The 72,089-nt window shown below is 32.4% G+C and overlaps 4 protein-coding genes across 4 annotated transcripts in view; 2 read left to right on the plus strand and 2 right to left on the minus strand.

Annotated features, from left to right (window-relative positions):
- Positions 1 to 7,898: 7,898 nt before the first annotated feature.
- On the minus strand, positions 7,899 to 22,739 carry abtb1 (ankyrin repeat and BTB (POZ) domain containing 1). The gene is made up of 12 exons (XM_073819278.1): positions 22,497 to 22,739; positions 19,515 to 19,577; positions 19,369 to 19,424; positions 17,514 to 17,658; positions 17,272 to 17,431; positions 15,363 to 15,408; positions 15,152 to 15,268; positions 13,547 to 13,659; positions 12,026 to 12,124; positions 11,654 to 11,821; positions 9,854 to 10,054; positions 7,899 to 8,122 (listed from the first exon to the last, which is right to left on the minus strand). The coding sequence occupies exons 1-12, from the start codon at positions 22,550 to 22,552 to the stop codon at positions 7,916 to 7,918; spliced, it is 1,431 nt and encodes a 476-aa protein (XP_073675379.1). The 5' UTR covers positions 22,553 to 22,739; the 3' UTR covers positions 7,899 to 7,915.
- Positions 22,740 to 24,866: 2,127 nt separating this feature from the next.
- Positions 24,867 to 41,497, plus strand: LOC141287752 (keratin, type II cytoskeletal cochleal). Its single transcript, XM_073819884.1, is given in 9 exon segments — positions 24,867 to 24,882; positions 25,023 to 25,315; positions 30,833 to 31,041; positions 34,569 to 34,629; positions 34,733 to 34,828; positions 34,915 to 35,079; positions 39,356 to 39,481; positions 39,690 to 39,910; positions 41,446 to 41,497. Coding segments are annotated over 9 exon segments (1,239 nt in total).
- An 8,425-nt stretch (positions 41,498 to 49,922) lies between these two features.
- LOC141287523 (NACHT, LRR and PYD domains-containing protein 12) lies at positions 49,923 to 59,689 on the plus strand. The gene is made up of 9 exons (XM_073819687.1): positions 49,923 to 50,046; positions 51,382 to 52,936; positions 54,473 to 54,634; positions 56,817 to 56,981; positions 57,099 to 57,266; positions 57,356 to 57,529; positions 58,658 to 58,831; positions 58,950 to 59,117; positions 59,488 to 59,689. The coding sequence occupies exons 1-9, from the start codon at positions 50,025 to 50,027 to the stop codon at positions 59,555 to 59,557; spliced, it is 2,658 nt and encodes an 885-aa protein (XP_073675788.1). The 5' UTR covers positions 49,923 to 50,024; the 3' UTR covers positions 59,558 to 59,689.
- A 966-nt stretch (positions 59,690 to 60,655) lies between these two features.
- gpd1a (glycerol-3-phosphate dehydrogenase 1a) overlaps positions 60,656 to 72,089 on the minus strand; it is an 11,708-nt gene continuing 274 nt past the window's right edge. The window contains exons 2-8 of the mRNA XM_073818996.1: positions 70,957 to 71,134; positions 68,655 to 68,795; positions 66,407 to 66,545; positions 66,201 to 66,313; positions 64,745 to 64,981; positions 62,281 to 62,387; positions 60,656 to 62,194 (exon numbers count right to left, since the gene is read on the minus strand). Of these exons, the coding sequence (XP_073675097.1) occupies positions 62,098 to 62,194; positions 62,281 to 62,387; positions 64,745 to 64,981; positions 66,201 to 66,313; positions 66,407 to 66,545; positions 68,655 to 68,795; positions 70,957 to 71,134 (1,012 nt within the window). The 3' untranslated portion in view covers positions 60,656 to 62,097. The remainder of the gene's footprint in view (positions 62,195 to 62,280; positions 62,388 to 64,744; positions 64,982 to 66,200; positions 66,314 to 66,406; positions 66,546 to 68,654; positions 68,796 to 70,956; positions 71,135 to 72,089) is intronic.

The following is a 72,089-nucleotide window of genomic DNA, read 5'->3' on the forward strand; positions in this document are numbered from 1 at the left end:
GATTCCTCACTGGGGGTTCATGGAAAGAATTCCAAGTTGTTTGATTAAACCTATAAAACAGGACAATTTGCAGATTAAAATAACTAGTCGTAATTAATAGTGCTTGCTTCAGTTTCTTTTAAAGGAATGAAAGCCAGAATATGTAAATGTGTGTCTATATGAGTTACTTTGGTCTGGTTTTCACCCACAGTATTTTATTAAATGACTTAATATTCATAAGATTCAAACAGATTGAAAAGGTTTTTTGATGTAGGAGTATTTCAGCCTTATTGAGGACAGAAAATGTTGGGAAATATGCTCTGGGTTCTCAGGTCTCTACTCAAGGAAACTCAGTACTTCTGTAAGCTGCAGGAGGACATGCATGTGACACTTTGGATATGTTTGTTTAACATTTGATTATTATTTAAGCATTAAGGATATTTGCCTGCCTGTCAGACTTGACATTCTCTTTTCATTTTGGAAGAAAATGGTAATTCTGCGTAAAGGAAACATACTCTAGCTGGGTTAAAGAAACCACAACATTCTCTGACTTTGCTTTTATGATTCTACAATGACTATAATAGTTCATAAAAAATAATCATAACATATTATAATATATTATATATTATTATTTATATTAATATAAAATTAATAATTTATTAATCATATGTAAAACATTGTCCAATAATATGTGTATATAATATACAATAATAATAATAATATATAATAATTTATAAAAATAATAGATTAAACAATTTTAATATGATATATTTAAAAAAATTTATATTATACATTAATATAAATCAATTATTATTAAAATTATTACTACTATGTATAAACGATACTATTCTACACACACATGAAATTTAACAAGTTGCATAAAAATAATTTTTTTAATAATTTTTTAATAATATTTTTTATAAAATAATTAACTGTACTCTGATTTACAATAATTAATTTAAAGAATAAAAATATTATATTTTATGAATCTGTATATATTAATATTAATATAAATTATTCATTTTATATGTAAAACATTGTCTAATAGTATTCTATAAATGTATTAATATATTTACTAAATATAATAATAATAATAATAATAATAATAATAATATAAAAATACATAATAAATATTATCATTAATTTGTATAATAATTTATTAAAAATACAATTATTATAGTTAATTTATAAAATAATATTATTTTATAATAATAAAATTAGAATTGATGTCCATAAAAATGTATATGTATATTATTTTATTTAAAAAAATAAATAAATAAAAGCTATCCATAATATCTTAAAAAATACTTTAATAATAACAATAATATAATTATATAATTATAGATAGAGAGATAGAGATAAACAAATATATAAAATGCTAATATTAATAATATTTTATACATTTTTATTGTATATTAATATGAATCAGTGATTATTAAAATTATTAATTTTATATGTAACAGTGTCTAATAATATTTAAAAAATAAATGTTATTCAAAACATTTAAGAAGTCACATAAAATAAATATTTTATATTCATTTATTTTATAATATTTATAATACTCTAATTTAAATTAATTTAAAAACAATATTAATATATTTTATAGATTTATATTATATATTAATATTAATATAAATGATTCATTTTATATGTCATTATTTCATAAAATTAAAAAATACATACAATTAAATTATATTATATAATATTATATTATAAATAATATTAATATATATATATATATATATATATATATATATATATATATATATATATATATATATATATAATATAATATAATTATAAAATGCTGTATATTTTACATTGTGTTATTGTATTGATTGATCAAATAAATGCAGCCTTGGTATAAATTTATAGTCATTGTAATGATATTCAGCAGACTGCATCAAATATTCAACATCTGATGAATTGTGACTAATAGCACGTATTACCTTGTCTTAATCATCTAAATGTGCTTTTGGAGGCCTATTATTCCTCTTGAACAAAACGCATGATGTGAGATGACATCAGCAGGTCTGGCGGGGACTCAGTGAGTGCTGTGAAGTGGGAGTTGTTGTAGTGCTTCTGATCTGAGATCTGTGGGTGTGGGTTTAGATCACCGCTGATCTAGTTAGTATCCTCACTGTCCCAAAATCCGATGCTGGTTAGTTAGGGATTCATGGCGTGCCAGTGACTCAGGGATCAAAAACAGGATAGATGTCAGAGAGACGCGATGCTGCTCTGACAGGCCTTCATCCCTCACTTGAGTCGGTTGTCATGGTAATTCTGCCTCCTGTTGCCTGGAGAAACACGAAAACCCAGACTGAAGCCTGGCGCTGTTATTTGACAACTTACGAAACTATGGCAAACGAGTATTTTAAACGAGTTTTAAGAGGTTTTTAAGCTTTTATAACCAGGGCTGGAAATGGGGGGGATGGAGTCCAGGGAGTTAATTTCAAGGGGGATGACATTTCAGTTCCAACTGGTTAGGTTTATTTAGAAAAAAAAGTAATTTCTCTATTTTATCCATTCAAAAGACTACGAAAGCGATCCCACTTCTATGGCAAGACGATTTAACCTAAAATATACTATGCCTTACTCGTCGTAATTGCATTTTTACTAGTAACAATTGAATTAAAGAGCTCTATAATTCAGTTCCTACTAGTAACAATGCTAATTAGAGAGCTCTCAAAATTTTTACTAGTTACAATTACAATTAGTTCAATTCTTACTAGTAACAATTCCAATTAGAGAGCTCCACAAAACATTTTTTTACTAGTCATATGTCTCCATTGATTTCCATTGATTTTTAATTACAGGGCTCTACAACAGAAGTAACTACTAGTCTACTAGTAAGAATTGCAATTAGAGAGCTCTACAATTGAATTCTTACTAGTAACGATTACAATTAGAGAGCCCTCTAAATCAATTTTTACTAGTAAGAATTCCAATTAGAGAGCTCTCTAATTCAATTACAGAGCTCTGCAATTAAACATCTTTAATGTGTTTTTTACCAGTAAAAATTGAATTAGAGCTCTGTAATTGCATTTTTGCTAGTAATAATTAAATTAGATAGCTCTCTAATTGGAATTCTTACTAGTAAAAGCTGAATTAGAGAGTTGTTTTTTTTTTATTAGAGAGCTCTACAAATTAATTTTTGCAAGTCATATGTCTCCATTGACCAATTTTTATTTACAGAGCTCTACAATTGAATTATTACTAATAAGAATTACAATTACAGAGCTCTACAACTGAATTCTTACTAGTAACAATAACAATTAGAGAGCTCTCTAATTCAGTTCTTACTAATAACAATTGAATTAGAGAGCTCTCTAAATGGAATTCTTACTAGTAAAAAATTATTGGAGAGCTCTCAAATTATAATTGTTATTAGCAAAGACTATAAAATGTCTACGGCAAGCCATTTTAGCCTAAAATATACTAAGTGTTACTCGTCGTAATTGCATTTTTACTAGTAACAATTCAATTAGAGAGCTCTATATTTCATTTTTTACTAGTAACAATGCCAATTAGAGAGCTCTCTAATTAAATTCTTACTAGTAACAATTCCAATTACAGAGCTCTCTAATTCAATTCTTACTAATAAGAATTTCAATTAGAGAGCTCTACAAATTCATTTTTACTAGTCATATGTCTCCATTGACTTCCATTCATTTTTAATTACAGAGCTCTACAATTGAATTATTACTAGTGACAATTACAATTAGAGAGCTCTCTAAATAAATTTTTACTAGTAATAATTCCAATTACAGAGCTCTCTAATTCAGTTTTTACTAGTAATAATTCCGATTAGAGAGCTCTACAATTCAATTTTTACTAGTAAAAATCCACATTAAAGATATGTTTAATTGCAGAGCTCCATAATTGAATTAAAGAGCTCTCTAATTCAGTTCTTACTTGTAACAACTGAATTAGAGAGCTCTCTAAATGAAATTCTTACTAGTAAAAACTGAATTAGAAAGCTCTCTAATTGTAATTGTTACTAGTAATAATTCAATTGTAGAGCTCTCTAATTGAAATTCTCACTAGTAAAAATTCAGTTGTAGAGCTCTGTAATTAAAAAGGAATGGAAGTCAATGGAGATATGACTAGTAAAAATAAATTTGTAGAGCTCTCTAATTGGAATTGATACTATTAAAAATTAAATTATTGAGCTCTCTAATTGAATTATTACTAGTAAAAATGCAATTACGACAAGTAACACTTAGTATATTTTAGGCTAAAATGGCTTGCCATGCGTTTTAGCCAAAAATATACTATGCTTTACTCATCATAATTAAATTTTATTGTTTAATTAAAAATTGTGGAAATAAAAAAAAAAAAATCTAAATTTGTATTGTCACAAAAGATGACATACATTTAATACAATTGGAAAAAATGACATTACAAAGGTAAAAAAATAAATAAAAGTGAAATAAAGAGTGGATATGAAAATATTTTGCAGGTGCCCGTCTTAATATCTGAGAAGGTTTAGAGAAAATATGAAATACGTTTAATGTTTTTATATATATATATATATATATAGATATAGATATAGATATAGATATAGATTATGAAGGGTTTTATAATTAAATTCATCCGGAAGGACATCTAAAATTATTACTTTAGAAAAGATGTCGTTTTAACGAGAAAAGATCTTGTTATTACGAGAAAAGATGTCGTTTTAACGACATAGCTGAGTGGGAAAAAAATAAGTGTGTGGCAGCAATGCGTCACCGTAAATAATAAATACGTTTTATAAATTTATATTATATATTAGTATAAATCAAATATTGATAAATGATTCATTTTATATGTAAAACATAGTCTAATAATATTCAAAAAATCTAATTAATATATACACACACATAAAAATGAAAATACATACAATTAAATATTATATTAAATCATTTATATGAATAATTTATAAAAATAACATAATTTATAAAATATTATTTAATTTCTTTAAAAATACTATAATAAAAATATTATAAATCAGTTATTAATAATGATGAATATTAATTTTATATGTAAAACACCGTCTAAGAATATTCGATTCTTATTTCAATTTATAATACTATTTATTACATTTGTATTAAATTTATTAACAAATTTGGCTTGAGTGTTGTCACGAAAGGGAAAAGTTTTTTTATTCAATATATTTTCAACTTTTTACTTAAAATTGACTAATAAAAACCTTTGTATTAATAAAGATTTGTTTGAAAAAATATTTGTCAGAATATAAACAAATTTATTTTGTGTTGATGTGATTAAAGCAAATTAAAACACACAAAAATACTCTAAAAAATGTTTTTAACTATATTAAAATTTCACTCAAAATATTCTTATAAGAATATTGCAATAATACATTTGTATTAAATTAAAAGACAATTCTAGGTCAAAATTTAAACAAATTTAGCTTGAGTTGCTGTCATTAAAGAATAAGAAAATATACTAATATATTCTGAAATGTATTATTTTTACTGTGTATTTTAACATTTTCACTCAAAATACACTGATAATAGCATTTGTAATAATACATTTGTATTATATATTGTTTTATGTATTAAATAAAAAAGCTATTTGTAGGTCAAAATGTATTATAATAAATAAATAATATTGATGTATGTTTTTTTTTTACTCAAAATATTTTCACAATACAATTTTTAATAATAGATTTTTTCAACTTGTCATTCAAAATGCTGATAATACCATTTGTAATAATTCTGAAAGCACCTGTAAATATGTATTAAATTAAAAAAAGCTGTTTATAGGTCAAACTGTAAAGACATTTGGCTTGAGTATTGCTTTTTTTACTCAAACTTACTTTTGCTCAAAATAATTTTTTTATAATAGATTTGTATTACTGTAAATTAAAATCTATATATAGGTTCAAATGTAAACAAATTGTCATTAAAGCAAAAGAAAAAATATATACTAATATGTATTTTTAGGCAATATATTTATAACTTGTTACTCAAAATATACTGATAATAACATTTTCAATAAATATCTATTAAATAAAAAGTAGGCCAAAATATATTTAAAAAAACAATAGCTTGAGTGTTTCTGTCAAAAAACATATTGATGTATTCAGAATTTTAATTTGACTAATTTACTCAAAATATTTCATTTTTTTCACTCCAAATATGCTCACAATACAATTTTAGATTTGTATTAAATTAAAAATTCTATGTAGCTCCAAATGTAAGCAAATTGTCATTAAAGCAAAATTTTGTCACTCAAAATGCTGATAATAATATTTGTAATAATTATGAAAGCTTCCGTAAATAATATTAAATAGAAAAAAAAGCTATTTGTAGGTCAAAATGTAAAGACATTTAGCTTGAAAATTGCTGTCAAGAAAAAACATTAATGTACTCTGAATTTTCCAATTGTTTACTCAAAATATGCTCACAATAAAAAAATTTAATAACAGATTTGTATGAAATTAAAAACCATGTATAGTTCAAATGTGTACAAATTATGACATTAAAGCAAAAGAAAAAATATATACTAATGCATTTTTTTAGTAAATATAAAATTTTTCACTCAAAATATGCCAATAGTACAATTTTTACTGATCGATTTGTATTAAATAAAAAACGATAGGTTTTAAATATATACTGTATGTATATATGTATGTATGTGTATATATGTATGAATATTCATATGTAAATATATGCATGCGTGTGTGTGTGTGTGTGTGTGTGTGTGTGTGTGTGTATACATATAGATTTGTATTAAATTAAAATCTGTATATAGGTCCAAATGTAAACAAATTGTCATTAAAGCAAAAGAAAAAAATGTTTTTTTTATAATGTCTGTAAATTTCTAATAGACAATTGTATTCAATTACTTTTTTTTCCCCAGTATTCTCAAACTTCTCCAAAGGTAAATCAAACAGACTCACAAGCAATACGTACATTAAATAATATTTATTTTTGCTCACTTATGTACATCCCACTCAGTCAGAGTATCCCACAGTAAATCATAAGAAAAGAAAACTGCAATGCCAATGCATCACAGTAAACAGACAGGTTTCATGACACTCATCAAAGATTAATACACAAGTCTCATATGTGGGATTTTAGTACAGAAACGCAAACTCACCAAGTGCTGCAGAGAAAAAGAAGTGCAGGATCTGCTTTAAGACCAGCATAAAATACAATAAATAAAAGGCTAAGAAATAAAATCAAAGCAATGCAGGAAAAAAAAATGTTTAAGTGAAGAAATATTAAGGACAATGTTTCCTGATTATATCATTAAGTAATTCTATGCAAATATTGCATGCGTATTAGCAGGAAATCTGTGGACGCAAAGCTGGAAAACTTTTATATCAGTGCTGGAAGAAGCATCTGTGAGGCATAAACAATCATCTACTTCCTTTAACAAATGCTGACCTATCAGAGCGAACAAGCGAAATCCTTTCCCAATTCATTCTCAGATCAAAAATGGACGACTGTATAATTGTCAGTCCTATCATCTCAAAATTGAAAACGAAACGCCTCATCCTATATTACTCATTGACTGAAATCATCTTCAATGATGTAACAACTAAACCATACAGTTTTGACTCTGCATTCGCTTTGCAACACTTTAGAGCTTTCCTATAAAGCTTGATAATATTCTGCTACATCTGTCATGATGGATCTGGAAGAATCAACGCCATCAACTTGTTCTGATATATAAGGCTCACTGCTGGTGAAATAATCGAAATGTCAAAGCTTTTCTCTCTCGTTTTGTTCAGAAAAATCAACAGAACTAACTAAAGATAGGAAGCTGCACTGCATCACAACAGGCCACTGCAATATTTGACTGGATATATGCGTGTTTTTGGTTGGGATTGATCATATTGGTTTGTCACTGTTAATTTGCTACGGATTATTTGTGCATGTAAAGCATTTCAGAAGCAATCTCTCCCGACCTCTTTGTTTTTTTAGCACTCCAGGCCGATGGTGGCCAGCAGGAGCTCCAGAGCGCTGAGTTTCTGGTTGGCCTCCTCGATGGCGCTGTATGTCTGAACGTCACTGGCGATGTGGAACCGGATCTCGTCTACCAGCGGGATGGAGTCGGTTTCCTGCCTGGCGGCCACATTCCCAGCATCCTCTCTGATCATATCAGCAAAGTCTGGGCTTTCCACCAGCTGAAACGAACGTCACTTCATTAATTGCTTAATTCATGTTGAAAATAAAGTTAATATTGCATTCGCAACTTCTGTAATTTGATGGATTTTCCAGTGAAACTGAACAGTCTGACGAAAATTAGGTTAATTTCATCCATCAGATGGAGAGTTTGTTTTGTTTGTTTGGAAATGTATATCTATATAAAAAATTAAACATTTTTTTTGCATTAAAATAGTTTTAAATGTGAAATGACATTAATCTAATTTTATTAGATAAATATGTTTAAATAAAATGCATTTTTTATAAATATTTTCTAAAAGTTACAAAAATATATTTTATATCTTTATATTATTAATATGTAAATTAAAATTCAATTACATGAAAAATATATCTTTGTTGTATAGATATATATTTATGTAATTTAATATGTAACTATAAAACATGTATTTTTAAATCTTATATTTTATATATTATGCTTTTTATATTAAACAATCATATATGCAATTAATTTTACGAATTCATTTTTGTTTCAAGAATTATACAAATTTTATATTAAATTTTTGTGCATTTACATAAAATAACAACATATTTAAAAAATATTTGAAAAATTGTGTATATATAAACTTATACCTATATAACCTATATAAACTTTTACAAATATTATATAATCATATGTATATTATGCTTTTAATATAAAAAAAAATATTTAATTAATATAAGACTATAATTACATCTTTATTAAATAATCTATTTATTAAAATAATTTTCTAATATTATAAAAATATTATATTATATAAATCTTTACGTAATATAAATATATATATATATAAAATTATATAAAACTATTTGTGTGTGTGCGCATTTATATAAATATAATTGAATGTATAATTCTTTTCTAATAACATTCTAATTATATTTTTACAAGATTATATTTACATTACATAAATATTAATATAAACTTCAATATTATAACAAATATTTAAAATTGTTTATATATAGAGAGAGAGAGAGCGAGAGAGAGAACATACATTTATATTACAAATTATATTTATATTATATTAATATAGTATATTATATTATAAACATAAATAGTAATATCACATATTATGAAATAATATCCTAACATTTTCTATTTATTATTTTAATTAAATATTTAAAATTATACATATATATATGACAATATGACAAAATTATATTTATATTACATACATGTTGATATTATTTTAATAAAATAATATCTCATATTTTAATTAAATATTTAAAATTATATTTATATCATATTAAAATAAAATTAAATATTTAAAATGGGATTAGATTGAAGTAAATAAGTCTAATTCTAATGAATATTATTTTAATTAATTATTTAAAATCACATTTATATTATATTAATATAAATTTCGATATTATTTCAATTAAATATTTTATTTTTAAAAATATATTTTTTAATAAAAATATATTTAAAATTATAAATAACATCATAAAAATATAATAATATATTTAATTAATTACATATGTACTAAATATTTTATATTTACACAAACGTATTTGTATAAACAATATTACTTATATTTGCATAAAATATTATTTTTACATTAAATAATAAATTTTTTTATTTAAATAATTTTTTTTTAATAATACTACTATACTAATAATAAAATTCTCAATTGATTAGTGCAACACCGGGTGCATTAATTACCAATCTAAATAAGCATAAACATGAATGAACACACAGCTGCTGTATTGTGACGTACCCGCTCGATGATCTTGGCCATGTATTCAGTGCACTGGTCCTCCAGACGCGAGAGCCGGAACAGTTTGGCCGTCTTCCACATGTGCAGCACGTTCTCCTCATTGAGCAGCATAGCCAGAGTCCTGCCACACAGACGCTTCAGACCCGGTAACAGGTACATGTCGGCCACACACAGAACCTCATATACGTTCTCATGAGACAGCTGCAAAACAAGCACAAAGACTTCATTAGCACATCTGACGGATCAGTCCACTTATCAAGCTGTTGAACATGATGAAACAAGATGACTTGAATTAAAGGGACTTTAAGAGAGAGTGGAAAAAACTGGACTGACATCTTTGTCAGCTTGGACAGTTTTCAGGTAGGAAAATTTTTTATAAAAATACAGAATATGCCCTTATAAAGTGTGCTCTAATCATAGCTAAATCTAGAAATCATATCTAGAAAAAAGGAGTTAAGAAAATGTATGTTAAAACATTTCTATTTAGCTTCATTTCATTTTTTATTTTGAGCCATTTAAGTTCTTTTTTCATTTGATTTTATTTCTGCTTTATTTATTTATATTTTGACTTTTTTATTTTCAGTTTTTTTTTATTTCAGTTATGTTTTTGTCATTTCTATTGGTTTTAATATTTCTATTTAGTTATTTTAGTACTTTTATTTAATCTCTAATTTACATTAATTTATTAATATTTTGACAGTTTTACTTTTTGTATTTTCTGTTCTCTTTTAAATTTCTGTCATTCTGTAATGTGCTTTTGTCATTTCTATTAGTTTTTAAATTTATTTAGTTTAGAAGTTTTTCAGTACTTTTTAATTAAATTTAATTTTTGCTTTATTTCGATTGATTTATTCATATTTTGATTTGATTTTGATTTTCAGTTTTAATTTCAGTTATTTGCTTTTGTAATTTTTATATTCCTATTTAGGTTTTTAGTACTTTTTAATTTAATTTACCTTAGTCCTGCTGTTTTAATTTTTATATTGTCAGTTTTATTTTTAATTTCAGTAAATTTGTCATCTGCTTTTATATTTTCTATTAGTTTTTATTTTTATAATTAAGTTTTAATCTAAGTAATTTTAGCACTTTTAAAAAAAAAATTCATTACTGCTTTATTCCAAATAATTTATTCATATTTTCACTTAGTTTTTATTTTTGTTTTAAGTTTTATTTTTAATTTCAGTTACATGTTTTTGTAATTTCTATCAGTTTTTATTTTTCTTTTGAGTTTTTTATTTCATTTAATTTTATTTCTGCTTTATATCAATTCATTTATTCATATTTTTAACCTAGTTTTTATTTTTAATTTTGGTTATGTGCTTTTGTCATTTCTATTAACTTTTATATTTTTATTTCTTTTTTTTAGTAATTTTAGTACTTTTGAATTTTATTTTATTTCTGCTTTATTTCAATTAATTTATTCATATTTTCTGTTTTTTTTTAATTGTTGTAATTTTATGTGCTATAATTTCTATTAGTTTTTATTTTTCTAAATTCTTCCATTCATTTTTTTTTGTCATATTAGTACTTCATATTAGTATTAGACACTTTAATATTTTAATAGTTTTCATTTTTATATTATTTCAATTTTCTTTTTCATTTCAGTAACTTTATGTGCTTTCATATTTTTCTATTTGTTTTTAAATTTCTATTTAGCTTTTTTATTTAACAATAAAAAAAAAGATTTCTGCTTAATTTCAACAACTGAAATTTTTAACAGTTTTCATTTGTCGTGCAATCCTCTACTGATCGGACGTGCCTCGAATTGTAGAGATTGTATGTTGTGTTTATTGTGTGTACCTGAGTGTTATCACTGTAGATGTAGTAAAGGATTCTTGTAAACAAATCGTGAGACACATCATGAAGGGTGATGACAGGAATACTGGGATGAGACTGCAGAGTTTCACCCTCACTGAAATGATCCTCCAACAACGCCTTAAAATAATCACTACGACCACAGAAAAACGCCTGCACACATAAACACAAACACATTCAATCTGCACAAATGCCCTTTTTAATCAAACCACAAACATAATACTAAAGCAGAACCATAATTTTAATAACTGACTCTTAAGTAATTGAAAATATAGCCAAAGAGTCTGATATTAGATTGATGTCTTCATTTGCATTTACAACATTCAGAGATTATAGTGATCAGTGTTAAACACTAACCTTATGACACAGGAAGTCATAGCCCTCCACCCGCAAGCAGATGTCAGGATAACTGGGAAAACTGTCAGTCAAGTCGAAAGGAAGCTGACCGTATCCAACCTAAAGACCAAACATCAACAGTTTCAATTAGTACAGTAAAATTGTGAAATAGTATTGGAATTTAAAATAACTGTTTTCTTTATAAATATACACTGCCTTTTGAAAGTTTGGGATCTGTAAGATTTATAATGTTTTTTTTTAATGCTTATATGCACATCAAGGCTGTATTCATTTGATCAATAATACACATATATTGCGAAATATTATTGCAATTTATAATTTTGGTTTCCTATTGTAATTTACTTTAAAATAAAAATTATTTCTGTGATGCAGCACTGAATTTTCTTCAGCCATTAGTTCAGTTTTTTTTATGTGCTTTTATAATTTCTATTGGTTTTTATTTTAGTCATTTTTAGTACTTTCATTTTATTTTATTTCAATTATTTATTCATATTTTCACTTAGTTTTTATTTTTGTTCTGTTTTATTTTTTAAGTTCAGTTATGTGCTTTTGTAATTTCTATTAGCTTTTATATTTCCGTTAAGTCATTTTAGTACTTTTTAATTTCCTGCTTTATTTTTATATCATTGATTTATATATTTAATTTATATATTTTTGACAGATTTCATTTTTATATTTTCCTTATTCATTTTAGTAATTTTATCTGTTTTTATCATTTCTATTAGTTTTTATTTTCTCATTTTTAGCCATTTTAGTACTTTTTTATTTCAATTACTTATTCACATTTTGACTACTTTTTATTTTTGTTCCGTTTTATTTTTCATTTCAGTTGTGCTTTTGTAATTTCTATTAGTTTTAATATTCTATTTAGTTTTGTAAGTAATTTAAGTACTTTTTTAAATTTAATTTCCTGCTTTATATTGATATTTTCGTTTGAATATTTTATTTTTTTTTGAGTAATTTTATGTTTTTTTATAATTTCTATTAGATTTTATTTTTACTTCAGTTTTCAGTGTCAAATGATCCTTCAGAAATATGAAGGATTTTTTTTATTTTAATTTTTTTGGAGCCTGTGATTCTTTTTTCTTTGATTCTTTGATGAATTAAAAGTAAAAAAACACATTTACTGAATTTTCAGCATCATTACTCCAGACTTCAGTGTCACATGAATCAAGATTCATTAATAAATGAAAAGTAAACAAAAAAAAAGTATTCGAAATAGAAATGTTTGTAACATTATAAATGTCTCTAATCTATCTTTTGATCAATTTAATGTATACTTGCTAAATAAAAGTATAAATTTCTTTCATTTAAAAAAATAATTGACACGTGAAAAGCCTCCAGCTCCAACAGGAACTGGCATTTAAATATTGAATATTAGTTGCTAAGTTGCTAGGCAACCACACATCCAATAATGATAAAAAATGCAATCAGCCATGGACCCTTTGCGTATGAATTTTCACCCAAGTGATAAAAGGCTAAAAGTGTTCAGAGTGAGGGCTGGAGTGTAAATCTACTCACCCGCAGCTCAGCAGGAAGTGCGCTGTCAGCCAGAAGAGCCATTCCATCCTGCAGCTGAAAGTTATGAGGATCCAGAGTCAACACCTTCACACACGTCCCAGGCTTATTAGACACTGACAGAGGGAAAAAAGATAGAGTTGAGAAGCCAAGATTAATTTTAATAAATCAGTTTGTTCAGATGGTTCACTGAGATGAAACGGCTACACTACCAGACAAAAGTTTTTGAACAGTAAGATTTTTAAAATGTTTTTTAAAGAAGTCTCTTCTGCTCACCAAGCCTGCTCATTTATTTGATCCAAAGTACAGCAAAAACAGTACAATTTTGAAATATTTTTACTATTTAAATGAACTGCTTTATATTTGAATATACTTTAAAATGTAATTTATTCCTGTGATCAAAGCTGAATTTTTAGCATCATTACACCAGGCTTCAGTGTCACATGATCCCTCAGAAATCATTCTTATGATGATTTGATGTTCAAAAAACATCAAAGCTTTTGTAACATTATACATAACAGACATTAGAAATTAATACTTTTATTTAGTAAGGATACTTTAAATTGATCAAAAGTGATGATAAAGACAATTATAATGTTACGAAAGATTTTTTATTTCAGACAAATGCTGTTCTTCTGAACTTTCTATTCATCAAAGAAACCTAAAAAAACATAATAATAACAACAATAATAACAAATGTTTTTGAGCAGAAAATTAGAATATTAAAATGATTTCTGAAGGACCATGTGACTGGAGTAATGAAGCAAAAAATTCAGCTTTAAAATCACAGGAAAAAATTACATTTTAAAAAATATATTTAAATAGAAAAACAATTTATTCATTAAACATTATTTAATGAATGAGGATTCATTAAGTAATATTAAACAGTATTTTGGGCAAGATAAATAATAATCCAATAAATCCTAAAAGTTGCACTGCAGAAAAAATTAACTCCCATAAATAGATAAATAAATAAATGCTAAATTAATTAATAAATATTGTTCAAAAGTGATAGAAGTTCAATGGAAATTATTACTTTTATTCTTCAAAGATGTATTTAATTTATTAAATTGATTGAAAGTGACAATAAGGGCATTTATAATGTTACAAAAAATTATTTCAAATAAATGTTTTTTTTTACGTTCTAGTCATCAAAGACTCCTAGCAAAATGATCAAGGTTTGAACAATTGTATTAACTGTTTTCAATACTAATAATAATCAGAAATGTTTCTCGAGCAGCAAATCAGCATATTAGAATGATTTCTGAAGAATCATTTGAGACTGACGACTGGAGTAATGATGCTGAAAAGTCAGCTTTGATCACAGAGATAAATTACATTTTAAAAGGTATTCAAATAGAAAACAGCTATTTTAAATTGTAATAATATTTCAGATTTTTTCCTCTACTTTTGATCAAATAAATACAGCCTTGGTTAGCAGTAAAAAAAATAAAACTGTAGTGTCGCTTTAATGCAGTTATCTACTTTTTGTTAACACCTCGCAATAGCTTATAGCTAATTATTCTTCAGAGTGACAGCCTGACTCTACATTAACAAATTTAAATTATGAGTTTCAAATTAGTCGTATAAAGTAGACCTGCTCCTCACCAAACTCATAAACCTGTTTGCACTTCACTTCCAGCTCCTCAATCAGATCACTGATCTTGCACTGTTTCGCCAAGCGCTTGCAGTCCTCCACGTAATTCACATCTATATCCAAACGACCTGGAAAAAGACAGCACATTGTGAAGAATAATAGTGTCTGGCACCAGATTAACTAACACCACCTGCAAACTCTTGGTCATAGTCTGATGCTCACCAGTGTAGAAATACTGCATGATTGCACCAAATGCCGCAGGATTGACCTAAAATTATCATTTGAAACATTAGGATCATGAGAGTTTGAAGCATGCGGAAGGTCTGTTCTTCTTAATTTAACACAACACTGAGGAGAAGATCATTAAAGCAGATCAAGATGTGAACAGTAGCATTATCACCGGAAGAAAACACGATGAACATAAAACAAATTCTGTGCTTTTACTTGTTCTTGATCTCTTACTGTTACAACTTGTGCTATTCTAAATTATGTCTAAGCTTTGTATTATGTTTATTTGCCTCTTTATAATGAATCGCTTATTGTTTTCCTCATTTCAAAGTCGCTTTAGATAAAAGCATCTGCTAGATGAATAAATATAACAATTTTAAGTTTAATCCTAAATGACAAGAAGGTTGCATAACTTACTATTTAGGAAAAATGAACATTTCCCAGTTTTCATATTAATATTAAAGTATGGAAAAGTATGCAATGCAAATATTATGCCACCCTGGTGGTTTTGACATAATATCGTTTAAATGCAAGCCAGTTTATGTCATGGAATAAAACTTAAAAAAAAAAGTTAAAAAGTTAAAAAGTTTTTTCTTGAAAATCTCAGAATAATGAGATATCATTTCAGAATGACATAAACTTGCAATAGGTAAGAAGTCAATTACATTTATTTTATTCTGTTCTGCGAATAATTGCAAGTTGCAAACTCCAAATTCTGAGGAAAAAAACTCAGAATTATGAGAAATACATGCAAAATTTATTTTTTTCTGTCTGAATTGTGAGAAAAAGTCAATTAAAATGTATTTTTTATTCTGTAGCAGAAGCAAGAAGTCAGAACTGCAAGATATAATTGTGAGAAAATGTCAGAATTATGAGATATAAATGCAAAAACTGCAATTCTCAGAAAAAGTCTAACTTGTGAGAAATAGTTAATCATTTTTTTATTCTGTAACTTCAACAAAAAGTCAGAATTGCAATATATAAACTTTTGATGCATTTTGAAGAAAAAAGTCAGTATTCTGAGATATAAACATACAATTGTGAGAAAAAGTCAGGATTGTCAAATAAAAAGTCATAATTACATTTTTTCTTTTTTATCCTGTGAAGTTAGAACTGCATGAAATAAACTTGCATTTTGGAGAAAAAAGTCTGAATTTTTATTTATTCTGTAAAGTCAGAATTGCAAGATGTAAACTTCAAATTCTGAGGACAAAAAAAAAAGTCAGAATTGTGAGCTATGATCTCAGAATTGTGAGGAAAATGTCAGAATAATGAGATATAAATGCAAAACTTGCAATTCTGAAAAAAGTCTGAATTGCGAGGGAAAAAGTACATAAATCTTTTTTTAATCGGTAGAGGAAAAAGTCAGAATTCCAATACATGAACTTGCATCATGGAGAAAAAAGTCAGAATTGTGAGACATAAACTTAGAATTGTGAAACAACATCAGAATTTTCAGATAAAAAGTCAGAATTGTGAGCTATGAACTAAGAATTATAAGAAACAAAAAGGCAGAATTGCAAGATATAAAGGTGCAATTTGAAGGGAAAAAAATCTATTGTGAGAGAAAAATTTCACAATTAACCTTTTTTGTTTTTTATTTAATATAAGGGGGAAAAAAAATATTCTGAGACGTAAACTCAAGATTAGAAAAACAATCTATGTAATCTTGGAACTGAGAGGAAGTCAAAATTGCATGTTTATACCTTACAATTCTAAGAAAAAAAAAGTCAAAAGAAACTCCAAATTGTGAAACAAGCACAATTACTTAAAAAAATTTCTGTGGAAGAAACGATCATTTATACATTTGGGTTGCTCTAGTCCTAATCTCACAGGCAGGATAGTATGCAAATTGTGAATCAGCACAGAGAAAGTGATTTGTGTGTAACGAAACAGCGCCTACCAGTGGATGTTTCAGAGTAATTGCACTCTTCCCCTTCCACTTGGTCTCCAGCATGTGGGCAAAGTATTCCGAGCGGGCACTCAAGATACAGCGGTGGGCCTTAAACATCTCACCGTGCACCATAAACGTCACATCGCTGTAGTTTCCCTGCTCCAAAAGCCTACAAGGGGGGAAAAAAAACCCCACCAGTGAGTTTGTGAAAGTGACTGTGGTTTGTATTTCTATGTGTTTGTGGTCCTCACGTCTGCAGGAACTGGTCGTAATAGTCCCTCTGCATGGCCTTCGCCGTGATGCGCTTGTACTCCTTGAGCAGCCGGCGGATGGGGTCGCTCAGCGCTCCGTACAGACAGCGCTCGCCGTCAAACGTGTTCGCCTCACACTTTGCTCCTGAAACAGCAAACACAAACCCGTAATGCACTTTCAGAAATGCTAGTAATACATTCAGTGCATTTCTTTAAAAAAAATTTTTTTGAGTACACAAAATCTATTTTATTTCTAGTGAGAACCACTTTATATGATATGGAAGCCTGTTTTTCGCCACTGAATAAAAGAATGTTATTGAGACTTTCTCTCACAATTCAGATTTAAAACTTAAAACTTGCAATTTCAAGTTATTGCAAGATATAACCTTTTATTAAGTCAGAACCGCATGATATAATTCAATTTTTTTTCCAGAATTGCATGACATAAACTCACAATTCTGACATTTTCTTAAAACTTGAAGATACAAACTTACAATTCTGACTTTTTCTCAGAACTGCATAATATAAACGCACAATTGTGAAAAATCTCACAAATATAGGTTTTTTGTTTTTTTTCGCAAATCTGACTTTTTTCTTGCAATATCGCAATGACCTTTTGAGATATAAACTTCACAACTGAGAGTTAAGAAGTCAGATTTTGAGGGGTAAAAAGCAGATATGTTCTTGGAATTACGGGTTTATATCTCCATTTTGACTTAACTCACAATTGCGTGTTATAAAGTCAGAATTGTGAGATATAAACATGCAATTAAGTTATTGCAAGATATAACATTTTATTAAGTCAGAACTACATGATATAAACTCAGAATTAAGATTTTTTTTTTTTTTTTAGAATTCAGAATCAAATTTTGAGGGGAAAAAGCAGATATGTTCTTGGAATTGCGGGTTTAGATCTTAACTCACAATTGCATGTTATATAGTCAGAATTGTGAGATACAAACTTGCAACTTTGTGTTATAAAGTCAGAACTGCGAGGCATAAACTTTTTTTATATTATATTATAAACTATAGTTTAAATGCAAATGTAGTACAGAGCTAAATATAATTAATCACATTTTAATTCAAAAGATTATGTAATTGATGTCTGAAACTTATCAAGATTTGTCAAAAAAAGTAAATAAAATATTAAATAAAGAAATAAAGAAAATTTCTTTCTTTCATTTTCTTAGATTTTTTTTTTGTAACCCTTTACTTTATTTCTCAAAATTGCAAGTTTATTTCTCAGAACTGTGAGTTTGTCATGCAAATCTGACTTTATAACTCAACTGCGAGTTTATATCTCACAATTCAGAGAAAAACCTTGTTAGATTTCATACATAAATTACATAATCTACTGCACTAAAATGCAATTAATTATATTTAGCTCCGGACCACATTTGCACACAAACTTAAGATTTTATGATCCAAAAAAAAAAAAAAAAAAAAAAAAAGAAGAAAAATGTAACAAGCAGTGCAGATATATTTTGGCTTTAATTTTTTAAAATTAGTTTATTACTAATTGCAAGCCAAAATTTTGTCCCAAACCAACTAAATCTAACTTAAAAACGGCTACCCAGGCAGGAAAAAAGTAAAATTAAATAAATTAATTACAAAAGGTAAATCAAATCAAATCAAATAATCTACTTAGTTTCTAAAAATGTTGTTTTCTGAAGATTGCACATTTATGTTCACTGACTATTTAATGAAAAAAAAAAATAAATAAGAAATTATTCCTAAAGAAGTCAGTTTTTTAATTTAAAAAAAGTTTTATTTTGTACCAAAATGGTGCAAACCTGACTCTGCCGTACAGATCATTACTTCCCGTTTAGCTATGAATTTTCATTATAGCATTTACCGTTGGCAAGCAGGTACTGCACCAGCTCTTCATGTCCACAGAGACATGCATAATACCTGAAGACAAAGACAGAGAAAGATATCAAGCAGGGGCTTCATTGCAACAGACGTTACAGACAATGAAAGGAAATAAGCGAGCAGTCTTACAGAGGTGTGCTGTCCCACTTATCTCTGATGTTCAGTTCTACATCCCTTTGTTCAACCAGGTATCTGGGAAAGATGTGAAACATACCAAAAGATAAAGCAGAGACCAGACACATTACAACCAACCAACAAAATAATAAAACACCACTCGGAACCGAACACATGTGGGTCAATACAGTGACAAGTCAACATGTTATCTGTCACACTCACATGCTTTTCCTTCTAATTTTGAGGCCGCATAGGGTGTCTATTTCACAACATTACTGCCAAACAAAACGCCACTGAAAAGCAATCCTGATATCCACCAACCAAAGGTGTTTGAAAAGCGTAATTCTACACTGCATTGACTATTGACTGTACATACAGTATCTACATAATACACATGCCATGCAAAACTGCTTAAACATGCATAGACATTATTTAAAGGTTATATAGTCTATGCTTACTTCACATTTGCATATACAGTATTTAAACACTATATGGACTGTTATATTGTTACATAATATGCATACTGACAACACTGATCATGCAAATCTATATATGAATACACAAGGGCCATGCAAATTGGTTTATTTACACTGCTGCATAAAATGCTTTTTAATAGACTTTTCTGCTTATCGAGGCTGTTTATTTGATTAAAAATACAGAAAAAACTGTAATATTCTGAAATGTTAATGCAATTTAAAATAGTGGTTTTCTATTTTAATATGCTTTAAAATATAATTGATTCCTGTGACGCAAAGCTGAATTTTCAGCACCATTACTCCAGTCTTCAATGTCACATGACCCTTCAGACATCTTTCTAATATGCTGATTTATTACCAGTGTTGGAAACTGTTATGCTGCTTAATATTTTTTTGGAACCTGCGATTTTTTTCAGGATTCTATGATAAATAAAACATTAAAAACAACAGTATTTCTTTAAAACAGAAAACTTGTATAACAATAAACACCTTTAGTTTGGGATAAGTACATTTTTTTCTTTCTCTCTTTGGAGGTATTAATATTTTTATTCAGCAAGGATGTGTTAAACTGATAAAAAAAAGTGATAATGAAGACTAATATTGTTAAAAAAGATTTTTATTGTGAATAAATGCTTTTTTACTTTTTATTCATCAAAGAATCCTGAAAAGAGTATCACAGGTGCAAAATTGTTTTAAGCAGCACAACTGTTTCCAACATTGATAATACAAGTAATAAATCAGTATATTAGAATGATTTCTGAAGGGTCATGTGACACTGAAGACTGGAGTAATGGCTGATGAAAAATTCAGCTTTGCATCACAGAAATAAATTAGATTTTAAAATATATTAAAATAAAAAACTGTTATTTAGAATTGCAGTATGTCAAAATATTTATTTTCTTGATCAAATAAATTTAAATTTGATAAGCATAAGAGACTTTAAAAAAAACATTAAAAATCTTACTGATCTTACTGACTTTGACTTTATTCTCATAATTGTTAATATTATCAAAATATTTTTACTTTATCCTTATAATTTTTACTTTTATCTAAAACTATTTCGTTTATTTTTATAATTTTAACTTTATTATCAAAATATTTTTATTTTATTCTCGTAATTTTGACTTTGTCAAAATATTTAAGACTTTATTCTTGTAAATTATCAAAATATTTTGACTTTATTCTAAAAATATTTTCTTCATATTTATAATTTATTATTATTTTGACTATTTTCAGAATTTTAAACTTATTATTAAAATATTTTGACTTTATTCTCCTAATTTTGACTTATTATCAAAGTATTTTTATTCTCATAATTTTGTCAATAATATTTCCTATTTTTTTTTCTGCATTTCTGATCAAATAAATGTAACTTTAATAAGCATAAGAGACTTTAAAAAAAAACATTAAAAATCTTACTGATCTTACTGACTTTATTCTCATAATTTTTATATTATCAAAATATTTTTACTTAATCCTCATAATTTTTTTACTTTTATCTAAAACTATTTTCTTTATTTTAACTTTATTATCAAAATATTTTTATTTTATTCTCGTAATTTTGACTTTGTCAAAATATTTAGACTTTATCAAAATATTTTGACTTTATTCTTGTAATTTTGACTTTATTCTCAAAACATGTTCTTTATTTTCATAATTTATTATTATTTTGACTATTTTCAGAATTTTAAACTTATTATCAAAATATTTTGACTTTATTCTCATATTTTTGACTTTATTATCAGAATAATTAGTCTTTATTCTCCTAATTTTGACTTTATTATCAAAATGTTTATTTATTCTTATAATTTTGTCAATAACATTTCATAATATTATTTTTTTTGCATTTCTGATCAAATAAATGGAACTTTAATAAACATAAGAGACTTTTAAAAAAACATTACAAATCGTACTGATCCTAAACTTTTGAGCGGCAGTGTACATATATGCAGTCTCACTAAGATAACATGAAATGCATGCACATTTGATTAAATTTGACTAAAGCATATCTTATTTTTAATTTAATTAAGCAATGTGCATATTTACTTCTATACTCATATTCTGCATCTAAAGACTATTGGGATCAAGCAAATGTTCAAATACGCATATGCAATATCCACACACTATACAGACTATTTAAATTTGCTTAAATATGCACAACATGTATCTAAAAAATAGTTTGAGTAGATACTGCATTTAAATATTTGTTTATATAGGATTTGTTTCAGATAAGCATAAGCTATAGTCGTTTGTATTTGTTTATTTATGACTAAACAGTAGCCTATCTACAGATTATGGTAGATTATAGGCCATGCACACTTGCTTTAACACAAATCAGAGTATAGAGATTAACGTTACGTAGCCTGTGCAAATTAATTTCCATATGCATATACAGTATCTCGTGTATGTGTGCTCTGTATATATGCATATCAAATATCTTGAGAATAAATAACCCGTACATATTTGTCCACATGTGAAACTTCAAACCAAAACAACAACACGAAGCCATCAGCTGTCTGACCTCACTCTGGCAATGTCGCCCTTTCTGCAGCTTGAAAACAGATCAACAGCGTCCATCTGCGCGGCGGTAAAGCTTCTCTGAAATGCATTGAAACGGCCTGTCTAACAGACAGGATCGGCTGCAGGCGCACGGACAGCGACGCTTGTGAACAAAACTAACGCGGAGCCTGTTTCCAGGTGCAGTTTGCGATGTCTGCTGGTTCTTCTCGCCTGTGAAAGTGCTCAGCGAACGTAAACAGGAAGCAGATTTGTTTACGTACAGTGGAGCTTTGCGTGCGTCCAAAAAGCGCCCTCTAAAGGACTGTGTTGGAATCAACAGCGTGACGCGACCTGTCACGTCACATTAAAGGACTAGTTCACTTTCAGAACAAAAATTTACAGATAATGTACTCACCCCCTTGTCATCCAAGATGTTCGTGTCTTTCTTTCTTTAGTCCTAAGGAAATTATGTTTTTTTTTTGTTGTTGAGTAAAACATTTCAGGATTTCTCTCCATATAATGGACTTCTATGGTGCCCCTGAGTTTGAACTTCCAAAACGCAGCTTCAAAGGGCTCTAAATGATCCCAGCCAAGGAAAAAAGGTCTTATCTAGCAAAATGATGGGTTATTTCCTTAAAAAAAAATGACAATTTATATACTTTTTAACCTCAAATGCTCGTCTCATCTAGCTCGGCAATAGGAGCGTTTGAGATTAAAAAGTATATAAACCGTAAATATTTTTTAGAAAATAACCGATTGTTTCACTAGATAAGACCCTGGGATCATTTAGAGCCCTTTGAAGCTGCATTTAAGCTGCATTTTGGAAGTTCAAACTCAGGGGCACCATAGAAGTCCACTATATGGAGAGAAATCCTGAAATGTTTATCTGTAAATTCTTGTTCTGAAACTACTCCTTTAAAGAGCGTGAAAAAACATTATTGCAAGACATATTGTTCGTAATTTCGCAATAAAACTGACTGCATTTGAAAGCTGAGACTTTATTTTATATTAACAGTATTTATTGGGTGGCTGGCTCACTGCAAATAACGATGTAATGCATTCGAAGATTCCCTTTAAGTATATGACACACATTGCATGATTTCTGCTAATAATCCCACTTTATTCTCATAATTTTGACTTTATTATCAAAATATTTTGACTTCATTCTCGTGTTGCTACAACTTTAGTCTTGTAATTTTAACTTTATTCTCAAAATATTGACTTTATTCCTGTAAATTTGACTTCATTATCAAAATATTTAAAACTTTGTTATCAAAACAAGGGAATAAAGACAAAATATTTTCAGAATAAAGTCAAAATTATGAGAATAAAATCAAAATATTTTAATGTCTTGTAATTTTTCCTTTATCAAAATATTATCAAAATATGTTGACTATTCTTGTAACTTTGACTTTAAAAATCAAAAGATTTAAACTTTATTCTTGTAATTTTGACTATTGTCAAAATATTTTGACTTTATTCTCATAATTTTGACTTTATTATTAAAATATTTAGATTTTATTCTGAAAATATTGACTTTATTCTCGTAAATTTGACTTTATTATCAAAATATTTAGACTTCAAAATATGAGAATAAAGACAATATTTTCAGAATAAAGTCAAAATTATGAGAATGAAATCAAAATATTTTAATGTCTTGTAGTTTTTACTTAATTATCAAAATATGTTTACTATTCTTGTAACTTTGACTTTAAAAATCAAAAGATTTAGACTTTATTCTTGTAATTTTGACTATTGTCAAAATGTTTTGACCTTATTCTCATAATTTTGACTTAATTATCAAAATATTTTGACTTTATTCTTAAAATATTAAGACATTATTCTCATAAATTTGGCTTTATTCTTATAATTTTGACTATATTATCAAAATATTTTGATATTGTTCTAGTAATTTTGACCTTATTATCAAAATATATAGACTGTTGTCGTAAAATTGACTTTCTTATCAAAATATTTCAACTTTATTCTCATAATTTTGATTCTATTATCAAAATATTTGGACTTTATTCTCAAAATATTTAGATTCTATTCTAATAATTTTGACCATTCTTAAATATTTCAACTTCTATCTCATATTGCTACTTTATTCTCGTAATTTCGACTTTATTCTCAAAATATTGACTTGTTCTCGTAAATTTGACTAAAATCATACAAAAGCAAGAAATACATGCAAAAGAAACTCAAAACAGCACCTTCAGCTAACACTGCCACCCTACTGTGCATTCATCACATATTTTTGACAATTAGGAACAGGAAATATTCTCATAATCAAAGGTAGATCTCTTGACATATCTGATATCTCAGAACTGAGATCTGTGAACAGTAGTCCTGCTCGTCCTTTCAGTTGCGTGAGTGTGAATGAATGTGGAGCATGTTTGCTCTGGACGGTTGGTGGGCAAAACAGGTTTTTTCAGAGTAAGGAATGTTGGTATATTTTCATTTATACACAAAAACACACCCACCTGTCAGTGTATAAGTAGCCGAGTTCTCAGGAAGCACCACCTATTTTCCTGTCATCCCTCTGTAGCACACCTCTCCATCTCTTTGTCTGTTGCCATGAGTGCCTCCAATAACAACTTCAGCAGCCGCTCAGTGGGCTCGAACCCCCGCGCCGGAGAACAAATACCCCGGCAGGGTAACTCGTATTTTGGGTTTGGGAATGTGTCGCCGGCTGCGGCCCCCATCGGGGCTGTGTCTGTTAACACCAGTCTCCTAACTCCTGTGGATCTTAAACTGGACCCAGACCTGCAGGCTGTGAAGATCCAGGAAAAAGAAGAAATCAAAGCTCTCAACAATCGTTTTGCCTCCTTCATTGACAAGGTGAGAAATATCTCTAAGTGTTTCACCCTGCTTATTGCACATAATACAGTACATTACTATCTATCTATCTATCTATCTATCTATCTATCTATCTATCTATCTATCTATCTATCTATCTATCTATCTATCTATCTATCTATCTATCTATCTATCTATCTATCATCTAAGCATGCTAGATCTGCTAATAACCTGTAGGTGAGATTTATTTGTTTGTACAATTTTATTTCTTATTTTATATTTTACTCTCAGTGGCCAGATTTGTTATTTGTAGGAGAAAAGTATTATTTAAGTAGGTATTTACTTCTTTATTTATTTATTTTAATTTCAGCAGCCAGATCTGTCAATCAGGAGAAAAGATTTTATTTTATGTTTTAGTCTTTCTTCTAATCTCAGCAGCCAGATTGGTTATTAACCTGTAGGAGACATGTATTTATCTATTTTTAATTTCAGCAGCCAGATCTGTCGATCAGGAGAAAAGATTTTATTTTACTTTATTTTTTATTCATTCACTCATTCTTTCAGAGTTTTGTCTCTTTTTTTTTAGACTAATTTATATATTTTTTATACATATTTATACTTTTTTTTTTTTTTAATTTCAGCAGCCAGATCTGACAATCAGGAGAAAATAATTGTTTGTATTTTTTATTCATTCATTCATTTATTAATTCAGAGTTTTGTCTTTTTTATACATATAAATATATTTTATACAAATTTATACTTTTTAAAAAATTATTTTAGCAGCCAGATCTGTCAATCAGAAGAAACTATTTTATTTTATTTTATTTATTTCTTATTCATTCAGAATTTTGTCTTATTTTTATTTTATCTTTATAATTTATTTGTAAAAATATATATATATATTTTCTTTTTTTACTTTACTCTCAGCAGCCAGATTTATTATTTACTTGTAGGAGAAAGGTAGCCTATTATTTATTTATGTACTTACTTACTTATAAATTTCAGCAGCCAGATCTGTATATTTATTATATTACATTATTACATTATATACTGTATACAGTACAGACCAAAAGTTTGGACACACCTTCTCACTCAAATGAATGAGAAGGTGTGTTCAAACCATAGACTGGAAAAAATATGGAAGTAGTGTCCGTGACGTCACCCGTAGGTTTCTGCAGAGTGATTTTGAAGCCTATAGACCTTTTTCCTGAGTAAACGATGAGCGCCGCCATTACGAATTTTAACGTCAGATTGAATGCTTTTCTGTTCCGGTTTCCATAGGAACCCATTCAAATAGCGTCCATCTGTTTTTAATGTAGCTAACGTCCGCTGCTTCGTGTCATCTACACACTCATTAAAGTGAGGCACTGACAAATGACGGTCATTGCGACATTGCCAAGTGATGGCGCTATGGAGCCATGTGCTTTTTGAAAACATTTTAATAGGTTTAACATTAGTTTATTAGCTCGGAATATACCCTAATTTGACTAGAAACAATGCAGACCGGAAATGCAAAGCATTCTTTCAGTTAAGAGTCGGACTTACTTCCGTGTTCAGGAAAAACGTGTATAGACCTTTTTCCTGAGTAAACGATGAGCGCCACCATTACGAATTCTAATGTCAGATTGAATGCTTTTCTGTTCCGGTTTCCATAGGAACCCATTCAAATAGCCCATCTGTTTTTAATGTAGCTAACGTCCGCTGCTTCGTGTCATCTACACACTCATTAAAGTGAGGCACTGACAAATGACGGTCATTGCGACATTGCCAAGTGATGCCGCTATGGAGCCATGTGCTTTTTAAAAACATTTTAATAGATTTAACATTAGTTTATTAGCTCGGTATGTACCCTAATTTGACTAGAAACAATGCAGACCGGAAATGCAAAGCATTCTTTCAGTTAAGAGTCGGACTTACTTCCGTGTTCAGGAAAAAGTCTACAGTGGGCGGGATTCCCCGTCGCCATCTTGGAATCGCGTCATCGCGCGTCACTCCCGGATAATCGAAAATGGGAAAGAGGCGGGACGTGGGTGGAGCTGGGTGTTGAAACCACGCCCACTTGGTGACAGCAGCGGCAATCCCCCGTCACTCAAGTGGCCGCGCCCTTAATTATGCAGAACTTTACGGCTTAATATAACTTACACGGATGAGTTATAAAAAAAAATTCACCCCCCTCACAGTTGACATGAAGGGCGAAATTAGATATATAGTCTAAAACCACTTTTTGAACCAGGCTGTAAACATGTTTTTTTCTGCTGTAAAGTTGGGCATTTTAACATGGGGAGTCAATGGGACGCTTGGTTCAAACTTTTGGTCTGTACTGTATATTTTTTACTGTTTATTAAAGTTTTTACTCTACATTTGTGTAGTTTTCAGTGGGTTAGTGATATTTTTTAAATATATATAAATTAATAAATAAATATTTTTTAAATGGGTTTTTATTAGTGGTGGGCCGTTATCGGCGTTAACGTGCTGCGTTAACGTGAGACTCTTATCGGGCGATAAAAAAAATATCGCCGTTAATCTATTCTCAAAGTTGGGTTGGGAGCTGGGTCTAAACTACGCAAGCTATGATGACTTTCACCTTGATATTTGAGAGCGGATGACGTATACCTAGTGGAATTGCACTGTAGGGGGCGAGAACGAGTCTTCAACTTCTGTGAAATTACCACATCAAATGAGACGTGCAAACATGCCATGGATGCAGCAGTGAAGCCGCTTCAGGGCAGGTGCGTTGCTAGACCCTTTTTACTGGGGCACGTGCCCCAGTGAAAATCTGCTGTGCCCCAGTAAAATCTCAAGTTTTAGTTATAATTTACTTTGATAATCCCGAAATAAAGACATTTAACTATATGCAACAACTGAATTGACGCTTCTAAAAGCAACGCAGTTTAATGGAAGACTATGCACGTCGTGCAGCCTTTTGCGCAGAAGTGCATGGTTACACAAGTTTGTATAGGTAATTATGTTGTAAATGCAATTGTCAAGCAGTTTGTGATGCATTTTGGAAACAGGAGATGAGTGCCTGGTACAATGCGCCACCTGGCTTGAGAAACCCGTTCTCAAAGACTTACTTTTAGTCATTATTTGGGTACCACACATATTCTGAAAATGCCTTCAGCCGAATTCAAATTAGCCATTTTAATCTAGATTAATCTAGATTAATTCCAAGATTTAATCTAGATTAATCTAGATTAAAAAAATTAATCTATGCCCACCCCTAGTTTTTATACAAAAACTGCTTTTTTATGTAAAATTCACTTTATAAAAGACCCACATTTCTAACTTTAATTCATGGGGATAACATGGATAATTTCACATGGTTTAGTGTAAGATTTTTGCCCATCTTTTGGAAAATCCAGTTTTAAAGTGCCCCTATTATGCCATTTTAAAGGTAGTTAATATTGTTGTATTAGTCTCTTAAAACAGGTTTACATGTATGCAAGTTCAAAAAACACTTTAGTTTTCTCCAAAATTAGATTTAATTTTACCCCGTTTCTAAATGATTCGTAAACGACTTGTTTGAAGCAGTTCGAAGAATCAGTCTCTCTAAACCCCTCCTTTCAGTGAGCCCTCACTGCTGTGATTGGTCAGATGGTGCAGTCCTTTTGGATTGGTCTACCGCTACAGCGCAAAACGAAACGCCCATTGGCATAACTGAATGACAGCTGCGGAGACCTGTCAATATAGAAAACATAGCCTCGATTTTACCCTATCAATTCGAGCCGGAGTCTGACGATGAAACGGTTGAAGTGGCACATCGACAAGAAACTGTTTCGCAAGTAGGACTGGAGCAGGACGTTTCTCAGTGGGTGTCATATGCTAACTGTGGAAAGTGCTTGCAATTTGCTTTTGTAAGCGAACCGGGCACACCTCTACGTTGTGAACTTCAACACTGTACAATCCATAACACTGCGTTAAGCCATCGTTTATCATTATCATTACTTAAACTAATAAGGCAGACAGACAGTCAAGCTGCATCAATCACAATTTTTAGACTACATTGCACTCACAGCTGAACAACAGAACTACAGAAACGCAAGTTAGCCAGTTACCAAGACATGTGCGGGGTTGTTACACACCATAACCTACACAAAGACGTATTTTGAACGATCGCTAGAAAATACAATCATCAATTATTAATTATACTTACAGGTAGAAGTTCAGAGGAGCAAGCCGGTCCAAATAAACCGGGCACTAATCCATTTTTTAAAACCAAGCGTTTGGTGAATCTCGCATTGTAACGTTACTCCCCAAGATTGGAAAATCAGTCATGAGTAAAATGACGCGAACACAACACAAGATTGGAATTGGACTGCTGAGGTGTTGAAAAAATTAATGTTAACCACTCATTCTTGGTAGTTTCATCTTTCGGAAGGGCATATAAAACAAATTCACTCTCACAGAGCAGGACGCCTTCTTGACATGATGTAATACACGTGAAAATGGTATGGTAGGCCTACTGTTTGTGGGAGGGCAAGTTGTTCGCGACATAAAAATGTGGGCGGACATTACGCAAATGTGTAGCTCGTGACGTGTGGCCGTTACAGAAAAAGATTCGAATTGCTGACGACTTGTTTAGGCGAATGTGAGCCGACTCTTTTTTTTGATAGATAAAAACTTCATTTATAGTGCACTGTCGGCGTCACAACTTTGCAGATAGTTTATGTTCACATACAGCTACATGACACACTACATGAAATATCATATTTGAAAAGGCATAATAGGGGCACTTTAAAAGTAAAAAAAAACAACTACAAATAACTTTTACCAGTAGGTGGCTGCAGATCTCCACTATTTGCTATTTGACCACCTGAAAGATATTTTTTCACAAGTTTTTTCAGTTGAATTCATATCTACAGTACAGACCAAACGTTTGGACACACCTGAATGAGAAGGTGTGTCCAAACTTTTGGTCTGTACTGTATATATAACGTATTTTTTTTTGTTTTGTTTTAGTTTTTTTATTATTATTTTTATCTCACTCACCAGATCTGTTAACCCGTATAAAAGAAAAGTCACAAATGTGATAGAAAAAGAGATTTTTTTATATATATTTTATTTTTATTATATATATTATATTTTATATATATATATATATATATATATATATATATATAATTTTTGTTTTTTTATTATTATTACAATCTCAGCCACCACATCTGTTGACAGGTATGAGAGAAAGGTCACAAATGAGATATCTCAATTGTTTATCCTTGATGGCAATGAGATAAAAATGAAAACAAACAAACAAAAAAAGACTCAAAACAATCTTACGTGTCTCCTAGAGTATCAGCAATGATCTCGACAATGTCACAAACTGTGTTCAGATTGGCTGATTTTCAATACAAACTCAAATATTTCTCATTTCGTTCTCACAAGATCAAATGATCTGAGCTGCTATTCACATTCATTTTATAGCTCTGCACTTACTGTATGACAACTATTGTCTATTGTATTTTATTACCCCAAAGGACTTTTAAGAGTAACATCAAAGTTGTTAATTAAATGAAACATAATTCTCAGTCATGTTGTAAGAGCATCCAAATATTCTCACAGGTCCGTAAACTAGAGCAGGAGAACAAGCTTTTGGAGACTAAATGGCAGCTGCTACAGAAAGAGTCCAAACCCGATTCTAAACTGGAGCCCATGCTGAAGTCCTACATCACTTCCCTGCGGGCACAGCTAGAGCGGGTGAACAAAGACAAAGAACACCTGGACGTCGAGCTCAGGAATGTCCACGCACAGGTTGAGGAACAAAAACGCAGGTCAGTAATCACACCCTTCATCTTAAGTCTTGAGCCTGTCTCCAAACAAGACATTGGTGTTCGGTTTCATTCTATCAACAACACAGAGCAACATCTTAATATTGATCTCAGTATTCTTAAGGTTACATTCAATATTCAATATTATTTCAGATTTAAATGTAAAATCATGTAAACAACAACATTCCTTACAAATATTTACAATGAAAACCACAGTTTCAGCCAAAATACCAAGTGTTCATAGCTACTGTAGTAGTAATTCACTTGACAATACGTGTAGTATGCCAAGAAATTGTGGTTTTTTTTCTGCAATTGCGAGTTATGAAGTCAGAATTGACTCACAATTCTTACATTTGTTCTCAGAATTGCACAACATAAACTCAATTGCAAGAAATAATCAGAATTGAAAATAAAAACTCGCAATATGAACTTTTTTGGATATTGTAATTATGACTTAACTCACAATTCTGAGAAAAACGTCAGAATTGTGAGTTTGTATCTCACAGTTCTGACTTTATTTCTCAGAATTGCGACTTTGTCTCGTAATTCTGACTTTATGACTTGCAATTGCGAGTTTATATCTCACAATTCTGAGAAAAAAAATCTGAATTGCAAGACAAAAAGTCAGAATTGTCAGTTTTTATCTCACAATTCTGACTTTATTTCTTGCAACTGTGAGTTTATATAACATAATTCTGAGAATAAAAGTTTATATCTTACAATTCTGACTTTATAACTTGCAATTGCGAGGTTATATCTCACAAAAAAGTCATAGTTGTGAGTTTTATCTAGCAATTCTGACTTTATTTCTTGCAATTGTGAGTTTATATCACAAAATTCTGAGAAAAAAGTCAGAATTGCACGTTTATATCTTACAATTCTGACTTTATAACTTGCAATTGCGAGTTTATATCTCACAATTCTGAGAAAAAAAGTCAGAGTTGCAAGAAAAAAGCTGAAATTGTCACTTTCCAAGAAAAAAGGCAGAATTGTAAGTTTTTATCTAGCAATTCTGACTTTATTTCTTTAAAAAGTCAGAATTGCAAGAAAAAAGTTGGAGTTGTGAGATTCAAACTCACATTTCCGAGAAAAAGTCAGTAATGTAAGTTATCTCGCAATTTTGACTTTATTTCTTGCAATTGTGAGTTTATATCACATAATTCTGAGAAAAGAAAATCTGAATTGCAAGTTTATATCTCACAATATAAAAAATCAGAATTGCAAGATATAAACTCGCTATTACCTTTTTTATTCAGTGGCAGAAATGGGGTTCCATAGATTTTGAAGATCCAATACTCTACTATATTATTAATAATGCTATATGGTTAATATAGGAAAACTATTATTAACAGTTAAACAACTGTATTAATTATGATATTTTACCCAGTGTCATATCCACCATTATACTACAAATTAATACAATTTCTAAAATGTAATAAATATAATTATTAATATATAATATTAACATTTTTCATTACAAAAATTATATTTTTAGTAATCAATATTTTGAAAAATATTTTCTGCTTTATATTTAAGTTTTAGTAATTTGCTTTTGTCTTTTTTTTAGTTTTGTTGCTTTTAAGATTTCTATTTTAATTTTTAAAAGATTTCTATTTATTACTTATAATATTTTGGGTACTTCAACTTGTTGTAGTTAGTTTTTGGTTAATTTTCATAATTTTTTCCCATATATAATATACAGTGAGTGAGGTCAATAAGTATTTGATTACCCTGTGATTTTGCAAGTTCTCTTACTTAGAAATCAAGGAGGGGTCTACAATTTTCAGCATAGGTGCATTTCCACTGTGAGAGACAGAATCTAAAAATAAAAATCCGGAAATCACATTTGTATGATTTTTTTTAACACTTTATTTGTGAATTACTGTGTCAAATAAGTATTTGATCACTTGAGTCAAAAAAATTAATATTTGGTACAGAAGCCTTTGTTAACAATTACAGAGGTCAAACGGTTCCTGTAGTTCTTCACCAGGTTTGCACACACTGCAGGAGGGATTTTGGCTTACTCCTCCAAACAGATCTTCTCTAGATCTGTCAGGTTTCGGGGCTGTTGCTGAGCAACACAGAGTTTTAGCTCCCTCCAAAGATTTTCTATTGGATTTAGGTCTGGAGACTGGCTAGGCCACTCCAGAACCTTGATATGCTTCTTACGGAGCCACTCCTTGGTTTTCCTGGCTGTGTGCTTTGGGGTCATTGTCAGGTTGGAAGACCCAGCCACGACCCATCTTTAATGCTCTGACTGAGGGAAAGAGGTTTTTGCCCAATATGTCACAATACATGGCCCCGTTCATCCTCTCCTTAATACAGTGCAGTCGTCCTGTCCCCTGTGCAGAAAAACACCCCCAGAGCATGATGCTTCCAGCCCCATGCTTCACTGTAGGTATGGTATTATTGGGATGATACTCATCATTCTTCTTCCTCCAAACACGGAGTTAAGACCAAAAAGTTCTACTTTGGTTTCGTCTGACCACAGGACTTTCTCCCATGACGCCAGATGGTCCCGCAAACTTCAGACGGGCCTGGACATGGGCTGACTTAAGCAGGGGAACCTTCCGTGCGATGCAAGGTTTTAAACCATGACGTCTTAGTGTATTACTGATAGTAGCCTTGGAAAGGATGGTCCCAGCTCTCTTCACGGCATTGACCAGCTCCCCCCGTGTAGTTCTGGGCTGATTCTTCACCATTCTTAGCATCATTGATACCCCACGAGGAGAAATCTTCTGTGGGGCCCCAGTCCGAGGGACATTGACAGTCATCATTAGCCTCTTCCATTTTCTGACAATTGCTCCAACAGTTGTTCTTTTTTCACCAAGCTGCTTGGCAACTGCCCCGTAGCCCTTTCCAGCTTTGTGAAGGTCTACAATTTTGTCTCTTGTGTCTTTTGACAGCTCTTTGGTTTTGCCCATGTTGCTACTTAGACTTTGGCTGATTGTGGGGTGCACAGTTGTCTTTATGACAGCTAACGACCTCAAATAGGTGCTACTAATTTAAAATCATGAGCAGAGTGTAGCTTGACTATCTAAAAGCAAAATAACAGGTCTTTGAGGGTCAGAAATCTGGTGGTGATCAAATACTTATTTGACACAGTAATTGACAAATAAATTGTTAAAAAATCATACAATGTGATTTCCGGATTTTTATTCTTAGATTCTGTCTCTCACAGTGGAAATGCACCTATGCTGAAAATTGTAGACCCCACCATGATTTCTAAGTAAGAGAACTTGCAAAATCACAGGTTGATCAAATACTTATTGACCTCACTGTATAAATTTTAAAATCTATCTGTATATGTATCTATCTATCTATCTATCTATCTATCTATCTATCTATCTATCTATCTATCTATCTATCTATCTATCTATCTATCTATCTATCTATCTATCTATCTATCTACCTGTCTATATATACATATATTCAATAAATAAAAACAATTATAATATATTTTATTAATAACAACAACAAAAGTCAAGTCAAGAAAAGATGTGTATGATAAAATTCAGTTTCTTCTACAGATATGAAGATGAGATTAACAACAGAAACACGGCTGAAAATGAGTTTGTTATTCTGAAAAAGGTAAGACAAATCTAGTTGCAGAAGATAAATAGCATCAGATGACAAGTAATGATAATATACCAAGAATCCACCAAGCTAACAAATATAAATGTCCTCCTGACAGGAAGTGGATGCTACATACTTGAATAAAAATGCCATGGAAGAGAAAATAGCATCAATGCTGGAAGACCTGAACTTTTTCAAGAGCTTCTATGAACAGGTAATGCAATCTGCCCTGCATGAATGAAACACCAGAACATCCTGAGATTAATCAGAGGACTTTACTTCACCTCTCTGTCTCTGTAGGAGATGCGTGAGCTGCAGGCTGACGAGAAGGACACGGACATTGTGGTGCAGATGGACAACAGCAGGCAGCTGAACATGGAGAAGATCCTTGATGACGTGAAGAGACAGCATGAGGAGATTTCAGCATCCAGCCGAAAGGAAGCTGAGGCCTGGTATAAGAACAAGGTGAAGATCACAGCTCTGACTTTTTAAGACAATGCTGTAATGTCTTCTGAAACACTAGAGGAGAAACATGAGATTATTAAGCCTTAAGCAAAAGTCTCCATTTACCTATTTAATCCCTGCAAAGAACAACTGAGATCCTGAGACCTCATTTGTTATTTCCTGCAGGTTCTCATGTTTTAAACTAATGAAATCACAGACTTGCATAGCATAGCATTTTATACATGCATGTTTTCAAATTTTAAATGGTTTAATGCAGGGGGTTTTCAATCTCCAAACTTCCAAATATGATCGTCCTCATGCAAACGACCTCATCCTAAAATTTATATATAAATTAAAGCTATATATTTTAATGCATAAAGACTGAAATTATGTTAAAAATGTATTTTATTTTACACTTTGACAATGTTATATTTTTTATTTAATAAAAGTAATTTTTAAACATATTTTAATGAAAATACAGTCAAGCCTAAAATTATTCTTACCCCTGGCAAATTCTGACTTAAAGTTACTTTTATTCAACCAGCAAGTTTTTCTTTGACTGGAAATGACATAATAATAATAATAATAATTAATAATAATTAATAGAAAAGCCTTTATTGGCTATTACAGCAATCAAACACTCTCTATAAGTACTGACCAGCTTTTTGCATGTCTCAACTCATTCATCTTTAGGAAAGGAGGTGAAGTGAGGCCAAGTATGGTGACCTATACTAGGAATTTGTGCTCTGCATTTAACCCATCCAAGTGCACACACACAGTAGTGAACACACACACACACACACACACACACACACACACACACACACACACACACACACACCGTGAACACACACCCAGAGCAGTGGGCAGCCATTGCTGCGGCGCCCGGGGAGCAGTTGGGGGATCGGTGCCTTGCTCAAGGGACTCACCTCAGTCGTGGTATTGAGGGTGGAGAGAGCGCTGGTAATTCACTCCCCCACCTACAATCCCTGCCGGACCTGAGACTCGAACCTGCAAGTCCGACTCTCTAACCATTAGGCCACGGCTGCCCTTTAGTGATGAGGTACAACTCTTTCAGGTTTGAGGGTCTCCTTGCCATCACCCTGATCTTTAGCTCCCTCCACAGATTCTCAATTGGACTTAAGTCAGGACTCTGGCTGGGCCACTGCAAAACATTAATGTTTTTGCCTGCTAACCATTTCTTCACCACTTTTGCTGTGTGTTGTGGGTCGTTGTCGTGCTGAAATGTCCACTGGTGCCCAAGGCCAAGTTTCTCTGCAGACTGAATGATGTTGTTGTTGAGAATTTTGATGTATTGCTCCTTTTTCATGGTGCCGTTTGCTGTGATTAGGTTCCCTGGGCCACCGGCTAAAAAACACCCCCAAAACATTAGGTTCCCACCACCATGTTTGACAGTGGGGATGGTGTTCTTAGGCTTGAAGGCTTCTCCTTTTTTACGCCAAATGAAGGCTACATCATTGTGGTAAAACAATTCAATTTTTGTTTCATCTGACCATAAAACAGAAGAACAGAAGATATTTTTTTTTGTCCAGATAAGCATTTGCAAAGGCTAAATGGGCTTTTGTGTGCCTTATCTGGAGAAGTGGTGTCCTCACGGTCTGTGTCCGTGAAACCCAGTGGTGTGCAGTGTCCGTTGGACTGTCTGCCTTGAGATGTTGCCACCAGCAGAGCCCAGATTCATCAAGATGGCCTTGGTGGTGATCATTGGATTCTTTTTTACTTTATCGTCCTGGCCAGCACAGCTGTCACTTTTGGCTTCGGACCACATCCTCTGAGATTTTTCACAGTCTGGAACGTCTTGTTTTTTTAATTAATATTTCATACTTCAAAACATTTAGATATGGTCTTACAGCCATTTCCTGACTTGTGAGCAGCCACAATGTGCTGCCGCAGGTCCTCAGTGAGCTCCTTTGTCTTAGCCATGACTGTCCACAAACCAACAGCAGAGAGCTTCTGTTTTTCACCTGTTGAGTTGATTAAAACAGCTGTTCCCAATGAATTGGGATAATTAGGATGCTTTAGAACAGCTTGGACTATTTGGAATGGTATAGAACTTTGGATTTTTCCATTGACTGTGACTACGTTTACATGGACACCAGTAATCTAATTAATGACCTTATTCTGAATAAGACAATAATATGATTAAGCTGTTTACATGAGTTGCTTTTAGAATATTCCTTTCATGTTCCCGTTTTACATGTTATAGTACATAGATCGATTAATGACACACATCATTGCGTCCACACGCGACGCTATCAGTTCATCTTCCTTATAGACTTTTGGATGTTTGGGTTTTAATTTTACAAAAGCTTGAAGTGGCACTGGACATATGCAACAAATATTTTAGAATGTGTGAGTTAAAATTTGCCGTGGTCGCATTTGTGCGAGTGCGTGCTGTGCTGCTCCAAAGCGTCTGATCCATACAGCGAGCGTTTCAGAGCCAGTCAGTTTTTAGGACAAAAAAAAGAAAAGAAAAAAAAAAACACACGCAAGCACAGTCACCGAAAGCCAGTTTAGTTTTACTTTTTTGTTTGTTTTCATTTAGAAAACCCTGTTATCTTTGCCGTTTACCTCACATTACGCTTTGGAGGCTTTCTTTTATTATTTTTTTTATTAATTATTTTGATTGCTCAGTGTTTGCGCGCCCTGTAATAAATTGTTTAGTCGGCATATAACAGCATGTGATGGAGTCCATGCCTCGTCTTATTAGTTTTTGTTAATAAATGCTATATAAGCTAGTTTTAATTTATTTTTGTTATGCTGTTTAATTAAAAATAACAAATCCATCTTTTAAGAATTTGTTTTAATCTTAAAATTGATAGGTGTAGCCTTATATATGCAAGCAAAACCAAGATCATGAATTCGATAGTAAAAGTAAAAAGCATCCTAAGACATTCCAATAGCGGAAATCCCGTTCACAAAATTAAAATAAATACTTACAAATTATACTAATGAAAAAGGGGGTTGAATGTTAAAAACGTTTCCATAAAACTAAAAATTATGATAACAAACTAGGCTATTTATCAGCAATGAGCATTGATTAAGCCCATGTTGTAGCAAAATATAAATAAATAAAAATGAAACCAAAGCGCAACCAACTGAGAGCGTTATGCCGCGTTCCAGACAACCCGTTACCCGTGTTTTTCCAAACTTCTACCCGTTAAAGTGCACTGGAACGGCACTCAAACCCGTGAATTCCCACCCGTGAACTCGTACTAGATCGACGACGTACTCCCAGTTCTGAGTTCTGAGGTGACATAGCCCGAGAAACAACAATAAAGCCTCTAGGGGTGCGGTGTTCAGTGGCACACGGTGGAAAAATTGAGTTTAGGACAATATAACGTTGCAATCAAATTATTAATACTATAAAAATAATAAATGCTTGGCGTGACTTGCCTGGAACGCTACAAAGTCCTGAGTCGTGGTTTGAACACGTGATTTACGAGCTCAAAAACCTGCCTGGAACGCAGCATTAGTGTGTATCCTGTCACAAAATGTGGCGAAAAGTCCTACACAAGGGGAATAGTCTGATTAAGGTGTGTACATGTCTTCCATAATGCGACTAAAATAGGAATACTCCACCTGTCTTAATTCGATTTGTGTTTACTCCGATTATGACTTTAGTCGGATTAAATTAATCAAAAATCTCAGTTTACATGGTTGCTTCTTAATCAGAGTATTGTCTTAATCGCGTTAAAATCGGAATATTGTTGTCCATGTAAACGTACTCTGTGACAAGTTTGCAAAGGGTATGAATAATTTTGGACATGCCACTTTTTGTTTAAATGTAAATAAAAGCTGAGAAATATTTTTTTTCCACAATGATGCCTCTTGTACATTGTCTTATTATCTTTTGGGTGAAGCCTGTGTCATTTCTGGTTAAAAAAATAAATAAAAATTGGTTGAATAAAAATAAACTTTAAGTCAGAATTTGCCAGGGGTATGAAAATTTTTGGGTTTGACTGTACATATTTTATTTATCTAATTTTTTTAATTTATTATAATCATATATTTATTGACATTTTCTGCACTGCTTTTCTCTAAACGTTTCCACAATCCCCTTAGACACCAGTTTAAAAATAATTTTTTGACATGCTATAATTCACTCAAAACCATTTAAAGCAATGCTTTTTTCCTGTAATTACTCTACAAATATGAAATAAAAAATTTGCAAAAAATTTGTCTCACCAAAGAACTATTCAAAATGACAAAATTCAGCATCTAAAATATATTTATAATGTCATAATTGTGCATATACCTGTGTTTTTGTCCACAGTTTGACTTGATCTCATCACAGGCGGCGCAGTGTAACACTGAGCTGAAAGATAATAAAGGTGCAATAGCTGATTTGAAAAGGAAGATAACGCGACTGCAAAATGAGATTGACTCAGCTAAATTACAGGTAAGATAATTCTCTACATCTGTTCATTATGGCAAATATTGGCATCTGCTGTTGAACACCAGAACAACAATGAGCATCCGCAGTAAATGCACTGATAACTTTCCATACTATCACAGATGGGATCTTTAAAGCCCAGAGCTGTAAATGGATGAAAACAGCTTGTACAGTGACACTTTACCGCAGTATTAATTCTCATACATCGTTCTAGCGTGATCGTGTGGAGGAGGAAATCAAAGAGACAGAGCGTTGCGGAGAGAAGGCGGTGCTTGAAGCGAAAGAACAAATCAAATCCCTGGAGGACGCACTGCAGAAAACCAAACATGATATGACCAGACATATTCGTGACTACCAGGAGCTGATGAACGTCAAACTGGCTCTGGATATTGAGATCGCCACCTACAAGAAACTACTGGAAGGAGAAGAGAACAGGTGAGACTGTAAAACTTAAGCAATTAACTATGAGCTTAAAATAAAGTATTTTACTTACAGTTGAGGTCAAAAGAATACATCCCCCTTTCGGAATCTGCAAAATGTAAATTATTTAGCAAAATAAGAGGGATCATACAAAATGCATGTTATTGTTTATTTAGTACTGACCTGAATAAGATATTTCACATAAAATATGTTTAAATATAGTCTACAAGAGAAATTAATAGTTGAATTTATAAAAATGACCCCTTTCAGAAGATACTTAATAATGTGTTCCTACCTGAATGATCCACAGCTGTGTTATTTTGTTTAGTAATAGTTGTTCATGAGTCCCTTATTTGTCCTGAACAGTTCTGCTGAACTGCTGTTCTTCACAAAAATCGTTCAGGTTTCACAAATTCTTTGGTTTTACAGCATTTTTGTGTATTTGAACCCTTTCCAACAATGACTGTATGGTTTTGAGGTCCATCTTTTCACACTGAGGACAACTGGGGACTCATTTGCAACCAATACAGATGTTCCAGAAGGGGGGGGGGGGGGGGGTGAAAACTTTTAGAATTTGAAGATCAAGGTAAATTTAACTTCTTTTGTCTTCTGGGAAACATGTAAGTATCTTTTGTAGCTTCTGAAGGGCAGTACTAAATGACAAAATTATATTTAGGCAAAATAAAAGTAAAAATGTGCACATCTCCATTCTGTTCAAAAGTTTCAAAAGTTTTCACCCCCAGGTCATAATGCATGGTTTTTCCTTGTGGAGCATCAGTGAGCATTTGAATTTCCTGTAATAGTTGCATATGAGTTCCTCAGTTGTCCTCAGTGTGAAAAGGTGGATCTTAAAATCATACAGTCATTGTTGGAAAGGGCTCAAATACACAACAATGCTGGAAAACCAAAGAGTTTGTGGGACCTGAAGAATTTTTCTGAAGAACAACAGGTAGTTTAACTGTTCAGGACAAACAAGGGACCCATGAACAACTATCACTAAACAAAAAAAACACAGTTGTGGATCATTCAGGTAACAAAACAGTATTAAGAATCAAGTGTATGTAAACTTTTGAACGGGGTCATTTTTATAAATTCAACTATTATTTTCTCTTGTGGACTATATGTAAACACCTTTTATGTGAAATATCTTATTCAGGTCAGTACTAAATAAAAAAAATAACATACATACATTTTGTATGATCCCTCTTATTTTGGTAAAATAATCAACATTTTGCAGATTCTGAAAGGGGATGTAAACTTTTGACCTCAACTGTATCTGATCATTTTTAGAATTATTGCTTATTTTAAATATTTGTACTATATATTATTATTTTAGACCATCATTAATCTATAATTTATTATGATTATTTAATTTAAAATATTTACATTTTTATTGCAATATATTTGTCATTTTATTTTAAAAGTTTTATTATATTTATATCATTATATAAATTATGACTTAACTGAAATAAGTGGTCAAAAGTAGGTATAAGTGAAAGGTAAAAAGATTTCAGGTCATAACTCAACAAATCTGATTTGTTTCTCATCAGGCTTGGACGATAAACCACTGTAAACATCCATTCAGCCCATAAACCCTATTGAACAGCAACTATCTGACTGTCTACACATTCACTTCTCTGCTTGTCACTGCTGAATGAAGATATTAGCAGTGAACAATTGATAAAAATAAATAAAAAATTACACTCAGTTTTATTCTTTGACAACTGCTCATAAATAAAAAATACAAATAAAATGTTTATGTTATACGTTCATTTATTATTTTTGTTGGTTTTTAAATGCCCATTATAAATAAACTTTATTGATTTACCCTTGTCCCAGACTTTTAATCTGAAACTATTCAGAATTTATACATCATCTGAAAGCTGAATAAATAAGCTTTGATGTATGGTTTGTTGGGATAGGACAATATTTGATAAGATACAACTATTTCAAAATCTGAAATCTAACAGTGCAAAAAAAAAAAAAAAAAAAAAAGATTTTTTTTATTGAGAAAATCACATTTAAAGTTCTTAGCAATGCATATTACTACTAAAAAAAATAATTTATATATATATATATATCAATAAATTTTTAGTAGTAATATGTATTGCTAAGAACTTTAAATGTGATTTTCTCAATAAAAAAATCTTTTATATATATATATATATATATATATATATATATATATATATATATATATATATATATACATACAGTGGAAAATTTACAAAATATCTTCATGAAACATGAAGCTTAAGAGAAAAATCAATAATTTTGACCCATACAATGTATTGTTGGCTATTGGCCACACTACTTAAGACTCCAGGGTCACAAATGTGACCAATAACGTAAAAATAAATGTACAAATAAAGCTTATTTTAATAGTTTAAAGCAGTGTAAACTGTAAAATGCCATTAAAATGTTCTGCCTTTAAGTGTGTATTGCATAAGACTGCTTCAGATGACAAAAGTGTACCTGACAGTGTCATCTGAAGAATCTGAAGCATCTTGTCATCATCTGAGAAGAGCTGTGATTAGAGCCCAGACAGCTTTGCCCAGGTCATGGCTGAAAAGTAATACAGGGGTTAAGTGTGTTATTGTGTCTTCAAAGAGAGAAACAGGCCTGATAAGATTCCAAGGAAAGCAGCTAGCTGATGCTAAAACAACAACACCCCCTCAACACATTATCCAAACACCTTTACAAAAACTCACAACTGTGATGAAAGATAACGAATTTCCCCACTTTCCCATGTGACTGACTGACTCCTTTCTTTCCAAACCAAAAAAAAAAAAACTGTGCAAAATGTATACAGCTAAGCAACCATCTTCAAACCCATTAACCCAACCCAGCAAATTGGAACTGATTGCAAAATACAAATTAATATGTAAAATAAGTGGTACAGACGGTATCATTATAACTCAAAGGAAAGAGTGTGGTGCTTTGGAACGCCAATGGAACGCAATGTAAGTCGCGTCTGCGAAAATGTATACATTTAACAGAAATAAAGTGAAAGAAATATGATGTAAATTGGCCCTAGATGGCGCTGTTTAACTTCTCTGTGCTTCCGTGTTGGATTAAACACATTCAAACACAGTCGTTCTTGTCCACAAGTGTTATGTTGTACTTTAAAGCCGTTAATTCTTCTTGGGAAGTTTCATGTACATAAAACAAAAATAATGTCTATTACCCTCTTTCAATTTTTCTTGAAAGATCTTAAATATTTTTTTTGACTCATTGATTTCAATTACAAGAATCAAGAAATGTATAAAAACGTCTCTAATATTAAAAAATGTTATTTGTAATATTTAATGTTTTACCCTCCGTGATGTACTTGTCATATGTATCTCCCACTTTTGCTTGTGTTCTGTCTGACGTTAAGTATTTTTGTATATTTGTTTTTGAAAGAGAAAAAAGGTGTTATGTTGTAAGATTTATCCTCAATAGATTAGTTTGTTTGTTTCAAGACTGCTGTCATATTGAAAATGTTTTGGCCTGGTTTCATTGTCATTATGTGGTCTTGGCGACAGCTGACACCTTCATGAACCCTTTACAGTTGGTTTTAATTTTAAATTTGAGCTCATTCTGTATTGAAATAAACACCATTTTTACAAATGATTTGAATAAATGTAAAAAAAAAAAAAAAAATGTGGATGCGCGGCCAAATTGGCCATACTCGGATGTAAACAACAGCATGGATTGCATAGTTAATGTAATACTGAATACCTTGTTCTGCTAATTTATGCTAACTAAAGTTAATAGGTGTTATAGATATGTACGAACAGTATTAATTATGCTATTAGCCTTATATTTCACCCAGAGCCGTTGAGAAACTTCTGATTTCACCTACCTGACCGGAAATGATCAGAACAAACACGAATGTTTTCAAGATTCTTGCCCTGGAAATCCTGCCTCAGTTTGGTCAACCACAAGCGCCTTTTGTTCCTCAGACAGTTTTTTGCACTCTTCTCCTTGATTTGTTATAAATTTTGGCAGTCTATAGTACTCTAAATGTTTTTCCCGGTCCAAACGGTTAGTACAGCCCAAAACATGACAATAAATAATTGACTATTTTCGGCAGAAATAATCAGCAAAATATGTTAGTTTCGTTCGGTTCGGTGGCATTGTTTACATTAAGTGCCGCCAATATGAATGCATTGTTCAATGCATTGATCTCTATCAAAGTGGGTCAATAAAAATGGGTCATACTTTTATCAGTGTTTTTTTTTTTTACATTGCGACTACAGTAAAAGAGCTTTTACTGTTATAAAAACAGATTTATGAGTATTAGTGAACTGAAGGTAATTTTGATAATATAATTTTGGCAATTTGATAATACCTAGAATATCAAAATCAACTGCCGGCGGCAGATCATTTTCTTATCTAGCGCCTAAACTCTGGAACAATCTACCTAACACTGTTCGGGAGGCAGACACACTCTGTCAGTTTAAATCTAGATTAAAGACACATCTCTTTAACCTGGCTTACACATAAAATCATTAACACATTTCTATAATTCAAATACGTTAAAGGATTGTTAGGCTGCATTAATTAGGTCAACCGGAACCGAAAACACCTCCCATAACACCTGATGCACTCGTTGCATCGTAAAAAGAATGGCATCTACGCTAATATTAGTCTGTTTCATTCTTATTCCGAGGTCACCGTAGCCACCAGACCCAGCCTGTATCCGGATCAGATGGTCACTCCAGTCCCCCGGATCCAGTCCGTACCCAGCTTAGATCATGGATCACCACCTGGAGATGACTTCAATAGCCGTGGATGTCAACCAGATGAGCTCCAAGGCGGATCATCAATAAAGACCTCGCCAACCTTGACGGCCATCGGCACTACACCACAGGATCCTGATGAGTTCTCTACAATTGGACATTGGTACAAACTGCTGGTTTCGTCTGGCCAGAGGAGAACTGGTCCCCCGACTGAGCCTGGTTTCTCCCAAGGTTTTTTTCTCCATTTCTGTCACCTGTGGAGTTTTGGTTCCTTGCCGCTGTCGCCTCTGGCTTGCTTAGTTGGGGACACTTTCCAGCGATATCGTATACTATTTGAACTGAACTGACGATGATATCACTGAATTCATTGATGAACTGCTTTTAACTGAAAATTGATTGTTACAATAATGCGTTACTTACACACTATTGTGCTGTTTAAATACTGTGCAGTTGCTTTGACACAATCTGTATTGTAAAAGGCGCTATATAAATAAAGGTGACTTGACTTGACTTGACTGAAGGTGTCAGAATAAACACGAAACACATGTAATCGTTGTCATGTGGTGAATTCGGCCAATCGTGAAACAGCTGTGTCATCAGTGATGCAAAATCTTTTTTTTTATTGAACATATTGAACAAAATATGCATCTACAATGGCACTAATAAATGCAAATAATCAAATATTAAGCAAGGCACGTATTATGTATCAAAAAGATACATAATACTAATAAAATGACATATATTCTGAGAAAGAAAGAAAATGGGAAAAGGCAAAAAAGAGCATCCATCCTTTTCTTCAACACGAACGTAGTCTATGGGTGAGGCTTCCGGTTCATTATCCGCTATAGGGAAATAATGAGAAGAATAAGAAGTGCAGTAAATGGTAAAACTGTTTGCACTACAAACCAGTGTGCTTATAATTAAGATAATGCATTAAAATAACATAGAAAGACTCACCAATTTGCAATATCAAGCAGCAAAAGTGTGTTCAGTAAGGCAAAATCTTTTTTTTATTGAACTTATTGAACAAAATTATGTTTTAGTGCCATGTTAAAAAATAAAAAATATCTAAGATTATGAAATTTAAAGTAGTGTGTAATATTTTGAGAATAAAGTAAAAATTGCAAGAATAAAGTCAAAACATTACGAGAATAAAGTCAAAATATTTCGTGAATAAAGTCTAAAGATTACAAGAATAAAGTCGAAATATTACGAGAATAAAGTCAAAATACTACAAAAATAAATCTCATATATTCTGAGAGAGAAAAAAAACTTGAAAAGAAAAAAAAAGAAAAAGTAAGAAAGGGGAGTTCTCTTATTATTCCATCAAGCTTCTGGATCTTTTTACTTTCACATATCACAGGGGTAAATAAAGTCTCTTTTAAAATCAGAAAAATAAGGTTTTGTTAACAATAAAGGAACAATAATAAACAGTAAAGAATATCATGCAAATATTTATCCCAATGCTACAAGCAAAAAGCTATTCTACATCTGCATTTAAAGCTTAAAGGATGCTTCATTCATTACTTCAGCACGATGGCCAAACCTTCCATCCTCCAAAAGATTGTTCAGTCGAACAGTGAAGTTCAGAAATAGATCTGAAATTTCACACAGTAAGCTTCCACACTTTCGCCTTTTCTTTGTCTTGCTGTTATCTCTGGGAGGAGCGCTGCTGTTTCTGGGAAAGTTGCTGGTGTCTCTGGGAAAGCTGCTGCTGTTTCTGGGAGGAGTGGAACTCCTTACACTCACCACATCCAAAGAAAATAGGGGGTAATCCCTATATGTGACTCCTCATTTTTCCCAGCCCCACCCCTGTTTCATGCAGAAAACATCACAGAAGTGCTTGCAAGACAGCAAACATGTGAATACACATTACATTAGAAATATAAAGCACAGTTCATATAATCAGATTATGAACAAGACTATGTTAATACCTACTAGAGGCTGGACCATGCATGGGTGTGCGAAAACAGTGGTGTCTATAATATGAATTTCTGGATATTAAATATTCAACTGCAATTGTATGTTGCGGCCCCAGTAATATAGCCTATAGATCTTTTGTTGGGTCCGTTAATTATGTTACAGAGTAGAACTTGCCGTAACAACATTTATAGACAGAAATTTAGCTCAATCAATCAATAAATATGAATATACAGTCGTGGCCAAAAGTTTTGAGAATGACACAAATATTAGTTTTCACAAATTTTGCTGCTCAACTGCTTTTAGATCTTTGTTTCAGTTGTTTCTGTGATGTACTGAAATATAATTACAAGCACTTCATACGTTTCAAAGGCTTTTATCGACAATTACATGACATTTATGCAAAGAGTCAGTATTTGCAGTGTTGGCCCTTCTTTTTCAGGACCTCTGCAATTCGACTGGGCATGCTCTCAATCAACTTCTGGGCCAAATCCTGACCGATAGCAACCCATTCTTTCATAATCACTTCTTGGAGTTTGTCAGAATTAGTGGGTTTTTGTTCGTCCACCTGCCTCTTGAGGATTGACCACAAGTTCTCAATGGGATTAAGATCTGGGGAGTTTCCAGGCCATGGACCCAAAATTTCAATGTTTTGGGCCCCGAGCCACTTAGTTATCACTTTTGCCTTATGGCACGGTGCTCGATCGTGCTGGAAAATGCATTGTTCTTCACCAAACTGTTGTTGGATTGTTGGAAGAAGTTGCTGTTGGTGGGTGTTTTGGTACCATTCTTTATTCATGGCTGTGTTTTTGGGCAAAATTGTGATTGAGCCCACTCCCTTGGATGAGAAGCAACCCCACACATGAATGGTCTCAGGATGCTTTACTGTTGGCATGACACAGGACTGATGGTAGCGCTCACCTTTTCTTCTCCGGACAAGCCTTTTTCCAGATGCCCCAAACAATCGGAAAGAGGCTTCATCGGAGAATATGACTTTGCCCCAGTCCTCAGCAGTCCATTCGCCATACTTTTTGCAGAAGATCAATCTGTCCCTGATGTTTTTTTTGGAGAGAAGTGGCTTCTTTGCTGCCCTTCTTGACACCAGGCCATCGTCCAAAAGTCTTGGCCTCACTGTGCTGCAGATGCGCTCACACCTGCCTGCTGCCATTCCTGAGCAAGCTCTGCACTGGTGGCACTCCGATCCCGCAGCTGAATCCTCTTTAGGAGACGATCCTGGCGCTTGCTGGACTTTCTTGGACACCCTGAAGCCTTCTTAACAATGCAGTGGAAAGTTTTTTTGGGGGATTAAGTTAATTTTCATGGCAAAGAAGGACTATGGAATTCATCTGATCACTCTTCATAACATTCTGGAGTATATGCAAATTGCTATTATAAAAACTTAAGCAGCAACTTTTCCAATTTCCTATATTTATGTAATTCTCAAAACTTTTGGCCACGACTGTACATCTTGTACTCAAATAATCTGATAAGGTGAATACCTAACGGGTATGTGAGGCAAAGTGCATGTAGGCTAACTGTTTATTGACATACCAGTTGTAGTTGTCTGTTGATTTATTTATTTATTTTTTTAAATTTACAGATGATGTACTCACTCCCTTGTCGTCCAAGATGTTCATGTCTTTCTTTCTTTAGTAGTAAAGAAATTATGTTTTTTGGGGGAGAAAAAAGTAACTGGTGTTACTTATTTGAAAAAGTAACTCAGATATTTTCTTGTCAATTAAAAAGTATACTTTACTAGTTACTTAGAAGTTAGAAAAAGGAATATTATTACATAATTTGCATTACTTGTAATGCGTTACCCCCAACACTGAAAGTGAACATGCAAAGAAGATCAAACACCCTTAACAAAATAGGTAGAACAGCAATGCAGGATGATTTTGAAGTTGAGGAAGAAAAGTTTTTCGACATACCCTAACTGTCTTGAACCGGAAAACAGAGTTCAGGCAGAGCAAGCCAAGATGAGCATTTTAGGTTAAAAAGTATTTAAATTGTAAAAAAAAAAAAAAAAAAAAAAAAACGATTGTTTTGCTAGGTTAGACCCTTATTCCTTGGCTGGGATCGTTTACAGCCATATTTAAAATGCATTTTAGAAGTTCAAACTTAGAAATCCACTATATGGAGAAAAATATTGAATATTTTCCTTAAAGGGGTCATCGGATGCCCATTTTCCACAAGTTCATATGATTCTTTAGGGTCTTAATGAAAAGTCTTAATATACTGTGGTTAACAATTCTCAATAGTAGTGTAAAAAAACACCCTTGTAAAAATTAGCTCTTATTTTATTGCATGGGCCCTTTAAATGCAAATGAGCTCTGCTCACCTGCCCCTCTCTGCTGTGGGATTATAAACTGTAATGTTTACTTTAGCCGCATTTAGCCACGTTTAGCTGCATTTAGCCACGTTTAGCTGCATTTAGCCACGTTTATCGGCGAAACTTGCCAACAAGCACATTATTAAGAAAGGAGATTTGCAAAGATGCATAAAAAAACCCTTATACTCACTTCTGCTGTGGGTGAAGCTGCATCACCAATGATTCACAGGAACATAGACGCATATGTAGATCGGGATCTGTGCTTTCCTTTTAAAAAGGGCGATCGTATTCGGACTGTTTCAGCTCGGTGAGGGCGGGTCTAAGGTAAGGCGCTCATGTCAATCAACTGTTTCGTCACAGCGACAAGAAGCTAAGAATGACCTGATTTTAAAAAGGGGATATTACTTTTAAAGATAAAAAATACCACTGGGTGGATTTTTATCATTGTAGGGTGGTTGTATACACAAATTGCCAACACACATTAATGTTCAAAGATATAAAAGTTAGTTTTGCATCCGATGACCCCTTTAAAAAACATAATTGCTTTACGACTGAAGAAAGAAAGACATGAACATCTTGGATGACAAGAGAGTGAGTACATTATCTGTACATTTTTCTTCTGGAAGTGAACTTCTTTAACTACAGTACGCTGTAGTTACGCTCGTTTGGAAATACACCAAATAAAACCTGACTGATTTAAATCTTGTCATTTCAGAGCACACACCAAAGCCTTGCCTTTTGTCCAAACTACGTACTTTGAAATCGTTTCCTCCCCGAAACTCCAAAGATTAGGATTAAAACTTTTAGTTTCAGCCAGCGGATTTGTTGAGAATAAGCGGTTGTCATTTATCCAAGAACTGTTTATGAATCGCGCAAGATTGTGCAAGACTCGGTCACTTCTAGCCAGCCGTTCTGGATAAGCGGCGCTGGCTGAGTCAGCCGACTGCTCTCGAATCGCTCTCGCGTTACTTTGATGCAGCCATACGTCACACTGACGTGAAGTTGGCGGTGTCTCAAGTTGGACAACATTTTGTAACTTCAAATCAGCCGCCGATCGGTCTGCGAGTGACCGCTGGATGAAGTTGAACACACCTGTACACATCTGTCATCTGAGACCTCAGGATTTCTCACGATATCGGGATCTGCAGCCATGCAGAGCGAGATTTCATATGGTGAGCAAGAACAGTTTTGAGTTTGAAACCATTGACAGTTTGTTGTTTAATATGAGTTTAGTATGAATCTTGCATAATAGTTAATGAGTTAAAATTATAACAGAATTGGCCACAGACAATAGGAAGTTTATTGTAATCTATTTTTTATTATTGGAATGGAAATTTACCGCATTACATTTCCAGGAAATTCAACAAAATTAATACATTCTGAGGAAGAAAGTGCTCCTCCACCGTGGTCCACAAAAGTTAATTTAATAAGTCTACCTATCTATACATTTGTTTCTGTTTATGTGGTTATAAACATTAAAACTTAGGATTTTAAAACTTTTTTTCGAAACTTTAAAACAAGATTTTGCCGGACACATTTAAAAAGCATTTAAGTATTGAAATCTTGTTTACTAAGGTCCTTTTATTATCTGGTGAAACCCACAATATTATTTAAAATATCTGTAAGCTTAATATATTCTATATAAAATCATCATTTATTGGGTACTTGCAATTGGGTTGCCTGTCCCAAACCCTAAGCCCTAAATTTCAACTAATGAAAATGATATTAAAATGATTTTAATCCAATGTTGTTTTAAACATTTTAAACTATGTAAAATAGTGTTAAATAGTAAAAATAAAAACATTTATTTTCAATTATGAAACTTTATGAAACAAAAGGTGTCCCACATTTTCATGTCACTACAGAAACAGTATATGTTTTAGTCCTTTGATGTTTTGTCAAAAATAAAGTATACTGAATTATCAACTGTTATGACAGTGTTTGGTTCAATGTATATTCAAACTAATGAACCCTTTAGTTTGAAACCAGGATGATCAATTTTTTGCCTTTTACAAAGAAAAATTGGATTCGAAATTCATTTGAAATATTGTTAAATTTGCAACTGTTATTGATTTACCTCTGAAAACTTTTTAATAAAATAGATTTATAAGGAAAATGTAAGCAAAATCTTAATAGGTTAATGTATCCCTTCTTATTAAATGTAATAAATAGTGACACATTTGGGGAGAGGACAAATATTCCAAAACTTTCTGAAAATACAATATGATTAATTAACAGCACAATTAATAGAAATGTGCACCTTGGATTCTATACAATTTGTATACATACAAAATTTGTGGAAAAAGACATCTGACTTTGAATGGCCCATATATATAGAAATAATTCACACCTGAGGTGGTAATCCCGTTACCACACCTCAAGACATTACAAAAGATCATTTTAGATCTAGTAACGGAGGCTTGAGCCATCAATACCAGACTAATGCAGTTAATACTGAAGTTATTAGAAAGAAAGAGAGAGAGATTAAACGTGTGATTTTTCCACAGATGTGCAGCAAATGCATAAGGAAGCTTTGAGAAGCTCTGTGCTGAACACAGCTCTGCCCAATTCTCTTTTGGGAGGTCAACCTGTGGGAGAGGTGATCCAGAAAGGCCATTACACGCCCCTCTCAGTGAGTGCCTATGAGATCGACCGTGCATTGGTTAAAGGAAGAGACTGGGAAGCTTTAGAAGATGTCATATCTCAAGAGTTTCCTCCAGGATCCGAAGGCCGTAGACTGGTTCTTTACGGTGGTGTTGGAATGGGTAAGACTACAGCAGTAGAGAAGGTCATTTGGGATTGGACGAAAGGTGCATGCCTGCAACATTACGCACTCCTCATTCGAGTGCCTGTTTGGGAGCTGGCATCTCTTGAGGGGAAAGCAGAGAGTTTGCAATGCATGTTGGAGCGCGTTCACACTCACATCTCCACAGAGACTCTCGCCGGCGCTCTACAGCAGCCGCGATCTTTGCTTCTTGTGCTTGATGGACTGGAGCAATTGAAGCACCTTCTGTGCAATCCATCGTCTGCGTTCATATGTGACGTACAACAAGAAGCAACCGGCTCCGTCTTGCTGCACAGTCTACTTTACGGATCTCTGCTGGCTGAAGCTTCGATGTTGATCACGTCCCGAGAGCCAGTCCAGAGTTTAAGGTGTTTTGAAGTGGTCGGGTTCTCCCAGACCCAGAGGAGAGCGTTCTTCCAGCAGTTCTTTGGCAATGGAGGCCGAGCTGAGAGAGTTTTTCACCGGTGTGAGCAGGTGTTGGGAGTGTCCGAGCAGTGTTTTTGTCCGGCCTTCTGCTGGACGCTTTGCAATGTGTTAAAAACTCAGTTAGAGAGTAAAAACACCCCACCTGAGACTCTAACTCACCTGCTCTGCATTATTACACACATGCTCCTGCAGAACCAGAAGATGCATGCAGAACAAACCAGAGCACTTGTGTCCAGTTTGGGGAAGCTTTCCAATCCGGTTTGCTCCCTCAGCGATGACCTGAGGTCTTTTCTCCACCACCCTGTTCTTTCTGCTTTCTTGTGCATTAATGGTGATGTTGCGTCTCCTGATACCACATTCTCCTTCCTGTCTCCAGTGATGCATGAGTTCTTATTAGCCGCCTCCTTTTATCTCGACCAATCCGTGCAGGAGATCTCAGACAAGCGTTCGGATCTCTACTACACATTTCTAGCAGGGCTGTCCGACTCAGTGCAGTGTAAACCAATGGAAGACTATGTGGGAAAGTTTGATGAAAGCCGAATATCTGCGTTCTCTCAGTGGTTGGTGGGATTTGCTTCTAGGGTGTTGCAAGATGGTGATGAAACGAAGCACTATTGTGTTTTTCGGCTTTTGCAACATGCACGCAACTCATCTCTGGTCAAAGAAAGCATTAGTAAGAGCCTGTTACAGCCTTGGTGTTATAGTTCCATGCAGGAGCCCGACTGCGCTGCGCTGTCATATGTCGTGAGTTGTGTGGGAGAGATGGAGCGTATCAACCTGTACAGAGCAGATCTAACAGGCGAACAGGCTGAGAAACTTATACCAGCGTTACGGCTGTCGAAAAGCATTGGGTGAGTCTGATGATTTAGATACAGTTGAGGTCAAAAGTTTACATCCCCCTTTCAAGTCTGCAAAATCAAAAGTCTGCAAAAACATTTTTTTTATCAAAATAAGAGGGATCATACAAAATGCATGTTATTGTTTATTTAGTACTGACTTGAATAAGATATTTCACATAAAAGCTGTTTACAAAATGTTACACAAGAGAAAATAATAGGTGAATTTATAAAAATGACATGCCCTTGATTCTTAATACTGTGTCCTTACCTGAATGATCCACAACTGTGTTTGTGTTTAGTGATAGTTGTTTATGAGTCCCTTGTTTGTCCTAAACAGTTTTTCTTCTGAAAAATCCTTCAGGTCCCACAAATTCCAAGGTTTTTCAGCATTTTTGTGTATTTGAACCCTTTCCAACAATGACTGAATGATTTTGAGATCCATCTTTTCACACTGAGGACAACTGAGGGACTCAAATGCAACTATTAAAGAAGGTTCAAATGCTTACTGATGCTTCAGAAGGAAAAACAATGCATTGACACAGCTGCATATCATTCAGATAACAACAGAATGGAGGGGATGTAAACTTTTGAAATGGGTAATTTTTATAAATTCAACTATTATTTTCTCTTGTGGACTATATGTGAACATATTTCATGTGAAATATCTTATTCAGGTCAGTACTAAATAGGAGTGCACCGATCCGATATTAAGTTAAAAAATAGCTGGATTGGGGATCGGAAAAATTAACAGATCCCGGTCCGTTCCCGAGTTTTTTTTCCTCTTTTTTTTTTCTTCCTCCGTCGCAGCCAGTGACTGTAAATATAGGTCGCAGCAGATCCTTTATGCCGGCAAATCAATGCCATTAATAAAGGAGCGCACCACTGATGCTGTCGCGCAATCACGTTAATATAGACTTAAAAGCTTAATGTTGCATGAAATTTAAAATATAACCTTTAACCATGCCAATAACTGTAGAAAAGTGTCATTACAACCTATAAAAAGAGTTTATGTCCTGGGTTTATGGGTTATTAGTTATTATTGAAATTAATACAATATTAAATGATTATATTTACAATATATCATGCTGTCTACGCGATGCCGTGCGCAATGTAGACAGCATTCAAAATAAGTTAATCATGAATAAATATTACATAAAGTTCATCAAATAAATTGTAAGTCCATTAACTGACCCTGTTTTTCTGTAATATTTGTATTCGTTCGTTTATATTTGTTATTTTGTCCTTCATTTCGATCTCTTTACTTAAAGTTTTGAATGTAAATGATACTGTAAATGATCGACATGCCAGTAAAGTTTCAATTATGCTACAGTATATGACTGGGATTTTTACTGGAATGCAGTTTAAAGGTTGAATTTCAAATATATTCTATTTTATTTCGTCTAATTAATAACTAACCTTTAAATATGGTGTTTTATTGAAGAGTTGGAACGGTGCATCCCTAGTACTAAATAAACAATAACATGCACTTTTTATGATTTTTATTTTTATATTATTATTAAAGTCACTGGAGTTCATTTATCCTGTCAGTCTGTCACAGGGTTGTCTCAGTTTGGCTGCTGCCACCCACCTGTCAACAGCACTGGCTGAGGGACATGTGATAGCGCTGGATCTTTCACACTCCAGATTGGACAAAGAGTCAGTCAAAACCCTCTGCCAAGCTCTCAGAAGCTCCTCACTGGAATCGCTCAAGTAAGATTTAATTGGTCTATTGCAGGGTTGTAGGTTGGTTGAGATATAACGGCAGACAACAGCAATTTAATTGTTTGATCAAAATTATTGCTAGGGAAATTTTAGTAGTCGCGGGATATTGGAAGGGACATGTCATAAAGTCTCCACTAAATTCTACACCCTTGAAAATCATAACAAGTGATGTCCGACTTTGGAAAATATAGTTCTCTCTTTAAGTATGAAGAGGGCAAGCAACAGATTAATGAGTTAATCCAAATTTAGTGCTCTGAAGTTGTGATCTGAATAAAAAGATGCACAAACCCACTATGAAGTCCCAATCTGAATCAAATTTTTCGCGAACCTCCTCTAAAATTCTGATCTAACTAAAAAAAACTGAAAACTAAATAATTTGCGATACACAAAGTTCCGATCTGAATCAAATGATTTGCGAACCTACTCTGAAGTCATGATCTGAATCAAGTGATTTGCGATACACAATTTGAATTCCTGATCTGAATCAAATGATTTGCAATACGTCCTTTACATTCCCAATCTGAATCAAAAGATACATGAACCCACTCTGGAGTCCTGATATGAATCAAATGATTTGCAATACACACTTTGAAGTCCCGATCTGAAACAAATGATTCACGATACGCACTTTAAATTCCCAATCTGAATCAAAAGATGCACCCACTCTGAAGTCCCAATCAGAATCAAATGATTTGCGATCTGTGCTCCAAAGTTCTGATCTGAATTAAAAGATGCACAAACCCTCTACAAAGTCCTGATCTGAATCAAACATTTTGTGATATGCGCTTTGAAGTCCCAATCTGAATCAAATGATTTGTGATATGCACTTTAAATTCCCAATCTGAATCAAAAGATGCTCAAACCCACTCCGAAGTCCTGATCTGAATTAAATGATTTGTGGTCTGTGCTCTAAAGTTCCCATCTGAATCAAAAGATGCTCAAACCCACTCCGAAGTCCTAATCCGAATTAAATGATTTGTGGTCTGTGCTCTAAAGTTCCCATCTGAATCAAAAGATGCTCAAACCCACTCCGAAGTCCTAATCCGAATTAAATGATTTGTGGTCTGTGCTCTAAAGTTCCCATCTGAATCAAAAGATGCACGAACACGCTACGAAGTTCCAATCTGAATCAAATGATTTGTGATACCCGCTTTGAAGTCCCAATCTGAATCAAAAGATGCTCGAACCCCCTCCGGAGTCCTGATCTAAATCAAATGATTTGCAATATGCTCTTTGAAGTCTTAATCTGAATCAGATGATTCATGATACACACTTTAAATTCCCAATCTGAATCAAAAGATGCTCAAACCCACTCCGAAGTCCTAATCCGAATTAAATGATTTGTGGTCTGTGCTCTAAAGTTCCCATCTGAATCAAAAGATGCACGAACACGCTACGAAGTTCCAATCTGAATCAAATGATTTGTGATACCCGCTTTGAAGTCCCAATCTGAATCAAAAGATGCTCGAACCCCCTCCGAAGTCCTGATCTGAATCAAATGATTTGCAATATGCTCTTTGAAGTCTTAATCTGAATCAGATGATTCATGATACGCACTTTAAATTCCCAATCTGAATCAAAAGATGCACCCACTCTGAAGTTCCAATCAGAATCAAATGATTTGCGATCTGTGCTCCAAAGTTCTGATCTGAATTAAAAGATGCACAAACCCTCTACAAAGTCCTGATCTGAATCAAACCTTTTGTGATATGCGCTTTGAAGTCCCAATCTGAATCAAATGATTTGTGATATGCACTTTAAATTCCCAATCTGAATCAAAAGATGCACAAACTTGCTCCGAATTCTCAATCTGAATCAAAAGATGCATGAACCCACCCCAAAGTCCCGATCTGAATTAAATGATTCGCGATACACTTAGAAACATTTGTATCTTTTTTGTGATTCAACGGTTTAACTATTTGCTTTTTAAAATAATTACTGGTAGGTCATGTGATAATGACAACATATATGTAAATGTAGTACATCGTCCATAACAGTCATACTGTATAGAACATCCTTTTTTTACCATTACAGTATGTAGTCAAGAGAGTATGCAATTTTGGGCAAATTAGAAACATCTGGGAAAAATAATCCATATGTTCACCCTGATCATTCTAGGTGCTTGCTTTTGGTCAAACCCTTGCTAAAGTGTGTCATCACCTTTTTTCAGCTTGTGTGGATGCTCACTGACTCCAGCTGATTGTGAATCTCTGGCTCAGATGCTCTCTGGAGGCTCACGACTGCGTGTGCTCAATCTGCGTGTGACCAATGTGGAGGATCAAGGCCTTATTCATCTCAGCAGTGCACTGGAGAACTGCAGACTACTGGAAATCGAGTACACTTGCACAATTCATATTAAAGTCAATATTTTTGGAAATATAACAATGAAATCCATAAGGCATGTTAACAGAATTTGTGTGTGTGTGTGTGTGTGTGTGCGTGCATTCCGCAGTCTGTCTTTTTGTTCACTGACGGCGACATCAATTCCTGCGCTGACTTCAGCTATGAACAGCAGCTTTTCAGAGCTGAGGAAGCTAAACCTGAGCACGAACACAGTGACAGATGATAAGATGGAGATGATCTCACAAGTTTTAAAGAAAGGCCGTCTCAACACATTGAAGTAACATACATATAGCTCTACACACCTCTAAAAAAATTAAATATCTTTGTGTTTAAATGGATAATACAATGTGTTTATTTTAATTGCAGTGTGTCTGACTGCGAGTTGACTGGCTCCTGCTGCTCCTCTCTAGCAGCTGCCCTCCAATCAGAAAACTGCCGCCTGACTGACCTGGATCTGTCCATAAATGAACTCGGCCAATCAGGCGCCATGCAGATATGTGAAGCACTGATGTCCCCTAAATGCACATTGGAAATACTGGAGTATATATGCAAATTAGCTGTTTTTTAACCACATCAATGATGCTGAAAATTCAGCTTTGCACTTTTGGAATAAATTACATTTTAAAATATACTACCAAAAGTCTCTTCTGCTCACCAAGCCTGCATTTATTTGATTCAAAGTACAGCAAAAACAGTAAAATTGTAAAAACAAATGTCACAATTTAAAATGTTTTCTATTTGATTATATTTTAAAATGTAATTTATTCCTGTGATTTCAAAGCTGAATTTTTAGAATCGTTACTCCAGCCCAAAATATTCTGATTTGCTGCTCAAAACCCATTATTATTATGCTGAAAACAGCTGAGTAGAATTTTTTTCAGGTTTCTTTGATGAATACAAAGTTCAGAAGAACAGCATTTATCTGAAACAGAAAACTTTTGTAACATTATAAATGCCTTTATCACTTCATCACTTTTAATCAATTTAAAGCATCCTTGCTAAATAAAAGTATTCATTTCTATAAAACAACAAAAACAATTATACTGACTCCAAGCTTTTGAATGGTATAGTGTATAATGTTACAAAAGCTTTTTCTATTCATCATTTCAGATAAATGCTGATGTTTCAATTTTTCTATACATCAAAGAATCTCAAAAAAGTAGCTTATTTAAATATTGATAATAAAAATAAAAATGTTTCTTGAACAGCAGATCAGCATGTTAGAATGATTTCTGAAGGATCATGTGACACTGAAGACTGGAGGAATGATGCTGAAAATTTAGCTTTGATCACAGGAATAAATTACATTTTAAAATATATTCAAATAAAAAGTTATTTTAAATAGTAAAATTATTTCACAATATTACTGTTTTTGCTGTATTTTGGATCAAATAAATGCAGGCTTGGTGAGCAGAAGAGACTTCTTTAAAAACATTACAAATCCCACTGTTCAAAAACTTTTGACTGGTAGTGTATATTCGAAGAGAAAACAGTTGTTTAAAATTGTAATACTTTTTTCAAAAGCCTGACTGACCGCAAACATTTTTTATGGTAGAGAAAATGTTTCCAACTGAAGAACATTAATGCATTTTGACAATCATTTAATCATTTAAACTACTTTAAAATTTGATAACGTGAAACCTAAGCTGTGAGTGTGTTTTGCCATAGAATGACCAGATGTGAGCTGACCAAGGAGGTGTTTCGAGTGCTTGGGAGTGTTTTGATGTCTGGCATGTCAAAGCTCATCAGGCTCTCGTTAGGAGTGAACAATGTTGGCGATACTGGAGCCAAACACATTTGGGAAGCACTGAGACACAAACACTGCAAACTACAGTACCTGGAGTGAGTAACATCCTCACACACATGCTCTCAGTACCAACTAGCAAAATTAGAGAAAGATTAAAACACATTAAACCGCACCTGATTATTGAAACGTGCCCGTCTCGTCTTGTTCCTGCAGTCTGGATATGGTGTCGCTCACAGATGCTTGTGTCGAGCAGTTGTGTGAATCTGTTGCTGTCAGTAGCACTTTATCAACTCTCATTCTAAAGAACAACGAGCTGACTGACTCCTCCATACCACGATTGGTCAAATTAATGCTGGACTGTCCGCAAATGGCAGAGCTAAAGTAAGTTAATAAATATATATGCCCGTGCAACAAATTTTGTTATTAAATGTATTTTTTTTTTATAAAAGTATAAAAATCTGTATTTTTGTTTAAATGTATTTTTAATTATTTAAAAAAAAATTATACTAAAAATATTTCAATAAATTTACTTTTAGTACCTTAGTACTTTTAGTTTAGTGTTTTCTGACCATTTTTTATTTTTAATGGAAATATATTTATTTTGTCCAAAATATATCATTTATATTTAATCATGCAGTACATTTTCTAATATATTTTGGCATGTGAACTAACATTTAAATATATTTTACATTGTTTATTATTGCAATATGATGCACTTTATGTGATAACATTATTTTTCTCTTTTTTTCAGTTTGAAGTATAATGACATCAGTGAAGATGTTTTTGAGTTGATGGACACATGTCAGAATATTGTTTATTAGACAAACACATCTCTGGTGGGATCATCTGCATATTTATATGCATAAAAAGTTTGTTTTTACAAATACACTATCAGTGAAACCTTTTTAAACAGTAAGATTTTTTTATGTTTTTTAGTCTCTTCTGCTCACTAAGCCTGCATTTATTTGATCAAAATTATAGCAAAAACAGTAAAAATTTGAAATATTTTTACTATTTAAAGTAACTGTAAAATCTCTTAAAGGATAACTGTTGCCAAAATGCAACCTGGGCTCTTTTTTTTTTTACTGTAAACGAGACAAACTTATATATAAAAGCATAATTACGACAAACGAGCCGTTTTTGGTAGAACGGTAGACCGTGATTTCTTTTTGTGGTCAGTGGCCGGTGAATGGTAGAACTAGGGGCATAGTTTTGAGCACATTAAAATCGATATTTTTACAACACTAAGAAGGCTCGACACACCATGAAACTTTGCTCGAAGTATCGCCTGGGTCTCTACACATGAACTCGAGCACTGAGAACATTGTTTGTGTACACAGAGTTAACTAAAAAGAAAGTTTTTGAACAACTCACTTTCACTGTTTGAGTCTCCCCTCGCGGCCGTCTTGCCAGTCAAGAGGTATCGATCTCCGAATGCGACATAATACTGAGGAGAGTAAAGCATATTTCCATATAAATGCACGGCTAATTCGTTGTTTTGTCACAAGTGAAAAACAATATTAACCTTCTAGTTGTAAAAAGAAACATTAATATATAAGAATCTCACATTCGGAGATCGATACCTCTTGACTGGCAAGACGGCCGCGAGCGGAGACTCAAACAGTGAAAGTGAGTTGTTCAAAAACGTTCTTTTTAGTAAACTCTGTGTACACAAACAATGTTCTCAATGCTGGAGTTCATGTGTAGAGACCCAGGCGATACTTCGAGCAAAGTTTTATGGTGTGTCGAGCCTTCTTAGTGTTGTAAAAATATCGATTTTAATGCGCTCAAAACTATGCCCCTAGTTCTACCATTCACCGGCCACTGACCACAAAAAGAAATCACGGTCAATCTCAAAAACGGCTCGTTTGTCGTAATTATGCTTTTAGATATAAGTTTGTCTCGTTTACAGTAACAAAAAAAAACAGCCCAGGTCGCATTTTGGCAACAGTTATCCTTTAAGAGATTTTAACCAAAGTATGTTATAGACTTCTCATTAAGACCCTAAAGAATCATATCAGCTTGTGGAAAATGGGCATCCGATGACCCCTTTAGGTTCTTACCCATACTGTACATTCCTCAAAATGCTATTTATTCAAAAAAACGACTGTCTAAAAGAACTAGACAGCTAGAGCTCACAGATACACTGATTTATTTCACATTACATATTGAGAACATTCATTTCAGTGTGATTCTGAGAACCGTTTCACTCTGAGCTGTAGTGGCACTTAAAGAGGAGTGCTCAGTCTGACATTTGAGGGTTTTTAACAGAATAAAGTGGCTGAAAGTACACCGCTGCAGGACGGATTCATTAAAAATGAGCAGCAGCTATAACAAAACCTGAGAGAGAGAGCGTCCTTGTGTGACTTTGGTCACTTTTATTGTAACGCACACTTGTACCCTGTTGAACAGACCAACTTAGATCACCATCAGTGTTGGGGAAAGTTACTTTTAAAAGTAATGCATTACAATATTGAGTTACTACCTAAAAAAGTAACTAATTACATTACTTAGTTACTTTTTATGGAAAGTAATGCGTAGTAGTAATGCGTAGAAAGTACTTTTGCGTTACTTTTTAAATCTGGGGCAGGGCTTGCTTGTTTGTTTTTAATATAAAAGTTCTATTTTTGGCAAATGTAAAAGCCTTTTTTTACACCAAAAGCCTCAGGTTTAGTGAAATGTAAATTCACGTCTGTACAGTAGACCGCAGAAGAAAAAATGTCAACTCTTTGGCAATAAAAAAAAGAAAAACAAATGTTAGATTATCTTGAGTAATTTTTGCTTATTAGTATGGATGAATTGGATCATCGATAGTCAGCAAAGGCATCGGTTAATAAAATGGGATTAAATACATAAAGGATATTTGTATTATTTAACATTTAATTATTGCAGGTTTGCGTTGAATTTCACTGTTTATTCATTTTGAGGAATACTGTATCTGTTTTTTTTTTAGTGAGTGAGATGAATTAATGCATGTTCACATTTATTCTAGAACTAAAAAAACATCTTACTCACAATTTCTCTCAACATGGAGAGCTTTTAATCAATAAATGGGGGAAAAAGTAACTGGCGTTACTTATTTGAAAAAGTAACTCAGATATTTTCTTTTCAATTGAAAAGTAATGCGCTACTTTACTAGTTACTTATTAGTAATATTATTACGTAACTTGCGTTACTTGTAATGCATTACCCCCAACACTGATCACCATAGATTTGCAAGCTGCTTCAGTTTGACGAAGTTGGTTGATTTAGGAAGTCTTGCTGATGAGTTAAAAAGCAGTGCTATTCCATTCAGCAGGGCTCACATACATACCGCACACAATCACTCACACATACTCAGTATTGCAGCTTTGTTCTTCTTTCACTGATGTTCTGGATGATTCTGCAGGCAGTGGATGAACTCAGTAACAGGCCGATTCGCATAACAGATCTCGTACACGGCATTAAAAAGAGGAAACCTGTGGGAACGGAGAAGGTTTTGATGTATTGAAGTGCTTGTATTAATGCACAAGAGGTTTGAATCTGAAATGAAAGCTCGTCTTACTTGTTCAGAACACCTTTGTTTTTAAGTATGGCGTGAACTTCGGCGGCCGTGGCGGGACCCTGTAGTTTCTGACCATTTAACATTTCCTTTTCAAGCTCTTCAAGAGACTGTAACACAGAGAATTAAATGAAAATTAAATGGTTTACTTTATTTGCTCTACTGTTGTTTTGTTTCTTATTATGCATGTTATTTGACCTTTTTTTGCACCATTCTCATTATGCACTAGCTATACATGTTTTGGCAATGCAGATGTACCCTTTTTGTCCTGGCAATAAATCATGCTTAATTGAAAATGGAATTTAAATACATTTTTGGGGAGGGGAAGATAAAAAAGTTTGCACGCCTTTCTCATTGCTGGTCTCATTTATTTAAAGCAACTTGGCGATACACAATGCATTTGGTTTATTTATTTATTTATTTTTGACCAGGCTAATTTGAATATGCTTCTGCATGGAGTAATCTTAACTCTCTTTGACTCATTTTATTAGATTTAATTCCATTCTGCAGATTTTCCCCCAAAGTTAAAAAAAAGTCAAATTGTGTCATAGTCTGATAATGACAGTGTTATTTTAATATAAGTTAGGCGCTATTATAGTTTTTATGTTTTTATTTATATTCTGAAATATTTGTAGTAATTTTAGTTGACGTTTTAGTAATTTTGTTGTGCATTTTTGTAGTTTTTTTTATTGTTATTTAGCAACTAGCTAAAATATATATATATATATTTGTATTTTATGCACTGAAGTTAGTTTGGTTACAGTCAGCTGACATCAGGGTCAGTAAATGATGAAAGAATTTCATTATTGAACGAACAGTCTGTTCATTTTATTCATATTCTGAAATATTTGTAATAATTTTAGTTAATAAGTTTTAGTAATTTTGTGCATTTTTAATTGTTTATTTCATAATTGTTTCATTTTTGGTAGTTTAGTAATTTTATTGGGCATTTTTGTAATTTTTTTTGTATTTTAAAATGAATTTTTATTTCAGTTAAATTTTGGTATTTTAGTATATCAAGTTTAGCTAAATTAAAATATTGCCTTGGCAACTAGCTAAAATATTATTTAATTGTGTGCATTATGAAGTTTGGTTAAAGACTGCTGACATTAGGATCAGTAAATGGTGGCAGAATTTAATTACTGAATGAATAATCAGTTCATTTTATTAATATTCTGAAATATTTGTAACAATTTTAGTTAAAGTTTTAGTAATTTTGTGCAATTTTAATTGTTTATTTCATAATTGTTTCATTTTTGGTATTTTAGTACATTAAGTTTAACTAAACTAAAATGTTGTCTTGGCAACTGGCTAAAATATAATGTTTTAAAAACATTTTATTATCATTGCACTTTGAAGTTTAGTTGGTAAATGATTTATTTGTAATAATTTTAGTTAAAGTTTAAGTAATGTTGTTGTGCATTTTTGAGCTTTTTATTTTTTATTTCAGTTTTACGTTGGTATTTTAGTGTATCAAGTTTAACTAATTTAAAATATTGTCTTGGCAACTAGCTAAAATATATATTTTAACATATTTGTTTTATGGACTAAAGTTGGTTTGGTTACAGTCAGATGACAGAATTTCAATCTTTAACAGTCATTTTATTAATATTCTTAATAATTCTTTATCTAATATTCTATTTTTAGTAGTTTTAGTAATTTTGTTGTGCATTTATGTCATTTTCAGTATTTTTTTTAATACATTTTTATTTCAGTTAAACTTTGGTATTTTAGTACATCAGGTTTAACTAAATTAAAATGTCTTGCAAACTGGCTAAAATATAATTTAATAATTATAATTTTGTTTTTATTTTATGCACTATAAAGTTTGTTTGGTTACATTGAGCTGTCATTAGGGTCAGTAAATCATGACAGAATTTCATTATAGAATGAACAGAATCTGTTCATTTTAGTCATATTCTGTTATAATTTTAATAATTCTGTTGTGCATTTTTGTCCTTTTTAGTAGGGGTATTTTTTAGTCATTTTATTTCGGTTTTACATTGGTATTTTATTATATCAAGTTGAACTAAATTAAAATGTTGTTTTTTAAAAATATTTCATATTAACCTTATATCAAGAAACCCATTTTTTAATGGTTATCGTTAATTAGAATTATCCTGGACTGTTAAATATACACACTCTTAAAAATAAAGGTTCTTTATAGTGGAAAAAGGTTCTTTAGATTTTTAAAATGTTCTTCAAAATGGTTCTTTCAAGAACTTCTCACTGAAAGGTTTATTTGGGAAACAAAAAATGGTTCTTATCCTTTATTTTTAAGAGTGTGTAAGTATGAATAATATTTGACAACTGCAGTAGGGAAGATTTCCACTATAAAAGTACTTTTTCACACAGCTATGACTAAAAGACTTGAAATACAGTGCATGAGTCATATGTAGCACATATCCTCATCCAAATAAAGATTTTTAATTTTTAGGTGAACTGTCTTTAAGATTTGGCATCTCACCTTGCCAGTCTTGGCGAAAGCCTCTGAGACTTTACGATTTCGTCCACCATAGCATGTGGTAATGAGATCAGCGACACCACAGCTTTCCAAGAAAGTTGCAGGAGAGACCGAGCCGGCGGTGCAGAACAACCGAGCAAAGCTGATCATCTCCATGAGACCCAGTCTGATCACCGCAGCCTTCGTATTGTCACCAAAACCCAACCCGTCGCAGAAACCTGCTCCTACTGCGACTATGTTCTGTAGGAAGACAGAGAGAGTCTAAATGTCTGATACATTACAACAAACATGTTTGTGTTTTTTTCAGTGCACTATGAAGCTTGTTTGGTTGTAGTCAGCTAACATTAAGGTCAGTAAATGATAACAGAATTAATAAGTGAATGAACAATCTGGAACCAAACATGGCAAACCAAGCATGACACCAAAGTCATCGGTTTGATTTCTAGGGAATGCATGAACTGATAAAAATGTCTACCTTAAATGCATAAATTAATGTATTATTAATAAATAAATACATGTATAATCATTATGTAGAAAGTAGACATTTTTCAGGTTTCTTTGATGAATAGAAAGTTCAAAGGAACAACATTTACATGAAATAGAAATCTTTTGTAACATCACAAATGTCTTTTTCATCACTTTTGATCAATTTGAAAGCATACTAATTTCTATAATTTCTTTCCCCAAAAAATGATACTGACTCCGAACATTTGAACGGTATAGTGTATAATGTTACAAAAGCTTTATACTGATCTTTGGATCTATTCATCGAAGCATCCTGAAAAAAATGTACTCAACTGTTTTAAATATTGATAATAACAATAAAATGTTTCTTGAACAGCAGATTTCTGAAGGATCATGTGACACTGCAGACTGGAGTAATGATGCCAGAAATTTAGCTTTGATCACAGGAATAAATTACATTTTAAAATATATTTAAATAAAAACACTTTTTTTAAATAGTAAAAATATTTCAATTTTTTACTGTCTTTGCTGTAGTTTGGATCAAATAAATGCAGGCTTGGTAAGCAGAAAGAGACTTCTATAAACTAAAATATATCTAAATTAATATTCAAAATTAAATTAAAATATATTTTTCATACTTTCAGTTATTAAGAAGAACACTAATGCTAATTTAACGGTGCACCTGTTTAAATTCTTGTCAAAGTATATAGACCTAATGGTTTGTTTTGTGTTTATACATCACGCTTCAAACACAAACCTACTGTATTTCCAGCAAAAGAGAAAGCTAACAGACTGTAAAACCGGTAACACTAACTTGCCATATCAAAACAGACCAGTATTATCACTGCAGTTGATAAAACAACATCTTGAGTTAATTTAAGTATCACTGCATGGAATGTCAATCTAAAAATGGATTCAACTAACTATCACACATCTAATTTTGTACAGTAAGTGAAGGGTGAGGGGTGAAATAAAGAAGTGTGAACAAGCAAACCTTTAGAGCACCACAGATCTCAACCACATCAGCTTCCTGTACCACTGTGACCCGGAAGTGAAGCGTCTGCATGAGTTCCTTAAGCAAGGCCCCCTGAGCTTGATCCCTGCAGCCTTACAAACACAAAACACACAAATGCATATAACCACCCAAAATACAAAAACTGACTCATCTGATAAATTCACATGGCTATTCATCGGCCTCACCAATGGTGGTTTCGCAGAATTTCTCATCCGCCACCTCATTGGCGATATTTGCTCCCATCAGCACGCTCATCTTGATGCCCAGCTTCTCATGAATAACCTCCGAGATCAGCTTCAGTCCGTCCGGGCCTTCATCCACCCCCTAAAGCAACCACATGCAGAGTCATCGTTTGCTATCTGTGTCAAATGTGACAGTCTTGTGATCTCAGAAAGCAACTTTCCTCATTTCCCCTACAAAAGACTGATGAGTAAGAGAGAAAATAGCACACAGTGCATACAGTGGCATGCTAAAGTTTGGGAACCCCTTGCAGAATCTCTGAAGATGTGAATAATTCTAACAAAATAAGAGAGATCATACAAAATGCATGCTTTTTTGTTTTTTTAAGTACTGACCTGAGTAAGATATTTTACATAAAAGATGTTTACATATGGTCTAAAAGAGAAAAAAAAAATCGCAGAAATGAATATAATAACCTCCATCGAAAGTTTGGGAACTCTTGGTTCTTAATACTGTGTGCGGTTAACTGGATGATCTAAGACTGTTTTTTTGTTTTGTGATGATTGTTCATGAGTGCCTTGTTTGTTCTTGTTTGTACAGTTAAACTGAGCACTGTTCTTCAGAAAAATCCTCCAGGTTTTTTAGCATTTTTTGCATATTTTAACCCTTTCCAGCAGTGACTGTATGATTTTGAGATCCATCTTTTCACACCGAGAACAATTGAAGGACTCAAACACAACTATTAAAAAGGTTCAAACATTCACTGGTGCTCCAGAAGGAAACAAAATGCATTAAAGTAGTCATCGTATGCAAAACTCACTTTTCCATGTTGTTTGAACAACACAACCACCCTACAATGATAAAAATCCACCCAGTGGTATTTTTTTAATCTTTAAAAGTAATATCCCATTTTTAAAATCAGGTCATTCTCAGCTTCTTGAGGTCACTCCCACAATAGTTGATTGACATTAGCGCCTTACCTTAGACCCACCCTCACCGAGCTGAAACAGTCCAACTCCGATCGCTACTGTGTCGACTCAGGTGCAGGGGAAGACGAGAATGTCTCTGATTGAGCGATTGAGGTGTTCTGTTATTGGATGTTATAATGAACATAGCAGTTGTTATTTACTCCTGACATCTGAGCCACTGAAGACACGGAGGATTAACGTTAATTTCATTTTGAAAGGAAAGCAGCGATCCCGATCTACATATGCATGTATGTTCGTGCAAATCCTTCGTGATGCAGCTTTACCCACAGCAGAAGTGAGTATAAGGGTTTTTTATGCATCTTTGCAAATTGCCTTTCTTAATAATGTGCTAGTTAGCAAGTTTCGCAGCTAAACACGGCTAAATGATTGACTATGTAATAATTGCTAAAGTAAACATTACGGCTCGTCATCCCACGACAGAGAGGGTCAGGGCAAGCAGAGCTCATTAGCATTTAAAGGAACATGCAACAAAATATCTCGCTTTAAAAAGGGCTGATTTTGACAAGGTAAAAAAGACCCTAAAGAATCATATCAACTTGTGGAAAATGGGCATCCGATGACCCCTTTAAGAGCCTGGGGTGAAAACTTTTGGAATTTGAAGATTAAGGTAAATTGTACTTAATTTGTCTTCCAGAAAACATGCAAGTATTTTCTGTTGCTTCCGAAGGGCAGTACTACATGGGAAAATATGATATTTCAATAAAATAAGACAAATTTGGACATCTTCATCCTGTTCAAAAGTTTTCACCCCCGGCTCTTAATGCATCGTGTTTCCTTCTGGAGCATCAGTGAATGTTTGAACCTTTTTAAATATTTGTGTTTGAGTCCCTCAGTTGTCCTCAGTGTGAAAAGTTGGATCTCAAAATCATACAGTCATTGCTGGAAAGGGTTCAAATACGCAAAAGATGCTGAAAAACCCGGAGGATTTTTCTGAAGCGCTCAATTTAACTGTTCAGAGCAAACAAGGGACTCATGAACAACCATCACAAAACAAAAAATAGTCGTAGATCATCGGGGTAACCACACAGTATTAGGAACCAAGGGTTCCCAAACATTTAAATGGGATTATTTTAATAATTTCAGCATTTTTTTGTCTTGTGGACTATATGTAAACATCTTTTATGTGAAATATCTTACTAAATAAAAAATAACATGCATTTTGTATGATCTCTCTTATTTTGTTAAAATGATTCACATTTTCACAGATTCTGCAAGGGGTTCCCAAACTTTCATATGCCACTGTATGTTTATAAGCATACTCGACCTTGATGAGTGACATTCCCAGCGCGTCCGGTTTGATTTTGCCCTTCAAGGTGTCACAAACACGACCGATGAACTGATGTGGAATCACAAAGAGAAGAATATCAGTGCTCTTGGCAGCATCGAGCAGATCTGGCACTGCCACCTGTGAGGGAGAGAGAACAAGAGGGGAATAGAGAGAAGAATCTGTTTGATACTGAATGATGAAACCTGGAGAAATATACATGCGCTCAATATATTCACTATATGGTTGGATACACCTACAGTGCTCTGTTTTATGAGACTGACATATTTGCTGATTTATTTAAATTTTTGGAAGAGTTTGGCTCCACATCAAGCCAAAACCACCTTGTTTGCAAACAAATCCTTTTGGTTACTGTACCGTGTCTCTGTTGCATCTGCCAATGGTTTTTAGGCCTCCAGCCCAGTCCTCTAGTGAACCTAGTTAGGCTGAAGCATTTGGCTGAGTCTGAGCCATTTGGACTGCAGGTCATAATGATGGAGAAACCACATGCAGCTTCGTCAGCTTCTTATTAGTGGCTTGAGCGCAAATGGATGGTTTCCTACAGACTTCTGTATTGTGTGTTAACTTCCTCTGTAGCAATTATTTGCTGTTATGACAGTTTCTCAGGCAAAACCTGAACTGTCTGTTTGTTGCTGAATATATATGAATATGTGTGTGTTATTTAATTATAAAAAAGTGACTTTTTTGTCTTTATAATACAATATATTACAATATATTATATATTTTTTAATTTATTATATTTATATTATATTATAATAAGATGATATATTATGATATATGTGTGTTTGTGTTATTTTATTATATCTTTTAAGAATTTTATATATATATATATATATATATACACACACATACAATATAAGTTGACATATACAATATCAATATATATGATTTTATTTAATAATTTATTATATTAATATTATATTATATATAATATAAATATTATATATATATATATATATATATATACAAACACACACACACACACACACACACACACACACACACACACACACACACACACACACAAATATATATCTTTTATATTAATATTATATTATATATAAATACAATTATATAAATTGTATTTATATTATATATAATATAAATACAATTTTACTGCATATATATATATATGTTTATTTTTATAATATAATATATTATAATATACTATTTTATTATACATTTTATATTTATATTATATTAGAAAAATATAAAATATCATTATGTATGTGTGTGTGTGTGTGTGTGTGTTTGTATTATCTTATATATTTTAATAAGTATATATATATATATGTATATATACACGGCAAAGAAAACAAATTGCTTTTATATGTTACTATTTGACTATTTTTGTTTTTCTAATACATAATCATATATTACAATATGACTTTATTAATGTTATTATTATATTAGAAATATCATTATTATATTATTCAAAATTTTAATTTATATAATAAACTGCATATGTAAGTAAATATATTTTTTATAATACAAAATATAAATGTATTATATTAAAAAATGCAAAAATAAAATCCAAATTGGTTTCAAATGATTAAAATTTTAACATTAGTTTCTTACAACATTTATTTATTATTTTTATAGATAGGTATTATGTTAAAATAATATATAATCATTTATATATAATAATGTTATATGCATGTGTGTATACAGTATATATGCATATACTATATACACACATATATATATATATATGCTTCTGCTACATTCAAATATGAAGTTACAATTTACACTTTAATTTATTAAAATATGTGAACCTGTACCACAAACGGCTACCTGTAACTTATGTTCATACCTATCTGCAATTCCTGATTATAGCTAATAGCAACCTGTATATTATGTTCCTCTATTTGTACATTGTAATTGTTAATAGCACCTGTATATTATGCCCACAGTACTTTCATTTGTAAATATTTTCCATAGCTTCTCCCTGTACATATCTCCTATAAGTGCACTTATAACTTATAAATTATACCTATATCCTGCACTTGCTGCTTATTGCACTCCTGGTTAGACCTAAACTGCATTTCGTTGCCTTGTACTTGTACATGTGTAATGACAATAAAGTTGAATCTAATCTAATCTAATCTAATAAGGGGTCGATGTATGGTTTGTTAGGATATGACAATATTTGGCGGAGGTACAACTATTTAAAAATCTGAAAAATAGATCATTTTCACCCATGTATTGTTGGCTATTGCTACAAATATAGTTTTATATTTATATATAATAAATTACATTATTAAAATACGACATTTCTTACAACATTCTCCGGAAGCTTGTGTCCAGGCAAATACTTGACGTTCTCGTGGTCTGTGTTTATGATCTCTGTGAGTTTTCGCCCGTTCACCGTCTCTTCAAACACCCACATGTTAACCGTGGAGTCAAACTTTGAATTATTCCTTGCATTTGTGCCAACTATCTTAGCAATCGCAGAACCCCTGCGGACACAAGAGAAAGAAAGTTAATTATGTGAAAGGTTGCATGCAATATTACACTACTGAGTGAACACTGTTGGGTGAAAAGTAGCTAACGAAGGACTTTACTCTCATCACAACCCCCCAAAAGGGACATTTGCATTCCAAGGGACAGTGATAATAGTGATCAAAACCTGTTGTGCAAGATCAGACGGTCAGTCTACCTCTAGTAAAGTGGGGGTTAACTAGCGTCAGATCTGGTTTAGGTCAATTTGATGCCAAACAAAGATCACTCTAGTGCAAAATACCAAGAAATATTCATTTTGCAGGGAAACTGAACTATTTTCGGTTAGTATAACGTGTAAACACTGAATTTAGATCAAACTAGAAACTTTTCCACTGTATATGCATTTAGAGAGTTTGTAAAAAATCCAGTGGATGTATAAACATAAACTTCTATTGTTGTTATATATATATATTATATATATATATATATATATATATATATATATATTATTATTATTATTATTATTATAACTACTACTTTTAGAATCTTGTTTAGTATGACCATAAATAGGTGGTTTTAAAGGAACAGTAGCCCATTTCAAAGATTCAACCCTTAAAATTATCCACAACAATCATGTTTACTTCAGTAAATGTATATGTAAAAGTCATAGACAACATGCTTTGTTGGACATAACACACATTTCTGCAGTGGTCAGTACATTTCAAACATTAGAAATGGACAAGATGTGGCTGTATGTCGGTTAGTTGAAACTTATGGAGCATAAATACTGAACCTAAGCAGCGTGACTGACTGGGACATGTGTCCTTCTTGTTTTGCGTTGCAGTAATGTTACAAATGCCTCGTCTAAACAGTGATAAATAGTATTCAAGTCGGTCCAAAAGCACATTCACAGCTGTTAAACAGACCTTCTGTAGAGGATATCATATTGTGTAACAAAAACTAAACTACATT

The sequence above is a fragment of the Garra rufa genome, chromosome 15 (genome assembly GCF_049309525.1).
Source record: "Garra rufa chromosome 15, GarRuf1.0, whole genome shotgun sequence".
In the NCBI taxonomy this organism is placed as follows: Eukaryota; Metazoa; Chordata; class Actinopteri; order Cypriniformes; family Cyprinidae; genus Garra; species Garra rufa.

Coding starts and splice junctions, on each gene's coding strand:
- LOC141287523 (XM_073819687.1), top strand. CDS start 50,025: ATGCAGAGCGAGATTTCATATG. Junction 52,937..54,472: donor CGGCTGTCGAAAAGCATTGG/GTGAGTCTGATG, acceptor TTATCCTGTCAG/TCTGTCACAGGGTTGTCTCA. Junction 58,832..58,949: donor TGCAAACTACAGTACCTGGA/GTGAGTAACATC, acceptor TTGTTCCTGCAG/TCTGGATATGGTGTCGCTCA.
- abtb1 (XM_073819278.1), bottom strand. CDS start 22,552: ATGGACGCTGTTGATCTGTTTTCAAGCTGCAGAAAGGGCGACATTGCC. Junction 19,578..22,496: donor GGCGACATTGCCAGAGTGAG/GTCAGACAGCTG, acceptor CATCTTTCCCAG/ATACCTGGTTGAACAAAGGG. Junction 10,055..11,653: donor TCTACAGTGATAACACTCAG/GTACACACAATA, acceptor CTTGTTTTGCAG/CTGTCTCATGAGAACGTATA.